Source organism: Musa acuminata, chromosome BXJ1-4 (assembly GCF_036884655.1).
Source record: "Musa acuminata AAA Group cultivar baxijiao chromosome BXJ1-4, Cavendish_Baxijiao_AAA, whole genome shotgun sequence".
Taxonomy (NCBI): Eukaryota; Viridiplantae; Streptophyta; class Magnoliopsida; order Zingiberales; family Musaceae; genus Musa; species Musa acuminata.
In genome coordinates this window covers 38,351,731-38,420,073 of record NC_088330.1, presented here as the reverse complement: position 1 = coordinate 38,420,073, position 68,343 = coordinate 38,351,731, and the positions used below count along the sequence as shown (strand labels likewise).

The following is a 68,343-nucleotide window of genomic DNA, read 5'->3' as shown; positions in this document are numbered from 1 at the left end:
AATTACCTGCAGAGAGATAAGAAGAGAAGCAAGAAGACATTACCAAACTCTCTTCCGGATGAAAACTGTGTAGCAGAAGTAACAAGAGTATTATCCTGCAGTCCGTCACTCTCAAGAGGTTGTCAAGGTGTTCGAAATCGTTGGCTCCAAGTCGAGATGCTCTTTGTCCCACTCATAGAATGTCAGAGTCCGTAGACATGTTTTCCTGTTGTTGCTTGGAGTTTCATGTAATGTGATCAAGGATGAGTACACGAAGAAATTATGATCTGCTCGAGTTAATCTTATCCTCGAGTTGGGCGCACCAACTCCTGTCTTTTTCTTTCCGTGTCATTATAATTACTCAGTCGATGCTTACGATCTACTGTATGCACTAGATCGAATCGGTGAGACAAATGCATCGAGCTGCAAAATCCGTGCTTCCTGGGAGACGTATCATGCATGGTCCAAACATCTCTTGCTCCATGAGCACCAGACCTACCATTCTCCGAGGCAGACCAGACCACAGACCAAAGCCATCCACATCCACATCCACTGGAAAACTGATGCAGAGATGAAGGAAGCACATTTTGTCCGAATCCCACCTCGGCCGCATGAGCTACAAGCCTACAAGAACTGCAGTAATTGGTGGGGGTCTCCGTGCCGAGAAACAGCCAAAGACATCGCTGACATCTGAAACCTTGCAACAGTCGCTGAAGGTTTAAATCATTGGTGCCCCATTTTCTCTTTTTTTTTTTTTGTTTGCCAAGTGAGAGGGAGAAGGAACAGCAGAGAGAGAGACACATCTCCTCCAACCTTAAACAAACACCAGAATCTTCTCGAGCCACTCCACCACCCTTTTGTTAACCCTTTCCCTGGTCAACTCGTCTCCTCTGAATCTCGAATCCTCACATGTTCCATACCTCGCAGGTGCTGAGCAACCCGTAGCGGTCCAATTGCCGCAGCTTTGCTGGCCTCACTTGCCATGGCTACTGCTCCACAGCCATCGGCATCATATTATATTCACGTATCAGAATTTAGAGTCGCACAAGACATGTGGAGCTGGTTGGTGGTTCCGCGTGTCGTTCGTCGGTTCACGGTCTTCGAAGCACGACGCTGGTGCCGGCGGAGGGCGACAGAATCCGGTGGACGCGAATATTATGGAGACCGCTATCTTCTTGTCGTCCTTCACTTGCATGTGATTAGCCATGGCTTCGACACTAGATTAAGCTGGCTGTGTCTCTGAATATTTCAGCAATAATGACCTGCTGCGTCCTGTAATGGTCGCCACCGGTCGGACTGGCACCGGATCACAGCTTCGGTCGATCAGGTTTCTCGGAGAAACCGAGACAGGTAGCGACAGATCCGCCGCTGCGGTCTTCTGGTCGGAGAACATGAGCTAGCACGAGGAACAAGTCCCCCTTGCTTGGCTAACCTCACATGGTGGAAACACCATGCCGTTTACTTGGTTTTTGCAGATGTGATGTTGTTGTGGTCCTCGATCGTCTCTCACTGCTCTCACCATGTCTTCATCTCGTTTTCCGGACCGGAAAGAAGGGTAACTTTCCCGACGATGACATTGTAAACCATGCAAAATGATGCACCGAAAGCAGAAGGTGGTGGCGGATGCAAAATGATGAACTGGATGTCGATGGACGACATACCCCCAAGGCCAATTAGACCGTTGCAAATTCCCATCTTAATGGATATTCTTATTGCCCTAAATCAATGCGTCGGCTGTGTGGTATCATCCATCCATCCAAACATTTGTGACAAGATATGCTGGTGTAAACAACTTTTCTAGCCATGGCCTCGGGGCCGACGCGGCTTGTTCGGGGGTCCGAATGGCGGGGATCTTGCGTGGCGATCCTCGAGGTCTCTCGACGATCGGGCACAGTGGTCGGGTCGGGATGTCGCGTCGGGTGGAGAGCTTTGCTGCAGCGTCGGGAAGAGGCGACGTCGTCTTACACCTGCACACAGGTCGGGTCGGAAGTTCGGCCCGTCCCCTCCGACGATCAAGTCAGTGACGTAGAGGGGGTTTTGGAAGAGGGAGTACCTCTATATGTGTTGTGTCTGTCTTTTTTTCCCACTTTTTCGTTTAGAACTCTTGGGTATTTATAGATGAGTTTGATGTTACCTGATGTGGCTGCCTGCAGGAGCAGGATCATACCTCCGATGACATCTGGCATTGCCACTAGGATTGCGTGGAGAACCGGCTGCCGTAGGGTATGGGCGAGCCTCGGTCGACGTCCCTCTCTGCCTCGATTGAGCGCGCGGGGTCAGACGGTGGAGTCGTTGACTGGGAGCGGGTGACGCTGGCGCATATCAAGTCGGCGTTAATGTCGACGTCAGGGCGCATTACGTCGCCATTTTTACCCTTATCAAGATATATGACTCCGATGGCTCTTTGATCTTTATCCAAAAAAATGATGCCAATGTGAGTCCAACCTGATTTGACTTGGAGCTTTGACTGCTAAGTTGAGTTACGAGGGTAGGGCCAGTATTAGATTGGGATCGAAGCAGATCGACCGATCCGAATTGGACCTGATTTAGATTGAGAATCGAAATTTGGGGATTGATGGCATCTCTGAGCACATCGAGAGGACTCGACCATCGAACGATGCTCGTGGAGCTCAGACAGGTGAGAGATTAGATATGATTAGGTTGAAGGATGTGGCTCATCATGTTCACATATCATTTCCACGGACGGAATTTGGTACGTCGACGGACCCTACGCCAGGACAAGAAAAAGGCGAGAAGGCGAAGGGTAGGGTGGGGAGGGGAGGGGAGGGGGAGGGGGAAGAAAGCCAAAAGACACAGCACAAGAAACAAATAGGTGGGCCCGACCAGGAAGATCCAAATGGTAAACTGGCGATGGAATATGGAACGTGGGAGATCAGACGAGGTGGAGCTGACAAATTCAGTGACGCAGCAGCAACCACCGTACCCAAATCCATACCTGACTAACCCTTAAGCTACTCGGATCGGAATGTTTTTACCTTCTTTGGTCTCTCGGTTAACTAAGGTAGGGTGAATGGGTGGGATGCGTGGGTAGAAACAAATGATGGGGAGGTCATCCCCAATCATTGCCCCACCATCTGACTCGAAACGCCTGCAATCAATTCCAAACCCCACCCTCGACCCCTCCTCAACGAACGGCTGCCGAAGGAACAGCGTCCGCATACGTTACCCCGCTTCAACCAACTGGCAAGCTCATGTGGAATGGGGAAACCACCAAACACGTAAAGAAGCTCTGCGGTTCGCCAAAGTACGAGGAAGCGCCAGCGAGCCTCCGTCAATCTCGTGGCAGATGGCGTTCGGTGCTCTGCCGCAATCACTGGCAAATCATTGACTGGGTTTGTCACGTGCCCCACCCTCCCCCTCCCCCTCCCCCTCCCCCTCCATCATGATATTATATGATGCGCCGTTAAACGCCGCCTCGCCGCCCACGTGGCAACAGAACCGTGGCTGAGCTCGGCGTCTCCACGTAGCCAGTGGCGCCCTTCGTGCCACGCCGCCTCCTATGTCGCTCGTCCGTTGAACTACCCATCCCTCCATGCTATGCATGTACATCATCATACCGTGGATCTATATGTCATGCCAAAAATGCCAGAATGTATGCGTGCATATTAGCATAAAGTCATAGCATGGTATATGAGCAAGCAATAATGGCATGGAGATGGATGATGGATCCACCTGCGACGCAGGAAGACGGCAGAGGGACCGCGCAGTCACAGCCGCCATTTCTATTCTGAAACACTCTCCCCCACCCCACTACCCTGTTTTTATATACATATATTAACAGCTATATATGCACACCGCTCTCCGTTCTATTCTGTTCTGTTCTGTTCTGTTCTGTCTGCTCTCTGTGATTGATGAGCTACAAAAGGAGGGGAGTAAGGAAAGGGATTCTAAAGCGAGAAGTAACCCTTCACTTCACCTGCCTTTCTCTCTCTTCACCTCCCCACCAGTATAAATAGCCCCCCACCGTCGCTCCCCTTCATTTTATCCTCAGTTACATGCTTCGAAGTTCCACGGTAATTTCCCCAATATAGTTAGGAGTGCCCAGAGTCATCTATATATAAATCAGAAGAAAGAGAGACGCAGAGAGTTGAGCATATCCTCGTTAGCCAACAGAGAGAGAGAGAGAGAGAGAGCTGATTTGTCTTCTCTGTTCTGTTGAGTGCTGCGAAGGTGATTGAGTTCAGTGAGAGAGAAGAGGATAGAAAGACCAAGGCATTGATCTCTTTTAGCATCATCATTATCGGCTATCATAGCTAGCTGGTATAACGTGGGTTGTAAGGGAGGAAAAGGGAGAGAGAAATGGAGATGATGGAGACGATGGCGGCGGCGGTGGAAGGAGGAGTGGTAGTGATCAGGGAGTACGAGGCGGAGCGGGACAGGGTGGGAGTGGAGGCTGTAGAGCGAAGGTGCGAGGTAGGGCCCAGCGGCGGCGGCATGTCCCTCTTCACCGACCTGCTCGGCGACCCCCTCTGCCGCGTCCGCCACTCCCCTCCCTTCCTCATGCTGGTCCGTACTCCCTTCTTCATCTTCTTCGTCTTCTTCTCCAACTTAATAATTCGTTTGTCCTTTTTTTTCCTCTTTTTTTTTTCCTGCTAAATTGTTACCACCACCACCACCCCCCCACCCCCCAGTTGATCGACCCACCCCTCGTGTCATTTCCTACTCCCTGTGAGTAAATTCTCATTGTTGTCCAAAGGTAGCGGAGGTGATATGTGGGTCGGAGAGCAGGGAGATCGTTGGGATTGTGCGCGGGTGCATCAAGACCGTGGCCTGCGGCGCCCGGAAGCCCCACCGCGGCTCCAGCACTACCACCGCCCCCTTAACGTCCCTCGCGAAGCACCACACCGCCCCTTCCCCCATCTATGCGAAGGTCGCGTACCTCCTCGGCCTGCGCGTCTCCCCCGCCCACCGGTAACTCTCACCACCCACCTCTTGATGGTTAATCTCAATCGCAAAAGCCTAATGAACTTTGGTGTCGATCGACAGACGACGAGGGATCGGGTTGAAGCTGGTGGAGAGGATGGAGGAATGGTTCAAGGAGAAGGGGGCGGAGTACGCGTACATGGCGACCGAGAAGGACAACGAGGCTTCCATCCGCCTCTTCACGGGGCGGTGCGGCTACTCCAAGTTTCGCACCCCGGCCATCCTCGTGCAACCGGTGTTCGCGCACCGCCTCACCCTCCCCCGCGCCATCGCCATCGTCCGCCTCCCCGCTGCCGACGCCGAGGCCCTGTACCGCCGCCGCTTCGCAGCCACAGAGTTCTTCCCGCGCGACATCGACGCCGTTCTCGCCAACCCGCTCTCCCTCGGCACCTTCCTCGCCGTCCCCGCTGGCTGCGCCGCGGCGGCCAGGTGGGAGGGGGCGGACGCCTTCCTGGCGGACCCGCCGTCGTCGTGGGCGGTGGCGAGCGTGTGGAACTCCAAGGAGGTGTTCCGGCTCGAGGTGCGGGGCGCGGGGCGGTGGCGGCGGGCGCTGGCGCTGGCGAGCCGGGCGGTGGACTGGGCGCTGCCGTGGCTGCGGATCCCGTCGGTGCCCGACCTGTTCCGGCCGTTCGGGATGTACCTTATGTACGGGCTCGGCGGGGAGGGCCCCGCAGCGGCGGCGTACGCGCGGGCGGTGTGCCGGCACGCGCACAACATGGCGCGGACGGACCCGGGGTGCCGGGTGGTGGCGGCGGAGGTGGCGGCGTGCGAGCCGCTCCGCGAGGGGATCCCCCACTGGAGCCGCCTCTCGTGCGCCGAGGACCTGTGGTGCGTGAAGCGCCTCGCCGAGGAGTATAGCGACGGCGCCCTCGGCGACTGGACCAAGGCCCCGCCGCCGCCGACCATCTTCGTGGACCCCAGGGAATTCTAAAGCCGACGGCGGCGCTTCGTCCTCGCCGTAGCCAGGTTTACCTCGCTCGTTAGCATCTGCCTATCGTAACGGTGGGACCGGGACATCCGTTTTGTAAAGTGGCGTGGCCTTTCTATAACGTTTTCTGTTCTCTTTCGAGATTTTGGCAACTGTTGGGAGAATGAAAGGGACTGAGATATGGATGAAAGGGTGGGGGATAAAAGCGGGGATTGAGTGTGGAAAGATGTGGATGAAACCTATCTTCTTTTCTTTCTACCTTTCTTTTTTTCCTCTCTCTTTCTCTCTCTCTCTCTCTCTCTTCCTCTTTCTACCGCTTCTTTATCTTTGTCCTTTTTAAGAGGGAATTTCTCTAGCTTCAGATCTTATGCTCTCTTTTCTGGATGGTGATATGACATTTGTTCCAATACGTTCTAACTCCTCTGGTACTTTGTTGGTGCCCTGTGGATTTAAAGTTAAGGATTCAGATATGGCATCGAGGGGTTGAGATCGTGCTACAGCACTCACATACCGGTCTTTTTGAGCTATGATCTAGCAATTTGCATCACGTGCTCCCTCACTGGATGCTTCGGATCTCGATGGAAAGGCAGGTGATCGGCTCTCGCCCGTCCCCTTAGGCGGAATAATTGGACGTCACCTCCACAAAGATTCGATTTATAATATGATTTCGGTCAAAAGGAAATCGAGGGAAGATCCTAATATCTCCTCTCTTTTCAGCTTGCCTATGCATTCTTGGAATCACTTATAATGAGTTCAGCTCATTAATAGAACACACAAGGAGTTGGTTTTCAATAACTTCTTGCTCCATATGAATATTTGCTAACTATAAAAACACTTGTTTCTAATCGATCTGATTTTTATCTGAAAAAGAACAATTGCGAAGATACTGGTATTTATTCCCCCTATTTCTTGGTTTGACTTTTAATCATGAGCTTCTTTTATGTTTCTTGTGAATAATAGATTGAAATTGTTTTTTGTCTAATTCAAAAACAAAAAGCTTACTTATATTAGAAGTCATGCAAAGATAACTTATAAAGAAGCCTAATTGCGATTCAGAAAACAGAGTTTTAGGAGTAATTTTAGCTTGTTAATTATAAAAGAAACAGTACCTGGAAAGAATATGAAGCTTCCCCTTTTTTCTTTACTTTTTTTTGCTAGCACCGACGATGATGTGTCCGACCTATCAATGAACAAACACATTTAAGTCAGGTAATGGTCGATGCTGGTTAAAAAATCACAAGCAAGATTTTGGGCAGCACACGTTACGTTCCTCAGATAAGTTTGAAGATAGTTGGGGTCTGTTCTCTATATAACATGAGTAGGGAATGTTTCTAAATATAAGCTGTGATGCCACACTTCTCCCACAAGTTAGAACTTGATAGAAAGAGGTCCAACTGATGTTTATTTTCTATGCCACTAAATCACTTTCTGTGAAGCCAAACCCCTCCACATACCACAACATATCAGATGTTCAAGTCGCAGTGCAACTTGTAATATGTCTAAACAACAAAATCCAATCACGGCACACTACGGTCCCAACATCTCACGCTAATATGAAGAAGAAGGGTATACCGATTTGGCTGTTTGTCGTGAAGTCTATGGCATGTTAGCTTGTGCGAGATATAGAAGAATCACGTCATCAAGAAGCCAAAGTGAAGGATTGATTACTCACCGTTTAGGTTTCTGGTGTTTCCTTATGTATGACAGGATAGTCACAGGGACTTACTTGCAGATATGAGACTTTTTCTTCTGGCATTAGGATCGTCTGCCAAATGAAATTGTGATGGCAGATGGTAGTGAGAGATTTTTGGTTGGTTGTTTGTGGCCTCAGGCGAATTCATTAAGTACAAATATCTAAGAAGATAAGAGAAGAAGCTAGTGCCATCTAGAAACCAGAAGCGAAGGGACTAGTCACTGATTGTTATGTTGGTGTTTCCTCAATAATGTACGACAGAACAGTAACAAAAATTGTAGATATGCAACTCAACCGCTGGTTTTAGGAGTATCTACCATATGATATTGTGATGAATGGAGAAAAGAGTTGAGATGAACAGGAAAATGATCATCCGAAATTAACTGAGAATCTATTACTAGTGTTTATCGATAAGAGAGTCTATCACACTTGAAACACGGCCATTGATGACAAAAACGCATTCATCAACTTTCTCTGGTAACTATATAAAGCAAATGCATCAACACAGAGAGAAGATGACGACAATATTTAGCTATTCAATTTTGGGTTTCGTCAAAATGTAGCAAGTACTACTTGGTCATAGATCCCTTGAATTGCTTGCTGGTCATGTACAACCAGTAAAATCATGCTCCTATTGCCGTTGAGGTCTCATGCTATGCTGCAATTATGATCTTTATTGTATGATCTTTATTGGCGGTACCCAAGACAGTAAAAAAAGATGCAGCTTCACTTCACTGCAATGTTCTTCCTGGCATGATGCAAAAAATGTGCAAGTTTCATCCCAAGTTCTACATCAGATGCGGAGTTTCCGGATACTTTGTTTAAGTCAACAAACCTAAAAGCCCGATTCTTAAAAGCATATATCACTAAGTGAATGGTGACTCGACTCCATAGCCTGGAATCAGGGATAGGGTAGCATCCTTTACGCATAACAAAGAATATATGGAGACCACAACAACTCATTCCGTCATCATCATCGCATACCTTTGGAACGAGTTAGGAGTACCGAAGGAGGGACACTGGAATGGGGGTGGCTTTGAATAAGAATAGGCGACTTTGGAAAAGACCAACTTTTTCTCACTCTTAATTCCATATTTCTAAAAAGGTTTGGAAGAAAGGTTGAACTTGAAAGCCAGAAGGGGGCTTGACATAGGCTTGTTCATGTCATTTCCCCAGGACCCCATAGAGCCATTTAGTCTTGCTCCTGGACTTTTGTCAGCAGACAAGGGTTGGGTGCTCTTGACATGTTCCACGGGTCCTTACTGTACTCCACTCCGGGCTTCAGGAACGGCCCACTTTCCATCCTTTGTCGCCATTTCCCCGACCCGTTGGTACCCCATAGCCGCTTAGCGTATTGCACCACAAAGCTAACAAAGGTTTATGCATGACGACATATCTATATAATTATTTACAATAAACTAAAAAGAAAACCTCATTTTCGACGAAACTAAAGCCCTATCTATGTCTGCAAACACAGACACATCACATTTGACTCTGGTCTCGTTCGAGCAACATCGAAGGTTGGGGTGTGGAAGAAGCGTCTCTTTCTTGGCAGCGAGGAGAAAGCAAGAAGGGACGCGGGATTGATGTCAGAGTCCGCGTGACACGGACGCGGCAAGCGGCGGCGTCGGTGGCGGATCTCACCGACCACCCCCCGGCTCCTAAGGTTGGCTGCGGTGGACACCAAATTCCTCGATCAGGACCAGGACGACCTCAATAACCATACCTACCTACCATCCACGGTTTCCAAGTCACGTGGGTGGGGGTGGAATCCCGTGTCCTCAGAGGAAGACAATTGAATAGTTCGACAGTCCACCACGCCGAGCAGGTGCTTGGGCTTTTGGCTGGCGCTGTAGCTCCCTAATTGTGGATATCCCAGTGTAAACACGGAGCCCTCTTGCTGCGGCCGACAAAAGGAGGTTTAGTCCTCGATGCCGTCAAGCGCCTGCAGCCGGTGTGTGTCTCGCCTGCCTGGGCCGATGGAGAGAACTTGGGGGGACATGACAAGTAAATGGAATGCCGTACCCCGATGTTTCTTCGGCTGGTCCAATTCTCATTGGATTGATAGCGCGCACATTAGAGGAAATGCTGATCCCATCGGATTTATCATGACCGATGAGAATCGGGCAGATCAAACAAAACTTGGTCTGATTTTGGTATTAACGCCAACAATTTTTTCGTCTGCCGTCGATGACATTTCAGTTGTTCGCTTGAAGAAATAACCAAACATAACTTTAATCTCAATCCCAAGCCTTTGTATGGTACTTCCTCGTATGAACTCAATAATTTATGGCAGTACATATCCTTAGATACAGAAATTTTAAGCACCCAATTTGATCTCTTCAAAAATGATACCGCATCTATGCCTACATAAATCGAGTTTGATGCGAAACAATATGAAGAAACCAAGCGGTCCGATTAATCCCAAGGCCAGTGAACCGATCCAAGAAGCAAACATCAACTACCCTCCAAGTGCTTCGACTCAGAGATCAGGAAGTGGGATCAATAAGCATCTTGATATGGTCACTACAAAGGTTGTTGGGAAACGAGAAGAAAGGACAGAGACCATCAATCGCTGAAGAAGAATCAGAGCAGGAAGACCCTTCGATCCGGGGGGGTAAAATGGAAGAAGAAACCCAGGATTAGGACCTTAATCCGATCGCATTGAGAGATCAGGGAAGGAAACCATAAATGAAGAAAAAGGAGGAGAGAGGGAGAGGGAGAGATCGAGAGGCGAACCTGTTCCTGGGGGAGACGATTTGGCGGATCGCAGAAATCACAGAACCGGGGGTTGCAGACTTCCCTGCTCGAATCGGTGCTCATGGCGGATTGGATCGAGAGATCCATCGAGAGCGGCAGGGTTTGTGGGAAGGAGATGAGAGACACGAGGGCGGGAAAGAGCGAGCGGTTCCCATTTATTCAACTTTTGCACGTGCGGATTCGTAACTCTCACGTGCTTAGAGCAGTCAGTATTAATAATCTCCTTTTTGGGTGAAAAAAGTGCAGCCGTTTTTACCTATTTATCCTTGCAAAGTTTTCCAATAACACATTTAACCCTATAAATGTTTCATAAATACGCCCATTTATGTATCAATAATAATAATAATAATATATTCAATAATAATAATAATATATATTCAATAATAATAAAACTTTTTCTTTTATTTTTTAGTCATTTAAGAATTTAAAAATTATTTTTATTAAACATCTAAATTGATTAGTATATTATTACACAATTAACGTGGCGTCATAGTCACATTAAAAAGAAAGAAATTAAGAGTCAATTTATTTCATGCAACTCATAAATAATATTGCTTCCATCACATTTGAAAGAAATTATATATATATATATATATATATATATATATATATATATATATATATATATATATTAATAAGAATAATAATAAGAATAATAATAATAATAATAATAAAAAGGAATAGAAGTCACCATTAAGAACATGAAATCGCATTTAGTTACATCTTTAGGCATCTTAGTGTCTGCAGTATGCTTAATTATGTACCCAATTAAGTTAATGAAACATTGAAAGTAGTAGTAATCACCAAGTGAAGCCCATTTGATTGGATGCATGCACAACTCGAGCACTTGTTTCCAAAATAATTGGAAGATAGCATCAACCATAAGATATGATCATTACATCACATTTTAATTATAAATGCGGGCATTGTCATCACACTGTCTTAATTAAATGAATCTTAATTGTGACACACACATAAAATTTGGCAATATATATATATCCATCCACCCATGATTTTGCACGCTCTCTATGATTAGGTAGTTTGGACTGAGAGAAGCATGCCATTGCGAGTACTTAAATGATTCTTGTGACTTGATGACTTAATCTCCAAACATTGACCTTCAAAATTACAAGTATTTAATCTGATAATTTCAACATTATCACAAGAGTTTTCTAATCCTCTTTTTTTTTATTTATTATAGAAGTTAGGTCACAACTAACGTTATTCTCTTTTTAATCATATGATTCCAACATTCCTCTGAATTCTCAACTCTACTCTGCGATGAGGTTTGTGGTGATTACAACATGAATGAAATTTAATTCTCCAATTGAGACTTTTTGGCCATTCAATTCTCCAAGTTAATTGATTTTTTTATTTACCTAACAATTCAGTGTCTTGCTATTATCAATGCACATTCATGCATGTCATAGAGAAGCCCAATTTGCTCTGCTCCCCTTTGGTCCAACCATTATATTATCATCTTTAATATAATAGCCCACCTAATTTCTCTTATATTGTATTCTTAAAGCTTAATGGTTGACTTTGCGAGGGTCACATACAATACTACTTCTGTTGGGAATCCACTGACAACAACTTAGCTCATGTGATTAATTTGGCTATAAATTTATCTTAGAAGAATTGATTTTTTAGATTTACACATTCATATGTATCAAAATGATGCTTCCATTTAATATGTCAGCCCCATCATACCATCAACACTGATGACCACATGATATTATTATATTTTTCTTAAATAATAGAAAACAAATACAACAATAATAAACTACATTATCTTGTAGTTTCACTTTTTTAATTATATATATTTCTTAATACATGTTTTTGTTAACAAATAATAACAATAAATTCAATCTACATTATAACTTGGCAAATCCACCTCAATATTCTTTATCTCGGTAATATTAATATATTTATATATATATTATTTCCTAATTTCTCATCATCATTGGCTTAACAAATAATCTCATAAAATCTATAATTTATGAACAAGCAAGCAAGCAGTCATCAGAAAGAAAGAAAGGAAGGAAGAGTAGACAAACTGGAAAGCTACACGTTTTGATTGCAAGCTATAATTGGTCGGTCATTTAAAACACCGGAAAAAGTACTCAGCAGTTGTACTAATCAAACAGTGACGGGAATAACAAATGGAGTTTGGACTCCGTGGATGTCTGCAAGCAGGCGACAACTCTCCAATTCTAATCCTCTTCTCCACAGCTGTGCAAGGCAGGCAGGCAGGCCGGCCGGCCGTCAACGCCGGCTTCGTCGCCGACGAAATAGGACTCACAGTGTTGTCGTTGTGGCACTGCTGCTAAAACCAGCATATGTATCAAAGTGTTTTACTTAGGGGTGATGAGTAATCGATTGCGCTCAACGTCCGTTAATGATCCAAATGCAAGCTTGCTTCGATTCGAGGAATGTGCTGGTGAGATCATGCCAACCTCTTTGTTGCCTCCTCTCATTGTTTATTCTCTTGACGAAGAAGAATTCTGCAGCTGGTTCATTGAATGCTCCTCGAGGACGACCAAGTTGCGGCTTCCATGGTGGCACTAATCATGAGTCAGCGTCCCTCCCAATCATCCACGGCGGTCATTTTAATTGGTGACTGCTTGTTGGAGGATCGAAGTCAACCCACCCCTTCTCTGGCCACAGGTTTTTGTAGCTCTCCTCTGCCTGTATAAATGTAGCTTCTCGGCTGCTGTTCCACCCTGAGCAACAGTACTCCTCCTCCTCCTCCTCCTCCTCCTCCATACCTCCGCCGCACGAAATGGAGCCTTCGATGGTGCTTCAGGAGGCGGGATGGAGCTCATCGGATGCCACCGTACCATACGATGATGATGGTTCTGAAATGGTGGCACATTTGCTTGGCATCTACGGCTCATCCAGTGAACAAGACTGCCACGATCAGCTCTTCTGTTCATGGGATAATGCTGATGCCAGCTTCGACGTTCACCAGTACGGTGGCTTCTTCTTTGGATCCCACTGTGGGTACGATAGCTACGACGCGAGTGATGTGATCAACGTCGGCTCCACCTCCATGAACAACAACTGCGACTCCATCTCTCCGCTCGGCGGTCCGACTCGCCTCGACGACGGCGAAACGAGCAGCGATGAGATTGCGGAGCTCGGGGGCGCTCAGGATCAGGTGCTGCAGCCTGAAAGAAAGAGTGGATCACGTTCCAAGGATGATGTCTCCTCCCAAAGCTCAAAGAAGGCTCGAGCTTCCACCACTGTGAGTACAAAGGATGAGATTAGGAACGTGAACGGATTTGTTCTTCTTGCGTGCTACGAGTGTGGGATCGGAATTGATGCAGGTGGTGAAGACACCGAAGAGAGGCAAGAAGAGAAGGAACAGGAGCTGCGACGGGGAGGAAGAGAGCAACACCACCACCATGAATTGTCGTCTGAACTCCTGCAGCTACAGCTGGGAAGATGACTCGAGAGCCTTGCAAGATCTTAGCACGGGAAAGGGAGCAGATCAAGAGCCATCGACCAATCCACAAAGTCAATATGCAAGGGTGAGATTGTGTTCCCCGCAATTTTCCTTCCGTGTGGCTTCAAGACAAACTTCTAATTTCTAATGCCTTATGAATGCCTGAACACAGAAAAGGAGGGAGAGGATCAACGAGAGACTGAGGATTTTACAGAACCTCGTTCCCAATGGAACAAAGGTAAGTTTGAGATGACACCGCTTTCCGTCCAAAGATCCTCTCCTCAAATCTAGGGGAGCTAATTGATGTCATATGACAGGTTGACATTAGCACGATGCTGGAGGAAGCTGTCCATTATGTGAAGTTCTTGCAGCTCCAAATTAAGGTCTGCACCAAAATTACTTCTTCTCCTTTCCTTCTTCTCTCAAGAAAAAAATGCATCAAGTCAAAAACAATAAAAGTAATTTAATGGTCATCTCTCTCTCTCTCTCTCTCTCGATGTGATGCAGCTGTTGAGCTCGGACGAACTGTGGATGTATGCTCCCATTGCTTACAACGGAATCAACATCGGACTTGAGATAGACATTTCTCCACAGCAACCACAGTAGAGTGATTGATTCCTTGAGAATGCTACAAGACTGTGTACTAACGCTTTGAAAGAGACTTGACAATGTATTGATTGGTATCATGTGATTAGGTTTGATATGCTAATCATAACCTTTTCACATCACAAGTATTTTTTGTGTTTTTGATCTTTTTCAGCATGCAAACGAACACATAAAGGAATCGGTTCACATATGTTTGGACATGTAGTTCATATTAATATTTGGTTACCTTGAAGCACCCAAATCATTGTGTCCTGCTCGACGACAACTTAGCGACTTCGAAGTCCTCTCAGGACGATGATGATACGATTACTGAAATGGCGATATGATTTAGTGAGAATAGTAATCCAAATGGCATCGGAAGAGCTCACAAATTGCCTCCGTTTTATCACCAGGAAACAGATAAAGAGACCAAAGCAAGTATTAGTTTTCGGCATTTCGATGATTTCACAATGAATCATACTGGCAACTCCTAAAAAAGATTGGCTGTGACTTCTATTGCCCTGAAAAGGTTGATGAAAAGTATACATATGATATACAGCAGACATATGAAGGAATTCATCTACACTTGAATTATGATCCTGACATGGACAGTATTATACAACATAAGTGTCATCGACGGACCCCTGGATGTAGATCTTTAACACATCCAGGGAGTAAACAATAAAAGGCTTCCTGTTCACTTCAGATACCCAAAAGCAATGACAGACCTTGTATCACCAAAGTAATGGAAGAATAAATCGAGTCGGAGAACATTCAGAAAACAAAAAAGGAGGAATAATGTGATCGCATTCGATCAACTATACATCTCAGCTCCACCAATGTTTAAATGACCTCAGTTACTTCTGTTAGTCTTCTAAACCTGGGGATCAAACTAAATTAGCATTCCTTACACCCGCTGGGCAAGTATCCACCACTCTATATCAAAAGGGATTTATCTCTTCCTTGCCATTAACGTTTGGGTAGTGCATAGGGTTGAAAGTTTGCAGCACCCGGTTGAACACCATTCTGTGTGTTCGCTGAGGAGCCAACCGGACTTAATGAAGCATGACTTGCGTGAGGAGGAGACAAGCTAGGGAAAACTTCGACGGCAGTACGAGAAGAAAGACGGGAGACTGCTAACTCAGGGATTTCAGGATGAGATTGATTGTTCTCACTGTTGATAAAACCAAATAAAATTAAAACTCCTTTTCAGTACAGAACCATAAAGAATCAATGGAACACTCCTAACTCGACAAAAGGCTTACTTACCCATTAGGCATATGTTTCCTTCTCACATTTGGCTCGCTTTTTGATTTACCTCTATCTCCAGGGCTAAATGTATTATCCTGTCATTACAAACATGTTCAGCTTTTGTATGGATATGAAGCTGGCAATATCTGTAAAACCAAAATGAGAAAACATGTCACTTACAAGTTTAATCCCTGCAAAAGCCTGGAGAGAACCATGAATACTGTAATGGTGGGAGTTTCGAACGAAAGGATGCTCAAGCAACATGTTTGCAGTTGGTCTCTCTGCAGGGTTCCTACGAAAGCAACGTTGAAGAAAGTCCTTGCCGTCGTTGGACAATGTTTCAGGTATTGGTGGATCTTTATGCAAGACCTTAAACATAGCTTGAGGCTGTGAACATCAGAAGCAAAATTAATTCAGATCCACAAGGAAAATTGATATTAGATCTTCATGTAAAACAGTAAAGCAATAAGGGCCGGCTTGGCAGCAAGATTAAGAAATTATCTAGTTATATACATTCTTAGTGGAGCTGTCAGGACACAGACTGTGGATTGAGCCAGCTAGCAGCCACCAAAACCAAAATTAATGCCTAATTGATCGATTTGAACAATGTATAAAACCAACCCCCAAGGATAAACTATAATAATTAAATTATGATGAGCAAATACCGAAAGCAACTGAAGAGGACAAAGGAAAATAAGAATTCTATAATATGTACATTATAGAATAAATAATATGTATATAGCACATGCTCATGCATAAATCTTTAAGCACAATAGCAGCAGTTTATTGTAACAGTAAATCCGGCATCCGTGGCCTCAAAATTGTTAGGGAAAACATGACCAAATTTGATGAGCAGCTTCCATAGAGAAACATTTAGTATCAAATCCACCTTGAACCTGACTCGATCAGTTTTTTCCCATGTCTATATCAGTAGAAACATTTAATATCCAGAAATCCGCTTATGATTGTATCCTCAAAGCCCCCAAGTCCCCGCCCTTCTCTTGTTTCATAATAAGCCTCATCACCATTGACCCCCCCTTCTTTTCAAGCCCACCGATCATCACAAGCTTCAGTCAGCAGCAATTTTTGTATCCTGCATCTGCTTAACCTGATAAACCAAGCTGACCTTTTGGATGATCAACTCAGTTAGGAGTTAGGTTGAGTCCAGTTATCAGCATATGAACACCAACCTGATCCAGCCTGCACATATTGTGAACCTTCTTCCACACCGCTGGTTGGTTTGCAATGAGGCATTCATCTAGTATAAACTACACTAGAAATAATTGCATAAGCATTACTTTTCAAACAGTTGTGTCCCTCGATCCTTCATGAGGCTGGACATTTGCCACCAAACACCATTTCCAAGCTAAAAAAACATCCTACTCCTTAGAATAAGCACCACAATTTCAACACCTCATACTAATCACTTTAGAAGGTCTGTCATTACCAAAGAACTTTTTTTCATGTGTACCAAACAGAAATGAATCAGGGATGCACTCATGTACAACAACAACAAGCTATATGTTCCGAAAAAAATGCATATAATGCTATAGTAAAACTAGGCACTAACGACAGTAAAATTTGTCACAAAGCCAATGTCATCTCAATCTTCAAGTTAGAGAAAATGGAAGTTGAGGACTGACAAAGTTTCAAAATTTGACCACCAAAGTTTGATAAGTTCTGCCAGAATGTTGAAATTGTCAAGTATCATATTATTGCAATAGGGACATTACAAGAAAATTGAGGTCACTGAGAGGACAAACAGGAAATGTTCTGGGGAAAAAGCTTTCTATTATGTGTCAATTGTTTTTCATTTGGGAATTTCGAGAAAGAGAGTTGTTTTTGTGTGACAATTGTACAGGAGAGTTTCTCAAACCATTTTTGTATATTTTTTCCATCTTAATGGTGATCCTTGCCATGATCACCTGTCGTTGTAAGTCTATGTGCCAAATCACTTAAACCTTGTGATGTGTGATATCTCTCTTTTCTCTCCACCCTTCACTGTATTCTCTTAGTGTCATTTTCCTATTTAGTCCTTTGCTAAAACAAATGAAAAGAATTTTTCAAAGAGTAATAACCTCAAGAACAGTGTGTTTTTTCATAAAATCAAATAAATAGCTAAACATTAACAACTTAAATTGAAAGGCTGCAAGATGTCAACAACATGAATAACAAAAACATACAGACCCCTTCTAGACCACTCCATGGGTGCTTCCCTGTGAACATCTCAATGATGGTACAGCCTAAACTCCAAATATCAACAGCAAGATCATAACCAATTTCTTTATTCATTGTAGCCTGCAACATCTGAAATGGAGAAGTAGGTTCAAAATCTACAAAAATGATGAATATGACCAAGAAAAGACTTGACAACTAATTTAAACCTTCATATAAAACCCATTTTTACAGTTGAAAGGTGCATTCACTTTGTTTAGTTTCTAGGAGCTACCAACAGAATCTCTAAGTATAAGATCAATTGTTTTAAAAACTTTATTTACTTCTTATGAAGGGGTACCTTTATTTGATTAATGAATTACTACTCTTGCCACATCTTTTAGTCAGTTGAGAAGAAGTACCATCTACAGGAAGTATAAAAAATAAAAAAACAAAGAGCTTCATAATGCAATGATCAGTAAATCAATGTTTTCAGGAAATCACATATAAATATCTCCGTTTGGAGATGTCATGGAAAACACCTCAATGTAGGAAATCACATTTCAATAAAAAATTGGCTGCTAAGAACAAAAACACCTTATTTTTACTCCTACTATCTTAATTGAATATTCTAGGAATATTTAACTTCTGAGTGTCAGAGAAACTAAAAAATCAAATGACAAAAGTTTCTCAAATTACAAATACCAAGGAGAGGCTTTGTCATCCAATCATGTCTTCTCTTTGTGCTCATGCTGCTGAAGAAGCCAGAAGAACAACTTTTAGGCAGCTCTCCTCTTACTGTCCTTTTGCTACCATCATAGGCCATGACACACAGGTCCTGTATTAACTTTTCCTTCTGTTGCAGCCTCCACTATAAGCTAATTGAGTTATAAGAGGGGTGTCCCATATTAAAGAGTTACTTTTTATTATTTGTCAAGTACAACAGCAGGCTTAATGGGAGCATCATTTAAGAAATAGAAATGGAGCAAGCATAGATTAGGAGGAAAGATTAAGGGATATGCAGAATCATCAATTAGGGCAAAAGAGGGGCCTAATATCCTAATGGAGAAATCAGGAGAGAGGAGTTTAGACTGAATATAGCATAACACAGTCTTAACTCTTAAGTACTTTTTCCCACTTGGTTACACAAATCTGTCAAAGTGCCACCTGATTAATATCATGATATCTGCTTCTCAATGATAGCAGCCTCTGGACTAGGTATAAAAGTATGTCTTTTATGGTCAATTCACAAATTTTCAATGAGGCAAATGGATGTAACCTCCTTGCTTATATCAGCATGCTCATATAACATAACAAACAAAAGAAAAGGCAAAAAATTCAACCTATTAACAATCAAGTATATCAACCCAGAATATAGTTTAATATTAAATAGAAGAAAAATGATACCTCTGGAGCCATCCAAAATGGTGAACCCTTTAATGAATGAGTGGGTGCTGCTCCACTTAACTAATCAATGAAAAGATAAAATCAAAACACTAGTCAACTTAACGTACTTTAAGAATCATGCAATTGTGTCTAACATGACATGTATGTATATTAAAAAGTACAAGGATCTTCCCAGACAACATGAAGATCATGTTAACATATGTATAGAGTTGGACAGATATCATTCTATGGAAAATGAGTCCCAATATAAACAAGTAGAAAGAGACATGATCTGGTTGATTCTAGATCATCTTTTTATATCTTCCGTAGGTTTTCAGTAAATTTTTGTTCATGTTTACATTCCAAGTTTCGGATTTTGTCTTGTATTGGATAAAAATTATCTCACAATTACTTTAATTCATCTCATACTTACTAGAAAAGACAATAAGATTGCTGTCTTATCTTTATGGAGTTCTACTTGACTTTAAATTGGAAAAAGGTAGTAGGCATCTATCCAACATGCAGTTTAGTTGTTCTTAATAGAGGCAACAAAGTACCATTCTTGCAGGAAGTAGCAAGTACAAGTTTTAAAAATATCAGCCATTATCTCTGCATAGACACACAAATTCAAAATACTGCACACAAAAGCCTGCAGCTCTTTTAAAAGGAGTTTTAATTTGCCTAGAAAATGAGACTATGGTAGCAGTCTCAAACCCCCCATTTTCTTAAATTTTCTACTCTATTTATAAATTCTAAAAAATTATTCTTGTTTCCTGCTTCAGAATCATTGCAGCAGCTGATTATCTCCTTTCCAACCCTGCTTTAGTACTCTGTTGACTTATTTGCAATCCTGTGCAATAGATATTACCTCCGAGTCTCTGACAACTTTAACTGAAGTAATTCAGTGGAACACACAGAAAGACACTAGCTGGAATCATGAGACCATTTATGTCATACTCAATGAGAACAAAATGTCCAGACAAAACATAACAACTAAAAGATATAAGTTACTTCATTTAAATACAGCTCATCTAGTACAATATAGACAAACTTACATGCTTTGCCATCCCAAAATCAGCTAGCTTAACAACGCCATTTACATTAACAAGCAAATTAGCTCCTTTAATATCTCTGCATGAATCAATTGCCACTTTAAAGTGCCACACAAAAAAAAAGAAAGGATTTTTCACACATATACAGCTGAAAGTTTTAGCATTTGTGTCCTATAAAATTATTAAACGTTCGCCAACCTCATATATTTAGATTTTGGTGCCTACAACTTGGAATTGATCAACCATCAAGCTTGACTTTTTTATACAAAAAAATTGAGCAACTGAGTTGCCCCTATTTTAGTCCAAAAAATACCCCTTATTAAAAGTAAAGTGAAAAATTCACCCTTTCTTTTCATTGCATATGTGCCCTTGAATTTTTTCTACCATTGGAAAGTTTTAAAAGGTTATAATTGACTTGACACTGAGGAGACAAGCGTATACGAGCAAATTGTGACTGAGAGAAAAAAAGATGAGTGATTTCTCTAGAAATATCCATATTTTGGATTTTTTCAATCGGTACCCCTATTTTATTTTTTCCCAAGCAATATCTCTAGTTTGAAAAATATTCAAATCATTTTTTCTGCCTATTACAATATTTCAGCTTGCTACAGTGTTTTGGCCACCACAACAAAAATACTGTAAAGCCTACTTGAAAACACCATAATGAGTCAAATAAAATCAAAATACTAGAAACTATTTGATATATCAGGAATTCAATAGGTATTTATAATAGTTTAAGAACAACACCAACCGAATAGAAATCAAAATTTGGTTTATTATAGTGTTCTAAACATCACAATAAAAACAAAAAAAAACTGTAAATGATCTAAACGGTGACAGTGTTTCTCAATAACATTTATAGTGTTTTCAATACCTCAAATAAACACTGAAAATACTATTGAAAAACACTGTAAATGAGCCAAATAAAAACAGTATAACAGTTTAAAACTGGTAAAAAAAACGAGAGAAGAAATTTGACATAAAAATTATTTAGGGGTATTTTGGGTATTTTCAAATTAGGGGTAGTGTCTGGAAAAAAAGAGGGGTACCTTTTGGAAAATACCCAAAATATGAATATTTTCTAGGAAAATCGTCCAAAAAAGATGTACACAAGCAAATTATAACTGAAAAACTTATGAGGCAACTTTATTAAGTATATATACACACAAAAACATTGTGCCCCTTCATCTCTTAATGGTAGAAAGTACTGTTAATTGTATGAAAGTCAATGATAATCTGTCTCTGAACAATTAGTCTCCCTGCTAGCAACCTCTGCTACCAATTATTATTAAAGCCATAATTAGGAAAAAAATAGAAAAAATCTACCTTATCTGTGATGGATAAAAGGTGAATCTGAGTGCACATTCATACCAACTACTTAAGACAATTGCACATTCATGATTTGTCCCTTTTCTTTGAGTAATTCATAACTTCTGTTTGTGAACAAATATTGAGTCAATAGCAAAGAGGTTGCTTTATTTTTTACTGATTTTTTGCTTTACAACAATGACAATGAGCTGTAACGTCCCAGTTATTTGGGGTTGGATACATGGATCATCTTTTACCATCGAGCAGATTTCTAACTATTATATATCTTGTGCACCTGAAAATTTATTTGTTGTTGTCTTGACATAATAATGTAAGATGAAAATTTATCTGATTAAAAAAACTAAGATTGCAATTGGTAGACATTGTGTGATTAATTCTGCCTAGTTACAAGAAAATCACAGATAAAAAAGTTTGTTAATTATCATTGTAATAATTAAAGAAAGCATATAGATTTATATATTCAAAACCCCTGCATGGAGTCTGCCAGGTACATGGATTAAGATAATTAGGGATGCTTTATTTAGGTTCTTGATCATTCTGTTTGTTGATAAACAGATGCAAATCCAATTTTCTCAGTTGCAGCATTTTCCTGGATCCCTGTTCTAGCTGGTTTCAGAAGACTAAAAGGCATATACATTTTAAAGTAAAAAGTCACTGGCATCCAAAATACTGACCTGTGCATGATCTTTTTACTATGCAAGTAAATCAGCCCATTGAGAATATGACGAGTAAAATTGCGCACCACTGATTCTGTCATAGCTCCACAATATTGACGAACATATTTATTAATTGAACCAGGATGAACGTATTCTAGATATATGTAAAGACGATCCTCAATCTGCATATACAAAACCGAATGCATCTATAAAACTGCAAAGAGAAGAAATATAACAGCTTCAATATAACCACAAATGTTCTCACTGTTTCACTCCCATAGTACTGGACAATATTTGGATGCTTAAATTGACTAAGAAACTTTATCTCCTGCAGTACAGAGAACAAAGGCCAATCAATCAACAGAAACCAGTGTCACACCAGAAAGATCACGAGATGTAATTGGGCAACATTAAGTGATGGTTAGAACCAATATGAGATAAAATTATAACCATTAATGCATCTGAAAGTAGTCAACTTTGCCCTACAACTTGCTGGTAGGGCAAAAATTATGTAAGATATCCGGATATCATATTGCCCATAAACATTAAACAGATGTATGAATCTCAAAAGATGCGCACTTGACCAAATTATATAAAATAGTATAAGGAGAGAGAATATTTAACAGAAACAAATATAGGGTACTTCAAAATTTATTAGTTTATGATGCCTGGCATTTTATCTCCGTCAGGATTAGAAACAATGAAGAGCAAAATCTATTTATGCAAATGAGAAATTGAAAGTTACTCACTTGACAGCAGTATAGTTAGATATCAAGAACGAACCTGTTCCAACTGTTTCAAACATTCAGCAGATTTGGCATCATCAGGAATTATATTAACTTCTTTCATTGCACATAAAGAACCATTATGTCTGTCAAAATATATCAATTATTATTAAACAAAAGGAAGGAAACTCAATCCTACCTATGAACAATGTAACTATATACCTGTTGGTGGCTTCATAAACGGTTCCAAATGTTCCGCTTCCAATAAGTTTTCCTTTCTGCCAATGATTTGCCTTCAGTGATACCTCTGTTTTTGCTGCACTCTGATGACCAAAGTTTGACTGTGAAGAAGGTGAGGCCCCAGGAGGAAGAGGCAGTGGATGGACATTGACACTACCACCATTTTCATGCCATGCAGTTGGGCTCTCTGCAAACAACTTTGTCTGCACGGGAGATGGCGGTGCACTAGGATTTGTAGATCTTAATAGAGGACTTTTAGTTCTTGGACTACAAAGTGGAGAACGTTCAGGACTGTACATTGTCTTCTCAGGTGAAGTGCGTGAAGGATAAACTGCCATCATACCCTTGGAAGAGATCTCTGGCGCTGACCACATCTGAAGCCCTGGAAACCCAATGGGAGAAGCTGAGAAGTCTACATCACTAAATCTCCGAGGACTGGCAACAGGACTAGTAACAGGACTTGAGAACTGGCTGACTGGAACACTTTTAGCAGGAATATTCAACCTAAATTTCATAGTTTCAGAAGAATTTGGATCTTGGAACACCTTCCTCCTGTGACTAATAGTTGATTTATTTGATGATATGCCAACTTGATCTGGACTACTGTAATTAGTATGGTAAGCTAACCTACTGCAACAGAAAAATTGCAACTCATCAACATATATTTGGTAAAAAGCAAAAAGAAATTAGGGAATGATAGAAAGATATTTCTTGCCCAGTGCAAAGATTGTTGTGTAAGCACATCAAATCAAGGTTTTAAATAACAGTCCATTACCAGTTTCAGTAATCTATCATACTGGTACACTAATATTGCACAGAGAGGTATACTGAGTTGTACCCTCCAGTAAAAAAATGTACATTCATTAGCACTGATCCATATGTTTCAGTACTGGTACTTGGTCACATTGGTGATATTGATCTAAAGTTCTAAACATACCAGTTCACCTGATACTTGAAACCAAGGTTTGCCGAACCGGACTGTACCGCCCAGTACGGGTGGTACGTACCGGTCCGACAGACCAGTGGTACGCGGACCGCACTGTACCGTACCGACACTGTAGCACACTGTAGCTGGGTGTACCGCTCGGTACACCGTACCATACCGATACCGAGCCCGGATCGAAACACCGGTACGATACGATACGGCGAACCTTGCTTGAAACCTTGAATCAAATGACTTTGAATTAATTATTAAAACACAAGTGGCTCACGTGATAGCAAAAGTAGCCCAAGAGTCTACAAGAATTCTAAGCTGCATAAAGAAAGAACAGCATAAAAGCCTTCTAGGTTCACCGCACCGCTTGCAACATGCCTTTACTGGCTGCCAACAGTGAAGCCAAAGAATTGAGAAACATGTATGCAGTATATGCTATTTCACTTTGCTGCCACATTTCTTCTCTTTTCTTTTGCCTTTTTTGTTTCTCTATTCCAGCAGTACATCAGCAGCGCCAATGTGACATAGCACATAGCATCACAATGGACTACCAGCACACCAGTACCTGGTGCCTGAATGGCAGGTAGTAAACAGCCAGCCATCTATAGCCTACAATTTCTACACTAAAGCTAACAAGGATAAAATTTGTGATTGCTAAAGCACGGTAAACGAAGGTCATTGAATGGCAGAGACAAGGTGAAAATAAAATCAGTTATAAAAAAGAATTGCTAAAATGGAAGCTTTAAGAAATTAGAACTAATAGAATATTTACCTGGTTCCTAAAATTTAGGGGAAAACAGCAAGTTGGAACTTTAGATGAATGACATTACCATCTTGTTTATGTCATCATTCATGCTAAAATGGAGGACAAATGCACTAAAACGTCCATTCAAGATAGATGCTTTCTCTTCGAAGCGACAGGGAGAAGATTATTGCATCATCCGTTGGTAAACTTTGGTTATAAACAACTATGAAGAATTAGTCATGCTTATAACCCTTCAAGATTGTCTCCTTTTTTTCCCATTAATTTTTCTTTCGCCCCCTTATTCTAAAAGAATTTGATTCTTAAGTGCTACGATCTCTTGTCTTTAATACCAATGCTTTTCTTATTATCATCTAGTTTAGGCCATACCGAGACATTCCCCACAGAATGTATAACCAATGTTTTTCTCATCATCATCTAGCTTAGGCCATACCAAGACATTCCTCACAGAGTGTATAATTAATGTACTCCGTGAAAGCACAACAATGAAGCCTCTATAGTCCTAACATTCTGAGAGCTCTAAAGATACCAGAATAACAATTATTGGGCATATAAATATCAAAAATAAGTTAATCATTAGACCATATCAAGTTTGCTTTTGTAATAGTAAAGTTACCACCGAAACCAAGAGAAATGCATAAAACGTTACTTGAAACCAACACAAACAAAAGACGATTAGGAAAGTTCATAAGATTCAAAAAAGGGCAAATGGTTATTCCAAGGGAACTTCTTACACTAAAATCGTAAACAGAATGACATCAACAGATGAGAAATAGTATGAAGCATGATTCCATCTAATATCCATGTCGAGAGTCTCAAGAATTCTAAATAAGTCGAATTGCTACTCTTTCAATGGTGCACATAAATTTTAACCTTTTTTTAACGATTAGGTGATAGAAGAAACTAATAACGATTTCTTGACATAAGATATATTATTTCCAGCGTATAATGATGAAAATGAGATACAATGTCTTGTAGTTAGATTCCCAAATTACTTTCATCAACCATGGACGTGTAGCTCGAGAAAGCATCATACCTCCCTACCGCAGATGCGAAAGACGTGGGATCGGCAGCTACGCCATTCCCGTCGTCACCCTCCGCCCTCTTAGAAGCCCTCAATGGAGAGGGCAAAGGGAAGCCGATGGCGTTCGAATGCGAGAACCCTAGCCCCCGGTCGGAGGTCGAATCTCGATACGGCGTGGCGGCGGCGGCGTCCGGCAGGGGGAGCGGGCGCGGCAGCAAAATCGGCGACGACACGGACCGGGAGGGGATGGCTTCGAGGTTGTTGGCGAACATGGAGACGGGAGCGGAGAACGAGACGGCAGCGGGATCGTCGAGGGACAACTCGTCGATCTCGACGTCGGTGAGGTGGCGCAGCTTCCGCTGGCGGGTGAGGCGGGGCAGGGGGTGCCGGCGGCTCCAAGGGAAAAATCGGACGTCCCTGCGGCTGCCACGGTGGCCGCCGGTGCTCTGGGAGGCGGACGAGGAGGAGGAGGATGAGGAGAGGATATGGTTGTGGCTGCTGCTCTTCCACCAAGGCATGTCGAGGGCGGAGGAGGGGGACATGGGTGGTGAAAGAGGGGAGGCTTAGGGTAGTATAAATGGAAGGCGGGGGGGAAGCCTAACCCTAAGCCTCGAGGGATCGGGTGGCGTCGCCCATGGGAGGTATATGGGCGAAGAAGAAGAAGAAGAAGAAGAAAAAGAAGACGAAGAAGAAGAAGAAGAAGAAGACAAAGGTCGCGAAGAAATGCAACGGTGCGCGACGCCAGCCATCTCTCCCTTTCTTCCTCTCTCGACACGACACGCGGCTTTGAGGCGAACGAGGAAGGATTGGCGGAGGGGTCAAAACTGAAAAAGCAATTTTCTTCTTTTTTTCTTTTTTGGCTTTGACAGCGACTGTTGCGGATATTCCGATTTAAAATAAACGATATAAAGGTTGTCTGACGTCATATCACAATAGCGCTTTTGACATCATGTCGGCCGACATATATTCCCATTTAGTGAGTGGTAGTTCAATTTTTCTATGTTTGCGAAAGATAATAAATAAACAAATAGAAAACATGTCTCATATTTGAAGTTGTTAGATATACAAATGTTTCGTAAAGTACATTCATCTTAAAATTTTAATTTCTATAATATAATATTAATATATTAACCTACAACATTGGTCTACTAGTCTGATAAAATAACATATCAAATCTATTTGCTCGATATTGACAGTTGAAAGCCTCACTACATACATTATCCACTTAAAACATTATATATCTATCTCATTCATTTATAAAAGATCGAAGGTATGAAGCCTCGTCTGATAAAATATTAAAAATTAAAAGTTGAAAATCTCATCAAAATAGCTTAGTCATTTAATTGACAAAGATTTTGATAGTTTATCACAATATAATTATGAGTTCGAATTAAATGGTATCCGTTATCATTGCTAAAATTATTCTTATTAATATAATAAATTCTAATAATAAATCAATCATCTTTTTATTTATTTTAGTTATCTTTCTTTCTTCGTGTAAGTGAAAATCGAGAGAGTAAATAAGAGAGCAATTTAGTAATATAATAATAAACATATGGTCAATAAAGTTGCATTGATGTTTACCCATTAGTCCTTAAGTATCTTAATCATCTAATTTCTTCATTAATTAATGTTTTAATTCTTAATTGGACTCGATACAAATAAAAAATATATATGAAATTGTGATCCAAGTCCAAGTGGAAGTGGTCAAACCTATATCACCTATCCTATACTAAATACCAATTCAAATTAAAGTTGAAATTATCAAGTGTACAATGCATATTGGTCCATTTCAAAGGAAACTCTCTTAATTATCATATTTAAACTCTAAAAAATAGTTGAGCTTCTTCTTGTTATTATCGTACATGTTGGATTGAGTCAACCAATCCAAACCCAATTAGTCGTCCATTTAAGTAATCATTCTACTTTTAAAGAGAAAAAAAAGATCAATCTACGTTTCATTTGAACGATCACGTTCACTTGTGCACATCAGAGATATATCAACAATCTCATATTTATTATTATTATTATTATTATTATAAATATAACTCCTTGATTATTTGAGATCGACTATATAATTTGTTATTATAAAATTAAATAAAAAAAATATTTAATTTTAATATATAATTTTATTATTATTTTAATCAAAATCAGATGCTCAACTCTATTATTTACTACAGATGATATTTGAATTTCTCTCACAATTTCAACAAAATTACTCTTATTATGTTATACAAGTTTTGCATTTTAATCATGATGTATAATTTATATATCACCGAGAGAATGCATTAAATCGGGAATTAACCTAATAACTTAGTGATCCAATGGAATCTACATTCCCTGTGATTCTGATCACTACGTTTCCGACAGCTAAGAATTCCGAGCCAGACGTTTCGCAGTTATGTTGACTTTGCGTTGACCCGTGAACAGAGGTCAGCTCCAGGTCACTTAGGGACCAGCGTGTGACAGCTGGCTCACCTCAGTATTATTAGTCTTTTGGGGGTGAAAGCTTTGCAGCTGTGTTGACTTTGCGTTGACCGTGAACCGAGGTCAGCTCCAGCTCACTTGGGGACCAGTTTGTGTGACAGCTGGCGCACCTCAATATTATTATTCTTCTGGGTGAAGAAGGCTTTGGGGACGCAGACCGGACCATGGAACTGAAGACGAGGCAATTGAACGCGTCAGACGTCAGAGGCCATGGCACGCGAGTTCACCGACCAGGATGACTGGGTCAACGCGCCACTCACCGGTAGACGATCTGGTCAACGCGGACTGCTTCAACGAGAGAGATTACATACTGATAGACCGAGTCTTTGTCTCTGATGGAACAGTTCAATCTATGAACAACACAAATACCCTGATTGGATGCATGTTTATGTGATTAGTTTCATGAACAAGTAAGAAACATTACAGATAAAAAGAGAGGGGACCAATTGTACCATTACAGTCGAAATATCCATTTAACAATATGATTCATCCATCTAAGGATCCAGCATTATGTAGAAAATTGTTAAAATTACAGACAAATCCCGATCTACAAGGTTCGGAACTACAATCAAAGTATACCTGAGCTCTGCAAACAATACCAGCTCTTGAATATTCAAGGAGTTTTGCTGGGTCTTATGGCTTTAAGAGTAGAGTATTCATTTGGTTTCTTCAACTTCTGTCATTTCTGTGCCTTCTGACTTTACCTTAGGCTCAGACTCGTTGGGCTTAATTGCTAAATTCTTACAGATTGGCATGGTGTCATTTTTATTCAAAAGCTTCAGTGAAGGTTGCACTGCAACATCATGCATAAACACTCTTCTTATCACCAATGTCCAGATTTGCTAAGTCCACCTCAATTTTTGGAGGTATGTTTTCTGATGGGCAGAGGTATTTTAAACTGGTCCTGATCTTGTGAAGAAAACCTCCTGTTTATGTAAATTCCAAAAGTAGAGAGTGCCAAGTTAGGTACTGACAATGAAGACACCTTAAGAGAAAGTACAACCACAGAAAACAGTTTGACAAACATATAACTTAACAAAGAAAGCGGCTGGATATCACTTGATAAACAGTTTGATGCCTTAAAAATTTGGGCTCAGTGGTTTAGTGGTAATGTACCAACCCATTTACCAAAAGGTTGAGGGTTCGCAACCTAATCTGATATATTATACGCAAACATTGATCTGGTGTGCCAAACTCTCGAAACCTCATCCGATAGTTCTTAAAGGTGCTAGATAGTTTAGCAAAAAAACAAGTGTCCCTTTTCTTGGGATCAAACCTAAAGGCCTCATCAGAGCATCACAAGGTCTTGGAATCAAGTCCTGCTTTCATCACTGTCTTTGAAAATAAAGTGGTTGGATTTACTCACGGTCTATTTGCTAGCATAGTTGGACGAAAACTTATGTCCCTTTTTCTTCACCTTTATTTCCCTTTTTAAATAATAATTTTTGGACTAAATTCTACATGCTTCCCTAGCTATCCATGTCTCATAGAACAAATAGTGGACAAACTTCAAAGTTTGATGCCTTGTTGAGAGTTTTAGTCTAGAATATTCTTTTCCTAGTTGATTACACTAATCCCCTAATACTTTTAACATATTATCTCCAATCTCATGTTCATTCCCTTAAGAATGTTTTGGGAATCCTCTCCTACTTATCTTCTGGATGTACTGGCATACCTATCTTAGAAAATCTAAGCACAGCCCTACATGCAAGAAGAATTAGGCTTGCATGAATCTAATTTGTCAACATCAGTTTAAATACGTGGTATGTGAAGACAAGACATATGGATCAATGTTTGACACCAATCAGTTATAGTGTCAGAGGTGTCTTTTCAAAGCAAATTTTTGGTCAAAACATATTGTCTATTGCACATGTACATCAAAGTAATATCTTAAAAAGAAGGTTAAGCATCACAAAATGCACTTATTCGATAGTAACTTCATAAACATGATTACTCTTTTGGTACTTCTATAATTTTTTTGTGGCTGAGGCCTAAAACTGTATAACAAATCCACCAAAACTCTTGGATAACTTGTACTGTTAAATATTATCTCATTGTTTTCCTATGGGAAAAAGAAATATATAAACTTCTTTCATTTTTCTCTATTCAACACTACATCTAGACATCAGTTGCATAAACTATTCCTTTCATCTTATTCCCAGGATAGTTCACTTTTATTTTTTTATAGTTAAACTTATGTACAGAGTAACGACAAGTAATATCGCATTCTACCATCTTCATACTGAGATCAATTTTCCTTCATCAAAAGTATTCTATTGGTCTCAAAAACCATGATTCTTTGATGCACCTTTCTCTTTTTAGTTTCTTCTTTGGACCCATCCTAAGCTCTCCCCCTATCTCTTACCATCCATAGTTCAGGAAGTTCCAAATGAGTGATACCTTCCAAGGAAAGCAACTATTGACCCAATTGCAGATTAAGAAGGTCCCCAAAGCAAGGTGAGACCAAGGATTGTTGTTCATAGGATCTCTTCCTAGCATGGCATAATTATCACACTGGTAGGCAAAGGCCAGAACTTAGTCTATCAATATGAGGATGCCTCCAGCATGAATTAGCATAGTACCCAGTGACAGATTTCTGGAAAAATTCATATCCATGGCAATGTTCCAAACCTATGATCCAAACCTATGACACAAATGTTCCAATAATGCAACTGAAAATGAAGAATTGAAAGGATTTACACCTTTCATATCCATAGCAATGTGGTGCATCTACTTGCACTTACTGTCATGGAGTGTGATTGACACCATTTGGCTTAAACATAAATTTAAAACATAAAACTCCATCTACTGGAGCCTTAATCATATAACAGGCTGTTAAGTAATTAATCCATCACAAAAATCTTACTGTTTCTTGGCAAGCTTGCATCAAGTATCCCAATCTCTCTAACCATATTTCAATTGATAGTTACACATGCATTTTAAATCCTCAAAATATTAAAGTAATTATCTCCCACTTCACATTCAAGAAAGGTATATCAAACACATGCACCATCTCAAAATATCCATCTAATTGTTTGTACAGCTAAGTACATATGTTCTATGTTAGTTATACAGATAACACCCCTGTAGAGTATGTGCTTTCTTTTTTATTGTAATGGAATCCTCAAGTCTTAAGGCGTTGAATCTAAACAAGACGGAAGTAAATCTTTTATTTTCTGGGGGGTAAGGAAAAAGGAAGATGAGAAGAAGAAGTAATTCAAATAATTGATTCAATGAAATTCTCAAATACCTACAATAAAAACATCATAAAAGATATGTCTAGCCTATATCCTCAACAATCAAAACATTTCAGTGATCATACTTTGTAACAAATGTAACTCGAGATGATTTTTAACCCAATCAATACGCCATTATAAAGGGCCAAGGCAAATTACATAATGAATATAATTGTAGACCCAAGGCTGCCCAGAAAATATGTTAAAGATGATTTTTTCTTTGCAAAACGTAAGTAGTGATAATAAGATTTGATTTCCTAACCTTACTATCAATAATCAAAATCATTCCCAGCTAAGATGCTTGATATAGTTGACATCATCATAATATATCGGATGACATTCCGAATCCTCAACATTTGATAAGTGGGTCTACCATCAAACCGATATATTAGTTGTAAGAAAGTACCAAATAAGGTTTTGACTTCAACCCTGGTAAGCATTGTACCCCCATTTAGCCAACGTTTTAGGTGCAAAACTATATCAGATAATGTTTTAAACCATCAATCTTTTGTAAGTGGATGATGTTACATGTGATCAGAAGATCATGTATCAAAAGTACTAAAAGAGAAAGAATCTTATAAGACTAAATATTTTCAAAACATGTTCTGGTATAAAGAAACCAAATATCATAATAAGTAATGAAGACCCAAATCATGAGAGCTATGACAAACTCAAATAATTTATAATTCTCTTTTAATCTGATTCCACCACTAACTGAAATCACTGATGATCTCGAATTACTGTACGTGTAAAGGCTTGACTGAAGTTCTAGGTTCAGTATTAGACCCTGGAAAAAGAGAAAACAATTCAGAATCATTTTCCATTCGCCCCCATCGAATGGAAAAGGTGCCCCACTTTAGGATAGACATGTTTCGTGTCTACTGAGAGAGAATGATTAGATACAAACTACTTGAAAAGGCAGAGTGATATGCACAGAGATGACAAAAAATAACAAGGTGAAGAGACAAGCCAGGAGTGGTGTGCTAAAGCAGAAGTAGCAACAGACAACAAAAGCTTAATAAGGATTTGACATGACAATTCAAATTAACGGCATGAGATTGTATTAATATGGGTGAGGATGGTTTCAGAGTAACTGTTCGACCATATGTCTCACAGAGAAATTCTTTAGTTCCTATGCTGCACTTGCCTCCTTGAACATGTTGGGCCACACATAGTCCAACCTCTCCTATCGTTGCAGTTGCTTCTACAATATCTACCATAACCCATCAAGAAATCGCAGCAGAAGAACTATTACAGTGCAACAAAATAAATTGGGAGAACACGAAAGCAGTAGACAAAGCTCACCTTTCTTCAACCCAGGGCAGACAACCTCCCCCTTGAAGACCACAGGCACATCAACCTTCAACTCCGTTCCCTTCTCTTCTCTGTCTCCACGATCCTATGAACCTACCATCAAAAAGCTCATCGGCATTTCAGACCAAAGCAATAAAATCCAAGAAGTAAGATCGAAGTACGTTAAGAAAAAAAAGATTCGTATCTCGATCCATGCCTTGATGGGGAAAACCATGCCGGACTGGAGGACGACCGATGAGCCGGACCCGGCGCGGACCTGGAGCCTGATGGGAGTGGAGCAGAGAAAGGCGACTGCTTGAGGAGCTCGCGAATCTGCTTCGCGTCGGTGGTGAGCAGCTGCCTGTTGGAGGCGACGGCGCCGGCCCGTCCGGAGGCGAGGACCACCGACGGGATCCGGCCGGCCATTATAAGTCTTGATTATTTGGATTCTACTCAATAATAACATAATAATGCATCTTTCCAAAACAGTTAGTTTTTATATTATATTTGTATCATTCATGTTAAAGATTATTTTAATTCACTAAATCATAATATGAGTGATGATTCTACGATAGAATGATAAGGTCTGCTGAATTGACCTAAACCACTGCTCTCGTTTTGCCCGATCTTGCATCTGATGCTTTGGTGTATAGAAATCTTGCTGTTGCACTGAGAACAGCCCCTTAAAATGGCCGTGGTGGGAGCAATGTCTGCCCTGATAACGACCCTGTGGTGGCCACCATTGTAGCGCCACCAGCCATTTGATGATGCCCATCGTCGCCCTCAGAGACAAGCTGTCGTTGCTCATAGCTCCTCAGCATCGTTTGCTCTCTGTCACCTGCAATCCGCTGCGCCGCTGCCGTGTTACGTTGATGTTCGCCAGTCAAGATCTGCTGTTGCGCCAGACCCGAACTCATCGTAGTCGCCAGCGGCAGTGCAGTCGACGGAGACTCCCCAGCTTGGAGCTGTTGGTGGTGGTCGGTGACGGGAGGATCGAGGAGTGTGGTGCCGGCTGCAGGTTCGCAGTGGCGGTGGCATCATTCCCTTTTCTCAGACGGTAATTGCCTGGAAACTTAAGAAGGCAGCCCTACAGGTAGGATTCGGGTCGGGGTTAGTGTTTCTTCCATTTGCTACAGAAATACTGGATTTGATCATCCAATACCTTATCCTTCAGGATGAAGAAAGCCTCTCCTTCTCCTCCTCCTCCTCCTCCTCAAATAGATTGTCTAAGAAGATCAAAAGCATGGATTGCTCAGGAAGCAAGAAACTTCTCCTCCTCCTCAAATAGGATGCAAGAAGCCTCTCCTCCTACTCATACTCCTCTATAGCTTTGCAATGAAATCTATCTGACAAGTGAAAAGCTACTCTTCTCCTTCCTCTCTTGGATCATAGTCATACAATAACATATAAACACTACAAATAATTCTTGAAGGCATCAGTTTTTTTAAGATCACCTCACTTCACCGTCTTTGGATCCTCGACTGCTGCTCAACCCGCTTTGCCTGGATGCTGAGTTCCTCCTCCTCCTCTTCCTCCTCCTCTCTCTCTCTCGCTCTCTCTCTCTCTCTTTGAGGAGAGGGTGGTTTGGGATCCCAAGACAAAGCAGGAGACCAACCACATGATGAAAAGGAAACTAAAAGACTTGCAATGGTAATCAGGAAAAACGAGCTCTACTTTTGACTCCTCCATGTCAATCTTGTTTCGTATTTGTCCAAAGTTAATGTATGTTGACATCAATATCGAATTGCAACAATAAATGCATGCAATCGATTCTTGGAATTATAGATACTTAATACATAGAAACCATACACTAAAATGATTATTGAATATAAATAATGCTGATAGACTCGTTTTTTATAACAAGATTTCTTGTACGATGGACAGCATGTGACTCATGGGAGTGTGGGCTCCGCCGTCAGGTTCTTGCTACGGCTACCACCTCATCGGTCATGTATTCGGGTACGGGTCGCTGAATTCTTCTTAGTTTAACATCGTAAGAGGGATCCAAAACCCTTCTTTTTTGTGTTTGTGATTTCGTGAGATCTCTTCGAGCCTTCTCCGCTGGCCGTCAGCGGATGCTCCGCCGATAGCACAGGGTGGGGCCGCGCAGCTTCACTGGGACGTGATCGACCCCGTGACGAGATGTCGCGGTGAAGGGGCATTCCACCCAGTCGAATCGTTCGTCTTTCCGGCGAGACCCATGACCTCTGCTTCGTTCACCTTGTGTTTTCCCTCCTAATTTTTGGTCGATTGAATTGCTTTCGTTCACTAATCATTGTCCTACATGGTCAGATCTTGAGGCAAAAACCTGATTTTTACTGTTTAAATGATCAATTATTTGATATTGCCTGTGATTCATTGCCTTTTTCGGAGATCTGAAGATGCCTGATGAAGACCGTGTAGCCATAGAAATCGTGTTTGTGCAGGAAACAAACAATCTAGAAGAAAGGCAAAATTATGCTTCAATGCATGTGAACTCGATGAAGTGTTATGGACAGACCAAATCGATTTTTACATCGATAATACTGATCTTAGGCAATTTCAGCTAATATCAATTGCTTTGTAGTATACCTCATATGGATCTGATCACATTTTACCTGCTTAAATTGGGACTTAATTACAAATCATTTCTGTGACTCTAGCAATCCATCTGTTTCCATCCACTTGAACTTTGTATACAAGCTACTTCTTCTTTGGTTTTGTTTCGTAGTATTGTCGTCTATATCAATGCTCATGTGTTAGTACTGTCATATACATCAATGCTCAAGCTTTCCTCAGGAATGTCAAATTTGGAACTAATCCTACAGTTTGCATGACAATAGGCATGCCCTTCCTATTTTTCATATTCACTTTGATGCGTTTTTATGGTTCTTGCAAGGTGGCCTGCTGACTTTGGTTTAGTGACAATGGTCTGTTTTTTTTTTTTTTGGTAAGTAGTGACAATGGTCTGTTGGTTATCGAAAGTTGGTAACTTTGGAGTGGGATATTATTATTAATGTTGCACAAGCTACTAAAAGGGGTGAGCCTTGGTACAATGATGATGTTACTCTTTTATGACCTAGGTGATTAATATATGAGTCATAGAGATAGCCTTTCTATTTGTAGGGTTAAGGTTGGGTCCATTGGCGCTCTTAGGATATCACATTGGCAGGCATCTCAAACAAGGAATTCATCTTTTTGGACAAGCTACTGTAAGTGTTATACAGATAATTGAGAACACATGGTTCCCTATATGAATGTTGTCCTTTAGGTTATTACGAGAAGCTCAATGCAAGAGGAAGTCATGAAACCAATTAAAAGGTCTGGAGACATGAACTTCATTTTAACATCTCTTTGTACACCTATTGTTTCTTATAACAAGGAACTTCTTAAGCTTTCCATTATCTTGAGGTTTTCAGCAAAGTCTCTATCCTCTAATTGAAAGTTGACTGATTCTTTGTCATCCAAAGCATTTGAACTTTCAGTTCCTAGAGTTTCTTATCATCACAACCTCATTCTGCACATCCATATTGTTGTGGTGTGTCTTCTTGATTAACTTGTGCTCAAGTCATTGATGTCAATGTTTTTACCACTGGCTTGCTCAGTTTCTGCAAGAATGTTACACAGTTGCGGAACTAATTTACAAGAGTAAATGGTGCCAGTGAGCTGTTCGTTAGGAAGCTTTAGCCAAGATTCCTATCAAACTAATCAACTATTTGTTTCCTACCTTTGATTTTTCAACCTCTCATCTTGACCTTGGATACATTTCAGAACATTATTCTTTTCAGGTTATTGTTGAAGATTTGAATTTTGTCAAACCATATAGAGATTCATCATAAGTCCATGGAGCCTAGGAGTTCAATAATTGGAAAAAAAAAAAAAATCAAAAACTCCCATTTTCAGTAAGGTTTTTAACTTGATATTTAAACTTAGCTAGTGTTTTGCAGCATTAGTTTGAATCATAATTCCCCCTGTTTCTGGTGCATTTGAACGGGGAAGAATTCTCATAGTATCTTGATTAATAACCATTACGTTGATGCATTTTTTATTAGTCTCTCCTGCTTGAGTAGATGCAGTGGACAATGAAGAGGACTACAGAGACCACCTCACTTGTGGCAGGTATTCTTTGCAAATCCTTACCTTACGAATGGCAAGGTTAATAAGCAAGGGAAGCTACATTCAGATTTACAGATTTTCAGACGCAAGAATCCCCACGAGTTCCTGTGACTGAGGCCGGATGACCCTCCTTTGATAAGAAGGCAGCTGCTACTGTATGATTGGAGTATGATGATATTTGGATCAGTCTAGGTTGTCACTCAAAGGTGCATGAATGAAAAATGAAGGCTCTCTTGTGAAGTTGCTACTATCAAGTGAATGATTGATTAAGGAACTCATTAGGGTCGAACTGAAGATTGTGATTGCTGATGTTCCTAATACAATAGAAGGGTTTTGATCACCTTGCTGAAGTCCAAGATAGTATTGGAAGCATTAACAAGGACCAAGTGTTGAAGGCTCATGAAAGTGAAATTATTAAAGAAAATGAGAGGTTCTTTGCGTTAATTACTGATAATATAGAAGGAGGTATCTTCTGAAATGTAATCATCTCATTTCTCAGTACCATGTGGCTACAAGCAGAAGGTGGAGTGAACAAAGTGGACATATCAGCCAATGTAGTGCTTTCCTTTGGTTGAATAGCATACTTCTGGGGATAATTATAGAGAATCTGGAGTTCAGCAATTACTAAAGATGACACATAGGTTTAAACTTCACCGTCTGATCAGAGATGATGTGCAACATCAGCTTTATGCGAACCCCATGCAACCATGTCTTGTGTGGTGAAATTAGAAAGTACCAGAAGTAGCATTGATTCTGCAGAACTTCTGCACTGGCTAGCGGATGAAATAATCCACTATTGGTACTGCTCATAGAGACAGGCCTTCAGAATTTTTACCAGATGGTGAGTGAAATAATCCTGTAAATATTATGTAAAGCATACTGTTGTTGGGGATCTTGATGACATCTGCTAGACATTGGATGCCACCTAAGTTCTTGCAGTTATAATTATCATGAATTAATGGGTTCCCAAGATATTTTAGTTGCTGAAGTTCCATGGTTAGTTGGAATTGAACATTTTATATCATCAACTGCTGTATCATTTGACCTGAAACTACCATAAGCTGGCTAAGCTAGTAAATTGACTGCATAAAGTTACATGCTGAGGGTGGCAATGCAAGTGTCAGTAGCATTGTGGTAATATTGAACTTTTGCTGTCTTTTCTCATTCCTCTAAAGAAATGTACATGGGCAAAAAATTCTCATTTTTCCCTTTCAATTGTTCACCTTGAGTGATGTGAACTAGAATCTTTGTTGCAAAACTGTGACAGAACAAATGAGGTGGCCTTCAACCTTGCAAAGGAGAATGCAATGGTGGGAATGGTATGTCTTTAATTCATCAGTATCAATAGACTACCCCACAGTGAGCTGCATGTAGGCTCATTCCTGGCAACCTTCCAAAACACTATTCAGATGCATCTAAAGTGGATACTGGATGCTTTTGTAAGGTAGCCACTGAGTTTGTTCCCAATATGTATTGTGTTAGCTTCAATTTGTTCAACATACTGAGAGAAAAACTCAGAAGTGTGAGGCCAACATATAATCATAGCAATTATTCTCATCTTATTATGGTTTTCACTGTTTTATTCTTCAAGTTCCCATGGAATTTTGACTAGAACAGCAATGTACTTGGAGCAATTCACATGGGCCATGTAGTTTATATGTGATACTTGATTCCATAATCTTCTTGTACCTTCTCCATTGCCAGAGTGCCAGAGAGGTGAAAATAGCTTTAAAATTTCAAAGATATGTAGATATGGAATGATATAGTCAAACATGTCATAAACTCAATAAATCTAATAAGAACTGCAGCAAATTCCATACTCGGGTACTAATTCAGATGATAAAATTCAGGTAAAGTCCATAAGCTTCACTGGTTCATGATCTCTTCAGATTGTCTTCTCATCTACTGCATAACCTACCAGAGAACCTCATCAGATAGCAAGAACAAGAAGATGTCATACTTGAACTCACCATGCTGTTCAATCTGTAAGAGAAAAACCTTATCACTGGGGAAGTGATACTCTACTTGATGATCAAACAGTGCCAAAACAGATCACAAAATTTAGCAAGGAAAATTAAGGAAGAGGAGGAAGATATGAGGGGAGAGCATCAAGACTCCTCTGTCAGCACAACTTGCACCTTCTTTATCCCTATAGAACACAGTTACCATTACTCCAACCTCATCAGTTACCATTCAGCAAAATTTTTGTTCCCTCTATACATCGATCTCCACTTGTCGGTCTCTTCATCGAGTACATAAAAGCCTCACTTTAATCTACATCATTTCCAGCTATAGCTCTCTGATTTGCCATCATCCTCCAAGCTCTCTCCCGCAGTCACTGACAATGCAAGTGCAGAGCCAGCTAACTGAAGCGGGCTTTGCGGAGAATTGGATTGTGAAACACTCTGCTGTGACGAGCAAGTGTGTTGATCTTGTGGAATAGCTGAAGCATTAGACATTCTTCGAGTGTGCAACCGGTATTTCTGAAACAGCAGGGCCAGAACATTGAGCAAACCGTGAAAACTGAGATCAACAAGCAAGCGATATACCTGCAGATGGCTTTTCACTTCATCGTTTGTGAGCCCATCCACCTTCATCCGGTCTCGTATCTGCTTGGGGGTGGCCACTGCATCAACGAGTACAAGAGTCAAATCCAAGTGAGAAGAAGAAGAAGAAGAAGAAGAAGAAGAAGTGATTCTTGCTCTTTAGAGCCTTATTTCTCATCAAGTGTTTCGGAACTTTGACAGATTCAAGAATTAAAGGTCGGCTTTTTGTCTTGTAGGAAATGACAAACATCGTCTTCTCACCTTGAACACCGCCGAGCTGTTGGATGGCGCGCATGAACCGACGATGTAGCTCCTGCGACCAGCATCTCCTCGCCTTTCTTGGTGGCTGCTGCTGCAGCGACTGCAAGCTAACGTGGGCACCAACTGTCGCCGGAGTCATCTCCGGCGCATTGCCAACAGCTCTAGAGGCGCAGCCACTGACATGGTGGTTTCTGATCGCAGGCGACTGCAGTGATAGGTCAGGCAACGCGGCGGCAGGCTTCTCTTCCTCCCTCTTGCAGCTGTCAGCAAACGGTGGCAGACCTCTAAATGGCACGAATGCGCCCCCGCCGTTCCGGCTCTTGCGTTCCGAGAAGAAGTTCTCCTTCCCCTGCCTCCGATGAGAGTCTCCATCTTTCTGCGACCAGAACCAGAGACGACGATCCATTTTAGCCGATCTCACAATGGTATACACAAAGATCCAATATTTACCGTAAAGATTCTCCTTTCTACCTCTTTAAATTTTATCTTGTCGTGCTTTTTGGAATCATTGTTGTTCTGGCTACAATTATCGTTCCAGAGTTTGGCGGAGCTCATCCAGTTCCTTTTATCTTTGTATTCCGTTTCCTCTTTTATTCCTCCATCCTCCTCAACTTTACTCTTTACTGGTACGAATTCTTCGAAAGCTCGCCCAAACCTCTCGCAACGGAATCGCTCGATCTCCTTATTCAATCCCTCGATCACTGCAGCCGAGAAGAAACGACATCGAGATCGTAAAAATTCGGATTTTTACAGCAGAAGAATCCCAAAAAAAGTAACGGAAATAACAAGCATCCAACGAACCCTCGCCGAGGAGATGCATGCAAAGAGGGAGCTCGCGCTTGAAAGCTTCGATCTTCCTCTTCTCCTCCTCCAAGCTCCTGATGGACTCCTCCAGCCTAGCGGCCCGCCCGCCGTCCCCGCACTCGATCGCCGACGCCTCCTTCAGAAAGCCACCGACGGTCCGCATGGCGCACAGCTTCATCTCCAAACCCATCTCCTCCGCCACCGCCATCGGGCCCATCGCCGATCCGATTCTTTCCCTATGGTATCGCCTCTGAGATCTCTCGAGCGAGAACAAAGGACAGGGAATAGGAGGGAGGAGACAGGAGGGGAGGTGAGCGTTATATAGCCGACGCAAGAAGAGACGGGGAACAGGGATCCGTGCGGTCCGGTCCGGTTCGATCGGACTGGAGATTCCCGAGCTCGACTCGTCGCGTAACGCGACCCGACCAATCCGGGCGGCATCGGGATGCCGTTTCCCACGTGGCGCGCCAATTCACAATAAAGAAATAATATAATATAATTTATTTATCTAAAAGGTTCAATATATATTTTCTTTCCTTTTTATGACTGGCTGGTGTTTTTGTTAGGGGTCAAAAGATCTCCGAGATTCTTTCCCGAAGTGGTTGGGAGTAGGTACTTGTAATAAGATAGAATTTAAATTATTTTATTTAATGTATAAAAAACTAGGGTCATATAGTATATATAATATAATGGAATTATGGAAACTAATAATATAGGATTGGATATCAAAAGTGACGACACTCGAAGCTCCAATAAGAATTTTAGGAAGACAAAAAAAAATGATTTATACTGTATTATCAGCCATGCTTAGTATCACGGAGAATGACTTCTTACGTGGCGTGAATTAGACGCTTCATGGTGCGGATCTTTTCCAAGTCCGTAGCGTTTCGGAAACTACTCGTTGAGATGGAGACTTCCTCACAGGAGTTGGGATCTCTTGTTTGGTCCCTTGTAAAGTGTAATTGAAGAATCCTAGTTGTTTTGCTGCAGAGCATCCGCTCGACACGTGTAGGAAACATTTTCCAGATTTAAATGGACGCTTCTAGCCGCACGTCTACCTGTCGTGTAATTGGCGCCAATCGTGGCTCCCCTTGTGGGATCCGCATGGGCCCACTGCCACAGCCAGTAAGACTAAAGACCCTGGATAACGTATTGTACGACATGAATAATCTCAATTTGATCCCCACTAAAAGGATATATATATATATATCTAACCATATGTGCATATATATATAAAGAATATGATATATACATGATATTTTGGATAATTTACATTAATATATGCAGAATTCCATGAATGAAATTGCTGCTCTGTGTAAGAAGGAAATAATATGAATGTGCAGAACAAAATAAGCTCTGAGTTCATGGAAAATTTTCTCTATGTATGCCAATTCGTTGGGAAAATTGACCTAATTATTTCTATGTGGATAAAGGGATAAGGATTGTGCAGGTGAGGGTGGAGCATTGGAATGCCTTTGGAAGGAAGGAAGAAAGAGAAGACAAAATGCTTTGAGCCAAAGATTTATACTTTTGACTCATCAAATATTCCTTTGCAAAGATGCTACTTTTTCTTTAACTTCCTCAATATCTATAGTTCCCCCATTAAACTCTCCTATATTATTGAACAATTTTATTATATGTTCTTGGAATAGTTTTATGCAAATGATTATCCAATAATTTAGCTTAAATTTTGGTAGAGAATTAGATATATTAAAATTTAAGATATATAACTTATTTTTTTATTTTTTAATATATATATATATATATTAAAATTTTGGATAATTGTTGGATAGCCTTTAGCTTGAGAATCTTGAAATATTACAAGCCTTTTCTCCAAAGTACCCACTTCATCGGGCTTGATGGGGGCATTGAAGGATCATAGAGTGGGAATCATTTGTGGCTTCCTAGTAGCTCATTGTGGTGACGACCCTGGGGAACATGAAAGGCCATCCATCACATCACTCGAAGAACCTTTCTTCTCGGTGGAAAGTAGACACAAAGATTTGACTCCATGGCATCAACAATCTGAAGGGTGCGCGTTGAGGAAAATGATGCCAGAAGACGAACACCCCTTCCTTCCTCAAAAGCCAATTTCATGTGATTCACGACTACAAGTCTCACAAAGAGAAACAAAAAACAGGAGGAGGGGTTTTTGATTCTGTGGATGAGGTGGTTGAAGGCAGATTGATCGAAGAGCTGAAAAGGAAAGAAAACTACATCTTCCAATCTGAATGAATTGAGAGTCTGCTTCTCTTAATCATATACTTGTTCTAAATTCAGATGATCATAAATGATCTAAAGCCAAGTCCAAAACTTGCATTGCCTAATGGTGAAATGTGGCTTTGCAAACACCTCTTTGCAAGGCATTCATTCAGCCAACTGATAGCATACTGATGAAGCCCTCCGTTTCCTTGCAAGGAAGGCACTGCTGACCAGATACTGTGAAGGGAGGAGGGCTAAAAGATTTCTGTGATCTATCCTGTGCACAGACATGCCTCATTTATGGTTGGGCATTGGATGCTGAACTAGATTCCAACTCCACAAAACCTAAAGCAGTGGTTAGCAAAGAGCAAGTATGCATGGAGTGGAGTAGAGAGATAAGAAAACAAGATACCCAAGCAACCACCCCCACAATGATGTGTCTAGATTCTTGTTTGTTTGTCATGTTCCACGTGGTTCCAGAAGTGATGTAGGACCCAGCAGCAACCTGTGGGGACAAGAGGGACCATAGAAATGTTAGCAGCTGTGGGATCAACACCATGCACAAGGATGAAGATGGCCTTACTTCATCAATATGCATAACATTTTGATGTTCATAGGAACATTATATTGTCGGTGGTATGGACCATGGAAGGATGGATATGCTGCTGCTTTCATGGGAAAGAGTGCACGGAAGAAATCACTTCACTTTCCACAGCAACTTTCTGATGAAGTTTGGACTCCTTGGCATTGGAATTCTTCCCAGGAAAGAAAGATTATACATTTTAAACAACTGTTCTTGATGACCTGATAGAGTCTGTATGAGTATTGTATTTAAGCTAGGGGTTAGGGTTAGGGCTACTACATTCCAATTCCAAACCTACATAGTTTGTCATATAAATTTATGATATAGATACTTGTATGTCTATTGAGCAACCCTCCTACATGCTTAACTACTCATTTGAACTTGTAACATACACCCTATATGTGTAGCTTCAGTAATTTATGCTCTGGAAGGATATACATGAATAATTAATTATATGTTCTTTCAAGTGTATTGTTTCTACAATTTTGTAAGGTATACATGAAATGATAAGGATTTGCAAGCATATCTAGTGATTTTTGGCATTATACTAAGCAGTTTGAATCTGATAAATTGTATTTTTACCTCAGTTGTGTCCACTACATTACTAAAATTATGCATCATTTGTCTTTGATCTTGAATGCAATCTCACAAAGCACTTTATAAGATATTTCTCTTGTCATTTTTTCCTTGTCAAATGACAAACATGGAGTGCTACAAAATGTGTGCTTTTCTTTTTGACCCTATGCCTAATTGCATGAGGTTGATGCCATGTCAAACAATAGCTAATCAATTGTCATATAAGCTAATCAGAGTAGGAACTTTTCTAATGAGTCTACAGTCAACTTGGAATAAGAAAGCTATTATATCATTGCAGCACCAATTAATGGACTCATTGAATCTCTGAAGTTGCACATCAATTATATTATAAGAAGTAATTTTCTCAGCAATGAGGATGAAAAGGAAACCTTATTTTGACTACAGAAAGAGGTATAAAGCCATTTGACAACAAGATCAAGCAAATCTAGATCAGATACGAATGTGTAAGAGATCAATTCAACCCTCTCCTCCACCCCTTTTTCATTGTTCCAGGGTGAGAAACAGAAGGCCAAGCTTGAAGTCCTCGAAATCATCTCCAATGTCAGCGATGGAGGCAGAACAAGTGTTGCAGAATTCATGGTCAGGTGAGATGTCAAACAGATGTGGCTTCCATTTTTTGCAAGGATAAAGTTGGTGTGACCTTGGAGAGGACAGGATTCCCAACCACTGATCTCCTCACAAAAATGTTGGATTCTGTGTGCTGTTCACCTCATCTGAGGGAAGGGGGAATATTGAACCTGTCCAAGATGATAAGAACATGTTTAAGGTGTTAGTCTAATTGAACATGCAACATGGGAGTGACCCTCAACCATAAGAAATCCCATGGCATCACTGGATATCATATCACTTTCTTGGGTGTCAGCTTCTAAAGCAAGCAAGACACTTGGTTGTGGATTAAGGAATACACACCTTGAAGGGATGTGGGTAGATTTCATGGATAATTAAATACATGTTGTATCTGTCAATGAAATGGTAGGTTAGGTTTCAGATGGTTTACATGACAAAAAATGGGATCAAACTGAGACCTTATTCTTGCACTACAAGGAGTCTTGTGCTTCAAGAGAGAAATCATTGGCATGCAAACACAGTATCAGCCTTGTTGTCAAGCATGTCAAGTGGGTTTCTGCAGTAGCTTATACTCTTGTGGAAGTCTCAGAAAGCTTGATTTCAAGGAAACATGGTGCTTGGCATGCAGAGGAGGGCCCATGGAATCAAGAGTAGTGCACAAAACCCAAGGGCTCCTTCCCTTCCCTTACCTTTCATTTTATGTTTAGTTTATATTTGAAGACTCACAACATTATGATAGCAGGGTGAGTGAGTCTATTCCTCAATCTGAATTATTAATTTAAAATACCTAAGATTAAGTTAATAATAATAATTTCTCTAATCATATAAACTAATCAAATTCTCTGGGATTATTTATTATATTTAATACTAAAATCTACCCTAATATAATTTGTTGTGATATGATTTAATAGGATAATGATAAAGTAGACCTGTCAAATTTCATAAACTATTTTAATTCTTGCCTCATATTTCATGTGAGAGTAAATTTGGATATCATAATTAACTTACTAAATTGTTGCCAAAGATTATTCTCCTGTGACTGACCTTAAAGATAGAAAAGCTCTAAGATGAAAGAGAGAGATAGCTACAGACTAAAAGCATCATTTATTTTCATTTTGGAAAATGATAGGAATTGGGTTTCAAGTAGAGATTATGTTTCAGCATTTTCCAACCATTATTTCTCAGATATCCAAGCATTAAAACAAAGGAATGTCTTTTTCTTTTTTGTTGTATTTCTCCACAAAGAGAATTAAGAAATGACTATAAAATAATTAATTTATTATATTATCACCAAATAAAGATACAAATATTCTTATGAAAAATCTTCATGAATATCATTAGAATTTTTGATATTATAAACAAAGATCTTCCCAATAATAAAAAGGATAAAATTCTCTTTCTCAATTTCGGTTTTATTTTTTATTTTCTCAATCTCTTTCTCTATCTAGAAATGAATTCCAACTTGAACATCAAAGAAATTTTTTTAAAAAATATATTTTGAAAATTATCATCCTGATAGAATCCATCTCATAGTGATCAAAATCTAATCTCACATGAAACTAAGTGAGAGAAAATATATTTGAACTCTTCTGGTGGTGACATTCTCCCTAAACCTTCCTCCATCATTATGCATCTCTTTCTTTCAAGTCAGAATTTAATCCCCAAAAACAAAACGAAATTGGAGCCATAAAATCAACAAGTCTTGAGAGAGAAAGAGCCATAAACCATCTTCTCCTTATCGGACACCACCTAAATATCGATGATGATGAATTGGTCCACTTACACAAAAGCCATGACAGTGACATCATGGATGATATCCTCTGTTGACTATGACATTTGATTCCACATTGCACGCCAATAAATTTTTTGGAGGAGTCACACCGCTCTCTAATTATTTTTATAGATCAGAGATGAGAAAGAAAGGATTCTTCTTCAAGTGTTGCAATTTGATGTTGTTTTCCATCATCTACTTTTGTTGAGGTGGACAATCATCACTTATCTCTTTTCACACAACCACTTGAGGTGTGTGTGACCCCACCCTACCATATTGGATGATAAAGCTATCATAGATTGTCTTCTTAGGATAATGGATATTTTTATCTCTTGGATTCTTGCCTATGTAGCTAATTGGTTTACCAACCATGCTTTCTTTTTCCTTTTTTTTTTTCTTTTTTTTTCTTTTTGGAGCAAATCAATTAATCTATCATGCTTATACATCATTGCATACTCAATAATAATTTTCATATTCATTCCTTAAAATTAAATGCATATATATATATATATATATATCTTTTATTGTAAGTTCATTAATAATTCAAATTTTAATTTGGACTAAATAATATATATATATATATATATTTATGTATTTAAAACATTAATAAACTAATTTAAATATGTTTAATAATGATTAACGCCCGCATGCACATAATTACATCTCTCAACCGAAGCAAATCATAGAGTCAACTCTTCCTATGCACACGATTCGGATCCAACGGCGGTGATCACCGGACAAAATTATTTATGATCAAAGCTGATCATGGGGTAATGTACGTGGCAGGCGATCGCATGTGTGATACGTCCGTTGCGACCGCCTCTCGCTCTCTGCCCGTTTCTTAAAGCGTTTGAAGTGGAGATGGTGAGAGGAGGTCACGAGTTCATCACGCCTACCACCGAAAACCCCCAGCCCTGGTGATAGAGATAGCGGTCCAAGGGGCGAGGGGAAGCGGATCGATCCGAGCTCCAATCCGTTGGAGAGAGCAGCGCACGCCTAATTCCGTCGGCCGTCTATTTCCGCTACCGATCGATCGGGTCGAGCGGCCCTCGTCGCGCCACGATCGTAAGCGGCGGCAGGAGGGAAGCGCTTGATCGGGCTCGGGAGAGGAGGTTGATGCGAGAGCGGCCATGGATCGGGCAGCGCTGACGGTCGGGCCGGCGATGGATCTGCCGATAATGCACGACAGCGACCGGTACGAGCTGGTGAGAGATATAGGGTCGGGAAACTTCGGGATCGCCAGGCTGATGAGGGACAAGCAGACCAAAGAACTGGTCGCCGTCAAGTACATCGAGAGAGGCGAGAAGGTTGGTTCGCTGCTGATTGTGTGGTGTTTCTGTTTAGGTTTAACGTATAAAGTTCCCATCTTTATTAGGTTTTCGGTTACAAAAAATTATATGTGAATACCCCCAAAGTTTTTGCATCCTTTATCGTAAAAAGAAAAATCTATTTTTAGTCACTTGAAGGTGTAAGTCCCAACCTTTGATATTTTTTTAGTGAATTTATTGGTTAATTAGATTATGTCTTCATGTGTATTCCGTAATTAGAACTTAGTAATTGGCACTAGCAAGGTTCGGGGATTTCCTATTTTAGTGAATTTTGTGTGTGAAGCTCTAGTGGGGATGGTTCTTCTTCTAAATTAGTCAATGATAGCGCCACGGCAACATGGTGATTGATCTTCCTTTTTGTATCTTGTTGGTTCTGGGATGAATATAGTATTTGCCCTCTTTTGTAGTATCTGCCTCACAGCATATTCAGGATGAGGATTTTAAGCATGCTCTTTTCCCTCATGCGATCATGTAATCTATTGGCAATTTCTCTTGTGCACAATAACATTTTAAAAGATAATATAATTTCATCATGGAGGTTTTTTCTACATGAAATATTAAGGAGAAATCATGTTTTCTTATCATTAAGCAATTGATTGCTTTTTGGAATGTTCTTTGAGTTTCTTCGAATGATCTACTGTTTGAATAAAACTTATGCCTGTGGTTAGCACAAATTTGTTCTTCAATTAGTTTTTCTGTTTCACGAGAAAGCAATAATGGAAGAGTCTTCCTTGATCCTGGCTAAATGTTTGGTTGTCTTGGAGCCTGCTAGGCCTTAGTCACATTTATAGTGCCACGCTCTTCCTTTGACCCCTATCTTTTTTCATGTTCTTCATCCTAGAACTTAAAATGCTTTCTTTTGGGGTATTCCATCCTCCAGAAATTTTCAAATTCAAGATATGATATGTTCTTAAAAATAAACATGCTATAACACTCTTTTATAGCTTGTTGGTTTCTATTTTTCTCAGTTTCATAAAGAGCCCAGTGGTCCCTTGTTCTGAAGGACTTATGAACCTAGTGAGGGTTTGTGATATTTAATTGTTGACAACTGACTTATAGATAATGGAGATTAACAGTACTTTGTTATCGTCAGTATATGGCTATCTGTTTTGCTTTGGTATTATGGTGAAAGCGTCATTCAAGACTGAACAACTGTTGTTAGGGGACCGTAGAAGTTCAGTTGCTGTGCTACCAACAAAATTATATTATGTTGTCACATGAGTTCCATGTATACAATTTGCAGTTTTAATTAATATCCAGAACCTATGATCTATGTTGGAAGAGGATTTAATCATGTTTCTTCACTGATTGGCTCACCTTAACTGACCAAGTGAGTAAAACACGGTGGATCAGCTGGTTCATTAACTGTTTACCAACTTAACTGAGGACTTACTTTTTTAGTTCATTGTTTGCTAACTGTTTAAGGAGCTATATCTACGACCTCGGTAGAGTTGTCAGATTTAGAATGTCTGCAACATCTCGATTTTTGATGCTGTCTGAGACGGTTTCTATTCTTTTATACAGATAGATGAAAATGTTCAAAGAGAGATAATTAACCATAGATCATTGAGGCACCCAAATATCATCAGGTTCAGAGAGGTAAGTTCATGTCTGAAGATATCGATTTACTTGCTTTTATGAATAAAAAATAGTTATTATTAACTTTCTTTACTACAAATCTTTCTAGGTTATTTTAACTCCAACCCATCTGGCTATTGTTATGGAATATGCTTCTGGTGGTGAGCTTTTTGAGCGTATTTGCAGTGCAGGACGCTTCAATGAAGATGAGGTTCTAGTGTACCTTATTTTTTGCTATTTCATTGTATTTTATCTGATCTTAAATCAGTCTTAACTCTATGCTTTTTTCCACTGTAGGCACGATTCTTCTTCCAGCAACTTATATCAGGTGTTAGCTACTGTCATTCAATGGTATGCTAAATAGAACTGTTCAAGAGTTTTCTATTATCTTTATCTCTTAGCTTATTTTTTTGTGGATTTCTTTATTATCAAGCAAGTATGTCATCGTGATCTGAAGCTGGAAAACACTTTATTAGATGGAAGTGCTGCTCCTCGTCTGAAGATATGTGATTTTGGATATTCCAAGGTATAAATTAGTATCGAGTTTCGATTTCTCAAACAAAAGACAATTTATACACCTGTCTATTCTGGAGCTCTAGTTTCTCAAACAAGAGACAATTCATACACCCGGCGGCACACCTTTGCTCTCTTTTATCTTGTAACTTATGACAATTAAATTGCTTACATGTTGCATTTTCAGTCGTCAGTTTTGCATTCACAACCAAAGTCGACCGTTGGAACGCCTGCGTATATTGCTCCTGAAGTTCTACTCAAGAAGGAATATGATGGCAAGGTAAATTTTCTTGCAGTATTCCTTGTCGTGACAGTTCGTTTGTTTCATACTGAGAGTAGCAGTATAAATATGGCCAAGCATTTAAGTTGATCATGCATAAAACCTAGTGATGCATTATACCAATATCCAGTACAAGAATTTAATTAGCCGTAGAAACAATAGAAGTTCACCGTGAAACAATTGTGTATCGTGTCATCTGGTCTTGTGTGTGTGTGCGTGTGCGTGCGTGCGTGCATGCGTGCGTGCGTTGCGTGGTTGCGTGCGTGCGTGCGTGCGCACGCGCTAACTCCCAAAGAGAACCTTAATAGGTACCCTTGCAAGAAAAATAGTTGTACAGGCTGCCATGTGTTTTATATTCTTCATCCTTGAAAAAATGTACTGGACAAATGGTTGGATGGCTGCATAGGTGGGTCAGGGAAGTAAGCAAATGAGGTTGAAGTGCCAGTTAAGCATGGATGGTACTGCTTGAGCAGTCATGAAAGCATGGATCTGGTGGAATAGATAGTGTGATTACATACATGCAAGGAGAGAGATTTTCATGTATACATATCCCATAACTTCGTGTTCAACTTGATGCTTTCAAGAGTCATTTACTGTCAAGATGATATTTTATGAGTTGAAAAGCCCTTTATATAGTGGCAAAAAAATGCAAGTCTTGCACTTATATTTAAGCAAAATATTTATCTGAAAGGAAAAAAATATTCATCTCAAATCTATGTATAGAGGTGACCATAGTTCCAGTGACGAAACTATAACATTTTTTATTAACTGTGTCTTGTGCTTCCTAATCTATGATGGTCATAAAGATATTTATGCAGTGTTTTTCTCTATGGTTTTGCTTTGTTCTACCTGCATCCTATATTGTAGAGTCGGTAATAATGAATGCAGTATTGCTTTGTTACATAATTTCTTGACTACTAGTCTTTGGTGTCGCGGGGTAATTGCATGTCTTTTACATAAATTTGTAACAAATACTTATAATCATATAACCTATTCACTTTATCTATTATCATCATTTATATAATTATTTTTGTATTGTTCTTCCTAACTTTTGTAAGACTTTTGTAGATTGCTGATGTATGGTCTTGTGGAGTTACTTTATATGTAATGCTAGTAGGCGCATATCCTTTTGAGGATCCAGAGGAGCCTAAAAATTTCCGAAAAACAATACAGGTAGTGGTTATTAGCACGTTGTTGTATGAACATTGCATTATGTTATCTGATTTAATTACTTCCAGTTGCAGCATATATTGAGTGTTCAGTATTCAGTTGCAGACTGTGTTCGCATATCTCTGACTTAATTACTTCCTGTTGCAGCGTATATTGAGTGTTCAGTACTCGGTTCCAGACGGTGTTCACATATCTCTGGAATGTCAACACCTTATCTCAAGAATTTTTGTTGCCAATCCTGCCATGGTAAGCACTTAATGACTGTGAATTATTTTATAAGGACAAATCACAATTTAATGAGAAAGCAGTTTTTTGTTGCATTTTGAGGATAAATACAGGCGGTGACATCTTAGTGCTTTTTTTCTCATTAGTTGAACAACTTGTGATTTAGAATAAACAAACCTTATTATGATGTTAGAGGTTATATGCCTCTATGTAAGAGGGATTATTGATGTTGTCTCAAATGATCAGTACATGTAGTTGGGACCAATGATACAAGGAATTGAAGAATTAACAACCTTTGTAGGTAAGGTAAGAGGAAATCTAGTCGTGCAATTTTCAGGAAGTGTGGGAGTTGGTTTTTCCCTTCTTTTTCATTTTTGCATGTCCCTGAAACATGAATAGATCTTTCCAATGTTGATCATTATTTTCTTCAAAGCAAATATTATCATGACTGTGGTGCTGCATTTATCAACTTATGACTATTAAACAAAATTATTGTGAACAAGAACTAATTTTCTGAGAAACATTTTTTTCTTGTTGAGGAGCATCGTATTTTGATGGTCGGTTCACTGTTCATAGTTATATTCACCGAATGTGTTAATCTGCAGAGGATAACAATTCCTGAGATACGCAACCATGAGTGGTTCTTGAAGAATCTTCCTGCTGACCTAGTGGATGACAAGACGATAACTAATGAGTACGAGGAGCCTGACCAACCAATGCAAAAGATCGAGGACATAATGCACATCTTAGAGGAGGCCACCATACCTGCAGCCGGTGCTCGTGGACTCAATCAACACCTGATGGGTAGTCTCGATATTGATGACTACGATGATGACGACGATATGGAGGACCTGGACTCAGATCTTGATCTTGATATCGACAGTAGTGGGGAGATGGTTTATGCTATGTAAATTTGTGATGGAATAAAGATACCAAGCCAGAGTCTCGAGCCAAGTTAGGTAGCAAGATGTTTGATATGATTGTAAAACGGGTATCAAATCCCAGTTGTTGTCTTCCCTTGATGCTAGAAGGGTCGTGTATTAAAGTTCAAACATTGGTGATGTTTGCATAAAAACATGGTTGTTTATTGTCTATTAATGCGGATGTTTGCTGCTGCTTCAGTGGATTCAACCACTTAGTAATCTGCAGGACATGGTAAGGTGATGAGAAGCTATTTCTCTTTCTTTGGCTCAAAAAGTGGATTTTCACATTACACAAGACACATCTATCTGAGTAAAAGAAAAAGGTTTGTAGTATCTCTCCGCCCTTCTGCTTGTGATTTCTTCTAATCTAATTAGATTCAACAATGCAAGATTGACCTGTGGCTCATATCTGTGAAGTTTTCAGTTCATCATCTTTCAGCATCAACCATTGCAAACTTCAGAGTGCTGTTGGGGCACAAAGTTCCAACATGAGAGCTAGTCTGTGTTTTCCATCTTTGTTGGTGTCACATAATGATGGTGGAGTCTCCTCCATGCAAATAATTCAAGAGATCAATCTTAACCTTTTCTTATTAGTCAGCACAAACCACCTCCCTACAGTCAGGAAGTTTGTACCCCTATACAATCTCCACAAGAAAAATACTCACAAACGTGCTTGCCACTGTTGGTTCAAACAAAATTGTTGGGAGTTCATGATACCAGACAAGATTTGAACGCCACTCAATGGCAAAAGGATCCATATCAGCTGGCCTTTAGAAAGTAAACTTTTGCAGGTTGCTACTGACAGTGAAAATGAGCACAATGTTATGTTACATGAATTGCAGTGGAATTGTTTGGAGGATAGCAGCTGGCAAGTAAACAATAAGGGCAGCAACCAGCATCAAGTTCGGTTGTGCACACTGCATATAACTGTAACACCAGTTGAAGAAAGCATGCGCCACTTAAACCAGCGAAGCATAATTTCCCCAGCAGCTGTTCATCAGAAGCAAAAGTGGCACTTATTCTTGCATCGACAAAAGCAAAGAGACCATTAAAAGTTTCTCCAAATCTTTCGGTTAATGCATGAGCAGGTTCTCATACAACCCCTATCAAGAATCCTTCGTTTACCAACCATGCGGCTATCCTAATTCCTTCAGGTACCTGCAGACATTATAACATGTTTTAAGTGACCAATTCTATCAGGATGGATGTAAATATAGTTTTGTGCAAGAGTTAAAACTTAATCCTTAGACTGAAGGCATGGATGCAACCTACAAAGTCAGAATTTAAATCTTCTTCACTCAAGGGGCGAACTCCTCTAAGAGATAATGTTTGCTAATTTCTGTCAACTATCGTATAAAACAAATACAAGATGTCAGTAGGTCCCATCTCACTGGCCAAAGATGAACTACTGTTGGTACATTTAGATAGATTGGTCTAGAATTTTCTCCATAGGAACATTCATGACAACATAGATAAAGAGTCATAAAAATTTGAGTCCTCTGATTTCTGAAAAAACTTTTGTTGTTTGACTATAACGGGGTTTGCCTAACTGTCAAAACACAGTGTTAATGAATCTGATTGATACAGATCAAGATTTTCTAAGCAATTAGTCATCATTTCTTCCTTCCTACCACTCATCTAGTTCTAGACTCTTCCCATATCATTGCCATATTCTCCTACTATATTCTCTAAATTGGAGAAACTTGTGTACATATTTGCTTCTTTGTTTCTCAAAATTGTAGCATTATACATGAATTTTTTTGGTCTATGGATCTTCTGTCCAACGTTCACAGAAGTGTACAAACTTTTCAGCCTTACATTAGGCAATAGTATAAAAGGACTGGTTGGTAGATTTGCATCCAATATTTCTCTGAAACAGCCAAGACCGAAGTTTCAATGAACAAAAGATCAGCATATATCCCTAACAAAGTATTTAGAAAACGATGGTTATGAGCAACTACTCCAGAAAACGATGCAACACTTTCATTCGGGAGATGTCATCTCAAAAGCCGTCCGAGGGATATAAAAAGAAACTAGTCAAATTAATTCCAGTATAAGTGGATAAACCATAAAAGATGTCTATTATGTAATCAAGCCATAACTAACTAATACAATGCATGAGAGAAGAATTAAGAAACCATCAAGTCAACATTTCACATTCAAAATGGAGTAAGAATACATGTATCCATATAAAAAGAAAAGGCAACACTTAATGATCAGAGGGTAGTATTTGTTTTCTTCAAGTGATTCAATGATCAAATGGCAGTACTATTACTTCAAAGTTATTAGATGATCATCCAAGTTTTCTAAAATAGCTCTCCTGATCATCTACCGTGGGAAGATCAATTGGGAAAAGAGGAGACCTACATCGGCTTACACCGCGATTCCCACTGAACGACGCCATCTCTTCTGCATCAACCATCTTTTCCATTTTTCCCTATCAAATCTCAATTCCAATTTCCTCGTATCAACCAAAACTCAAAAGAGAGAAATCAAAAGAACGCAGAATAGAGAATCAAGAAAAATATTTAAAACCCTAGTAATTAAACCAGAGATCTCATCATGCCATGATCATTATTGAGCCAAGAAAAAAGTTCCATCTTTTCACAAGAACTTGGCATACTTGACAGCGAGAGGACTAACTAGCGATCTTGACAAGTGCGACGGAAGGTACCCTGAGAGAGCTCACAGCACGACCTCGCGCTGACCGACAGGTGGGAGGTGAGACGAGGGGCGGCCACCACGCTGTAAAGTGGAAGGAAGGACTGCGCGCACCCTAATTCTCCCAGAGATCTATGGAGAAATGAACGAACCACCGGGATCAAAAAAGAACCGGAAAAAGCGAAGACCTTTTGGCTAAAAGTTTTTACCGGGGAGGGGAGAGGGGGAGGCGGCGGCGCTGGAGGCGGGGGCCCGCGATGGGCGGACAGGGGAGTCGGCGAACCGCATGCGGCGATCGGGGGGAGTAGGACCGCGCGGCAGCGAGCAGCGATCCAGAGATCGATCCGCGCCACGCCATTTGGAGATAGAAGAACAGTAGCCGCGTCGACCGTTTAGGGTTTTCGAAAGGAGCGAGACGACGGGTGATCCAATCCAGGGTGCTTTAAGATTGCGGATGATATGATCCGATACGGGAAACATGAGCTTTGGACGATCCGGATCTGACTAGAGAGGCCTTATATTAATGTAATAGGCCTCAACCCGGAGTATGTGACCGATCCATGGGCCTCATGGGTTAAACCTCGACGACTAAGGCCCATTCATCGACAACACTCGAGGGTAAAATGATGGAACGATCAACGGCCAACAACATCATTCACGGCGCTCGAGATTCCAACGCGCACGAATCATAAAGCGACAACATCGTTCTCATCCTACGTGAACGTCCTCCGTCAATCGGACTGTGTGTCGCAGTTCGTCCTCTACACCTTGGAAAACGCATCTCGTTCCAATATCACTGTCTTTTCTGTCATCTCTCTTTGGAGGCCTTCAACACCACCGCATATATATTTCCATTTCCTGCAGGAGAAGCTTCGGATCGTCGCCATCTCCTTATATTACGATGCAGACAAAGATTCCCACACAGTATCTTCTGCCACAATCCCCTATAAGTAATGCGTTTCACCAGTAGAGGTTGATGGACACAAGATGTGACAACAAACAATTGATTGATTGTTACTTATAATTCTTTCAAACACAGATGCTCCCCAAGTAAAAAAGGAACACAGAGATCACAATCTACAAGAGAAAAATCTTGAAAGGCAAGCTATCTTGCGGTTTCACAACGAAGTGCAGGACTCGGTTCATATCCATCCATGCCATATGGGTTGCCATACCTGTGGAAGGTGCAGCGACACCAACTCCATCCAAAGGCGACATCACAGCCACAAGAACAATATGCTCCTACAAATCGATTAATAATACTGATTCAACCTTCGAGGCGACAGATTGGCATGAACATGAACGCACGTTCCTTTGTTTCTAACCTTCAGCAAAGATGAGTATCTTTACAGTGTATTCCTTTCATCTCTAGGGTGTATGACTTCTACGTAACATGTGGCTTTTGGGGGCTAAGTTTGAGGCAGGAAAATGGTGTGTGGCTCTCGTTCCTCGAAGAGAAAGGAAAAGGGTAGGGGGGGGGTGGAGTAAGAAAGGAGGCAAGCTTTTGAGCTCAATTATTGAGTGCTTCTGAGCTCGACGGACACGAGACTCGGTGGTCCTGTTGGAGTACTGAACTGAGAGAAAAAGGAGTGAGATCATTCCATTAGCTTGCTCTTGAGGAGTCGCAGGGATTGCCTCTTTAAAGTATTAGAGGAGAGAGATTACCACAGCCTGTGAATGTTGTAGAGAACAAGCTTCCATTTGTTTCTCACCCAAACAAACTATGTTTTACTTTGAGATTCTTGGGGACCAGACTTACCAAGAGATAAAAAGTTCAACGAGTGCAATATATGCTGGCATTGAACTCCAGTTCTGGTCACAGCTCTGCTGTTCGATGGCAGGTGTTGTGCTTCGATGGAGCTGCCAAAAGCTTCCATTGCATGGCAGGTGTAGTGCTTCTCCAAAGTATTCTTCAATGCGATTCAGGTCAAAAGCTCGATCTACGCCCCGTTCTAATCGGATCCAATCCAATAATTGCACTGTCTACATCAAGGAGAGAGATGGGAAAGTCTGTCATGAGCAAAGTTATGCAGGGATTAGGGTTTCCCTGTGTCACGTGACATGGGCACGTGGGAGCACCGTGGATCGCTGAGTGGGCGCCACGTGGTTCTCGAGGGGCTCGAGAATACATCCATGGACAGGAGGAGGGAATACCGGAGAAGGGGAAGACGGGGAAGGGACGACGACAAATGCTAGCCGTCGAGTGGTCAAACTTAGGGCCCAGATCGGCCCAGCTCCATGCACGTGGAGGCGCGGCTCCGGTGTCGCCGGGCATCCCAACCCGGCGTCGGCCGTGGCGAGCGACCTCCTCTTCTTCCCCTAATCCCACACGTACATGTGTCCAGCACAGGAATGGCATGCATTCAACGCGTGCGTGGGGGAGAGCTCCACTGCAGTATATATATATTAGTAATGAGTACATCTAGCTCAGGATGATGATATATGCCACAGGAATTTGCTGAACATGAAGAACTTGGAAGTCCTAATATACAGAGTTGTTTATGCACTGCCAACATCTGACGTGCCCGGTGGTGGTGTCTTCTTTGATTTACTTGTCTATTTACTGTTCACCTTGCTGGCAATCTTCCAATCGCTCCACCAGATTCCAACTCAGGAACCGCACCATCGGAGAGATAGTGGGCAAATTAGGTCACTATCTGTTGATGTCAAATGAACAGTTCTCCTGTTCTTCTCATATTCCAGGACATCTCTCTCTCTCTCTCTCTCTCTCTCTCTCTCTCTCTCTTTATCCATCTCCATTTATACCTAAAGCCATTCTTCCCTTCGTTTTCATGGAAGAGGAAAGAGATATTGCATTCTCTCTCTAGGCAATACTCCTCTCTCTCTCTTTCTTCCTCTGGGTCAGTATCTTTCTTTTCGTGCCTAGCAATCTGGGAATCCTGCAATTATGGCTGCACCTCTTCCCGCGATGCTGCAGCATTTATTATTTGCCATTCTCCTATCTCCAGGCCTGCCTTCTCACTGTCTTGTTCTCTCTCTCTCTAGTTTCTTTGTTATATAGTCTTCGAACATTGTACCCCTGGAAATCATAACCCACTCATGACCTAATAATCACGGAAAAAAGCTTCTATTTATCCCAGTACTCCCACTCGATTTCCTTCTCATCCCTCACTCTACTCCACCACCTCTGGCTCTCTTTCCAGCCCTTCTTTCTTCCAAGAAGCTGCTCTTCATTTAGGAGTTAATTCTCAGCAGGGAAACTCTTTACATATTGCTGATCCCGATCTTCCACCTTCTGCCTCATCGAGCTCAAATGTCAACCATCTATCCTGATCTCTCACTCCACATCAGTCCACCATCGGTCTCCGTCGACGGAGCTTCGATGATGGGGGCTTTTGGGGGGGAGGCAGGTACGATCTCTGGTAGCAGCGAGGGCGACATGGGACACGATGAAGCCTTCTTGCAGAATGACCACGGCGGGGAGTTAAACCATGCTGAACCGAGGTTGAGCCTGGGGCTCCAGTCACCAGGGTCAAGTCTCAGCAATCACCATGAGAAGCTTCATCGTCCTCAGATCTGTGGATTTAAGCGGAGTTCGAGGTCGGCCCATGGAGGGAAGAGGAGCGTTAGGGCTCCGAGAATGAGGTGGACGTCCACCTTACACGCACATTTCGTTCATGCGGTGAAGCTCCTCGGCGGCCACGAGAGTGAGCATCCCAACTCCAGCTTTCACTATAGTAGACATTGTTCTTGTCATGCTCAAGAGTCATAACATCATCCTGCTCGAGTCATTTTGGCACGCAGGAGCTACGCCAAAATCAGTGTTGGAGCTGATGAACGTCAAGGATCTCACACTTGCTCATGTAAAGAGCCATCTGCAGGTACAGAACTAACCACAGAAAATAGCTGCTTGTCGATCTCATATTCCCTAAATTTCCTGCACAACTCCTGGTAATTCTAGTAGGATTAGGGTTTTGTGTTGGGTTCACGACATGCATCCAAGTGCAAAGGACAAACTGGCATCTATTGAAGTAATTAATCTTAGCATGGTGACCTTTTGGATCCTTCCTTTGGTTGCATTACATTAATAGTCTTCATGTGCATGTCGATGCAGATGTACAGAACAGTGAAGAGCACTGACAGAGGAGAGGCAGGTACATGGATATTCCTTCTCCAACACAGAAAGCCTCCTCCACCAAAATGTCTTTGGTGTTTGTTCTATAAGGGACGCCGATACCATCACCCGGCCATGGCTTGGCCTTTTCTTGCTTGATTTATTAGTCTGCTGTACCGAGAAGCACATCCATTTGGATCTCAGTGGTGGGTGAAATGGTTTGCAGGTCAAGGTCAGGCAGATATGGGCATTAGCCAGAGGACAGGGATGGAGGAAGTGGAGGGAGGACTGCCATGTGATAAAGCTGGGAGTGAGATCACTTCATCTTATCATTCCCTCAGCACACCAACCCCACCAACCACACAGGTCAAATCTCCTAGGTCAGTCTAATTCTTCCAGATGCTCCTTTCTGCATCAGTCTATTCACCTTCCCATTGAATGCCCATGCATGTGGTGGATACCATTTTGCCAGATTGAAATGGTGAATTGATGCTGCTTGAAACAAGTTAGAGATGAACTGGGGGTGTCATCTTGTTCTGGAGATCACTTAATAATTATTTGTCTCTGTAGTTATTAGTTGATAGATAGCTGTGGTCAAACCAAGTAGTCTTGATCCAGCTGTCCCTGTATTCTTTTACTGAGGTTGTGGTGATTTAAGGACAAAGGAACACAAGGGTTTCATGTGTTTGACCACTGGATTTGTGCCTACTGTTCTTGTCTTGCACACATGGAGGTTGCTTCCAGGTATTTACTAGGTGTAATGGCATTGTTTAATTGTATAAGAGAATGTTCTTATAACCAGATCCAGAAAATGTTTGAATTTGAATGAATTAAGGGAAACCACTGGTTGATGAAAGCATCACTAGATCATGTGCTGTTGCCTAATCTCACCTTCTTGCCAACATAGTTATATGACTCAGTCCATGAAGAAGGAAAAGTTGCTCAAGGACTTTTGTCAGAAAATCCCTAAACAAGTAGCTTTTGTCAGACAAAAAATGAAAAGGAAAAATGACTGCAGTAAGCAAAAAAGTGTATGATGCAACATAAAATCCTTAACATTAGGTGATCTTGTCCCATGTAGGAACTCCAAGATGAGGAAGAGAAGGGTCCCAAGAATTGCTACAGAAGGGATAGAAAAGGTTTTGCACATTGTGTCACACATCTGGTAATCCTTTCTAATTAGTCACCACTTACACTTGGGCCTAACATTGCCAAGGAAGTCACAAGTATTCAGCCTAGTTTTCTATCACTTGCTTATTATACTTGAGGTTTTATTCTTTTAGGCAGGACAACTTCATTTGGATAATTCTTGGAAGTGTTTGGACACACACATCTCCTCATTTTTCATGACATTATTGTTCTATCTTGCCTCTGATCCTTCAGAAGTATATATTTTGATTGCTATGTCTCACTTATTTCTTATTTATGAGGTACTTAGGATGTCAGATTGCCCCTGTCCCATTTGGATTGAAGGTTCATGACTGTAGGCTACAAACAATGACAAAAGACAACCAAATCAGTTTGTAACTTTGTGAAAGGGTGATGTAGATGGAACAGTGAGAACTGTGCAACACTGTTGCTGCTGAAACTGGATCTATATCTGTCCATAGCAACAAACATATATATCACATCTAATGTTGACACACCATATCATTTTGTTGCCCAATAAATTTCTGATTTCATTGTCCATCTTGTGTGCAGAGAGATATATCCATCTGCAGAGAGGCATGCTTGGAACCCATCAATCAAACAAAATGGATTGGCATATCCCTTCTTCAGAAGTGATGATTTGCTAAGCAATGACTACCAGGTATGCAGACAACACTTCTGGTTCCCTTGTGCTGACATTGATGACACAAGAGGATAATTTAAGTTTCAAGGAAGACAATAAAACTTCTAAGTAGGAGCTGGATCTGACACTTATTTTACCTAGAGTTGCAGCACCTGATACTTATTTTACCTAGAGTTGCAGCACCTTGAATTTGTAGTTTCAATGGATAGTATGAGAAGAAAGTATAAGGGTGAATTTAGATTGATGAAGCCATTGAATAGGACATGGATAATTATTGTGCCTGTCACTGCTTGCATCCTACATTTTAGTGGAATATCCTTGATCATCTTGATATATTTCTGTTTTCTGCTTTCTTCTTCCATCTCTTACAAGCATTTAACTGTATATATGCACACACATACACTGAAAATGTTCAGTATATCTTACTGTTGTTAGAGGGGAAACTTAAGAAATAATGTACTTGAACTTGGTGGCATAGCTGGTTTCCTGGAGAAAGGTAGAGATTTATATACATCATATTCTTCAGCACTAATTATGTGTCTATATTCATTCAAAACAAGCAATTTCATAATATATGGACAAATACACTATTTTTAAACACTTAAAGGATATCTAAAAGTGCTTTTTTTCCTATTTTTGAAGAGTAAACAGAAAACAAGAATGTCTGCAAAAGAACAGACACCCAAAGTGTTATAGGATGAAATCTGATCATGTTTCACCACATATCTATCACTGATGCACCATTCATATTCTTTCTTTGATCCAACAAAAAAGATCTGACCTTTCTTCACCTGTGAGCAGGCACTGGTGGAAGATCAACCACAAGTACTTACCCAGTCACAGGAACAACGGCTAAACCTGGTGCCAAACTCCATTGGTGCTGCACATACCAAGATGCCTGACCTTGAAATCTCCTTAGGCAGCCATGACGCTTCTAAAATGCTTGTGAATTATATAGCTTGATCATTTAAAGAAATCTGGAAGAAAAAGGAGAAAGAGATCCTGATGGTACTGAGATAACTTGTTTTGGTGGTGTTCAAGTTTTGCTTGGAAGATGATGAACTCTCGCTGTCGAGAATCTGCAGGAGAGCCAAACACAACCGGTGAGTTATGTGCCTGTAAAGTCTGGTCTCTGGATAATTTAGGGTGTGACTGTGTAGATCATTCTGACAAGACTCTGAAACATTTCACATCTAAGTAGAAGAAATGTTCCTAAGATATTAAGAAAAAGATCTTTCCCGTTCAACTTCCAATCCAGCATTTATTTGATTAGTCCGCGGGCTTTAAGAACCATGGGATTAGTAGATCAAAAGGGTAAGGCAAGTTCTTGATTCAGTGGACAATTACTATGGGTATGTCATGGCTGCTGCTGCTGCCTCCTCGCATCATGCTTGCAGTCAAACCTCAGCAGCAGCAGCAGCAGAAGTCAATTCCTTCGAGCTTCATGTCAATAATAAAGTATAAGGAAAAGAAAAATGTAGGGGAATGAAAAGAAGGGAACATCCCGTTCAAGAGGCTTCTGCAGTCTCATTCAAGAAGTCCTCATCTTGTAATTTCTAGCAGAACAGGTAGTGAATTCGCCATGTAGAGCTTGATGGAGATATGCAGTGGGGAGCTCGACAAGCTGCGGGGCGAACGCCACGACATCTTCTCTTCTCCTGGGAGTTCAGGCCTGAGTGTGGAGAAGGGCATAGTGACGAGAAAGGGAGAGAGGCTTCTCTTCTTAGCTTCCCAGTTCTAAGCCATGCCACGAAGAGCAAATTGTTGCAGCAATCATAAGATTGCTCTGTCTTTGAAACCACTCTGCCACTTCTTGTAGACTGCTTCAGCATTTAGAACAAGCATTTGAGACATGTATCAGCTTCAAAATATTCGGTATATATAATCTTCAATGATCTAACAACATCACTTGTAATCTTACACCTAAAAAGATAATGCTCGTGATGGAATACTTGCCTCCTATTGAACGTATTCTTTCTGCATGTAAAATTCTAGAATTTACATCCAAAATGAGGAAGAGGAGATCAATTAGCAATGCGTTGGTCTAATAGGGGAAATATTTCTACCAACAAAGGCTCAGTCAGCATGAGCAAGATAAGAGATAAATCCTATGAGAATATCGCCCAGGCTAAACCTACTATAAAATGACCACTAGGCCAAAACAATCTAGGTAAGTAACTATTAACTACAATTACTTTACCTTTATTGGCTACTGAATTAAGCGTAAGAGAAATCTTTATGTATATCAACTACAAAGCATATACCCAAGAAATCATATCGAGAATCTAATCCAATATCGATCTTTATATATATCAACTACAAAGTATATATCCGAGTGTACCTCAGCCCCCAAGTGAGTATTGGAGCTATCCTATTGACCACATCAGACTTCTTACGTATATGAACCCAAACTGAGTTGACCTAATTCATACATTGCCTACATCATTTCTATCATTTTAGCACTAGAAAGAGGTCCTATGTCACAAGAACATTATCTTGCTCACTTGCTTAAAGAGCACACTAGCAAGGGCGTGTCACCCCCAACTTATGGCATAATTGGCATAGCTCGAAGAATAATCGATATGACCCAAAGTGTGGTTGACACACCCCGAAGCATGGTCGAAATGGCCCGAAGTACTCCCTACGATCAGCACAACCTCAAAATGGCCCGAAGTAGTTTATATGAGGACAACATGATCAGCACAACCTAAAGCACTATCTACAACGTTAGCATGGTTAGTACAATTCAAAATGTTATATATGATGTTAGTACAATCAACATAACCCGAAGACTATCAATAGTACGATCGACATAGCCTAAAGTACTTTCTTTTACAGTAGTGTAGCTGACATGTCTCGAAGCACTCATTTTAATAACAATATGATCGAAATGGCCTAAAGTGCTCCCTTCGATGATAGCATGACTAAAATAGTCCAAAGCATCCTAATATTTGGTATATCCTTCACAGGCATAAGAGTCTCTTATGTGTGATGTATCCTCTATGGACAAAACAAAAATCCCAAGAACTAATGTATCTTTCGCACACATAAGCATCTTTAGCACATGACGCATCCTTCGTCAATGAGAGCATCTAAAGCATTCAACATGCATGCAAATGAAAAACAAATTGATGGCTAGCACATTCTTTATAAGCACTGGCATCTCTAATGTAGAGCTCACTTTCTCAATATGGATAAGTCGACCAAGCGCCTATCGTGGGTAGCTTGATTGATGCCAAATGCAAGAGACTGATCGATGTTCGATGTAAGCAAATCGATCAAATGCGCAAGGTGGTCGGGTCAACCAACACTTAGTGACTTGGTTGACCAATGCCCAATGCTACTAGGTCAGTCAATACCCAAGATAGCCATATTGACTAGCACTTGAGGTGACTAGTTTGGCTAACACCCAGTGCAGCTAGGTCAGCCAAAGCTCAAGGTGGCTAAGTCGGCCAATGCATGAGGTGGCTAGATCGATCAACGCTCGAGGTGGCCAAGTCGACCAAGCGGCCAACATGACCAAATCAGTAAAGCACCCAATGCGATCAAGTTGACCAACACCCTGAGGTACAAATTGGCTAAACAGTCATGGATAGATTGATTAGATTTTTGATAATGGATAGGTCGACTGAAGCAATTAGGATGACGACTCCCCAAACACATCCATCTCTCTCTCTCTCTCTCTCAGCAGAAAAGCAGGAACATCGGATCCACTGCTAAATCTCTCCTAAAGCAACATAGCTGCAGATGATAAAGATCCATTTCTGAACGAGCCACAAGTTAATATTGCTGAAATCTCAATCAAAGAGGGGGAAGGATGGAAACAGAACGCCATCAAGGAACCGTGGGCAACAATTGCCGTCTCTTAACGGAGGCGACGGGCAAGCATGACGCTTCGGCGGCGCCCTCGGATTCGGGCGACAACCCCCAACTGGTTCCCATTGGTTTGGCAGCGCAGGAGAGTAGGTAGCTGCTGGTTTTGCTTCCTCCTCCTGTCCTCTGTTTGTGGCCGGACGGACACGCGGCAAGTCCGTCACTTGGTCTTGGAACGAAGCACACACAGAGACGAACACGTGGACGGATTTAGTTGGCTCCGCTGCTAAGTTATCAGGCTGAGCGGTTTGACCAACCCAAATTGGTCAAAGAGATGGACTCATCCAAAATCTGATGTCAACCCACAGCTAATTGAAGTTAACATCAGATAATTCCAATTTAAAAATATATAAATATATAATATTTAAAATGTCTCTAAATGTTTCAGTTAAGGTTTCAATTAATAGAGAATAACTACAGTGAACATATATGAATATTTTTATATATTTTACAATAATTTATATATGTCCAAATAAATTTAGTCGTAAAAATACGGAAATTACTTATTCTGCAGGCGCATATATATGCATGCAACATTCCGCAGGTCTTATGAAATTTTGCGTGTAGCTATCAATAGTTTAGTCCTGCCGGCTGTAAAAGTCGTGTTCGACGGATCTTGATGAAGACATGTGGAATCTGAATGTGGATGTGATCGAATGCAATGGGTACGTGATGAGGATTAGAAAGTGGGTAATCGCATCTTACAGTGAACGAATCTCAAAGCATTACTTGGCAGGAAGTAATAGATCCATCTGATTTGACTAACCTCTTAATCACGCTCATTCAGAGGTTAATTATAAATTATCTTTTATAATCAGTTACTTTTAATATTCCAATTTTTATCCCTTCAAATTTTATTTTTATACTTATAAAAGTGAAACATTAAGATCCCTATATAACGTTAAAAAAAATAATTTTATGAGATTAAAAAAAATAAATTTTATTGAAGCAACGAATATTATGGATAATATGTAATTAACCCTCAGGATAATCTAATTTTCTATTCACACTTGTTTTAAAAATATTTTAACTTTATTTTATCACATTACATATTTTTAAATTAAAAAACGATGCAATATCATCCCAAATTGAAAAAGAAAAAGTAATGTGTTTACTATTTTTGAATCTACTGAAATTAACTAATTATTATTTTTCACTTGAATTTATTTTAAATTTAATTAAAGAGTTTCTAAATCTGATTTAAAAGTATATTCAATCCACGTTTAACATTTCAAGTTCTGTAGCCATCTTTTCGTTTAAATTTATATTTAAATCCATAATTCATTAAAATCGATAAGCATTACACCAACCAACACATAGTTAGTTAGTTCATCTAATAGCAATTTAATTCATTCATGTGAGATCGTTCACTAATATCAATTTCATTCATGGGTGAATGCTTGTGAGGTCGTTTTCCAAAATTTAGTTCATCTAAGAGCAATTTTGGGTGGATGCATGTGGGATCGTTTTCCAAAATCCATAAAACAATTGAAGGCAAACCGATGAAGAGAAGAAATAGAGACGAGAAGAAGAAACCATGTCCTCCCGAACCTGGTTTTGCCCCACCCCAGCTCTATATGAACCCCACCTCCTCTCAGCCTCATCGGTATCTCCATTTCGCTGTCGTTGAAGCTTCAAGCAGCGTTTAGCCATGGCTTTCGTCGCCAAGAAGCCTCCCTCCTCCTCCGGCGACGAGAACCAGACCATGGAGGTGGCCCGAAGCCCCGTCAGCAACTCCCTCTACCTCAAGGGTCCGGACGCAGGAGGCGGCGCGGAGCGGCGGTCCCTCGACAAGGACGTCGTGCTCAGCAGGATCCGCCACCGGAAGCGCGTCAACCGGCTGGTGACCGTTCTCCAGTCCCACCTCCGTTCGCAACCGGCCATGGAGAAGGACGGTGAGCCCAGCAGATGGCTCGATGATGCCTTCTCTTGCCCTTGATGATGATGATGATGATGCCAGGACTCTCGATGGTGAGGAAGATGTGAGGGTGGCTCAAGAACAGCAGCAGGCTTACAACTAGTTTGATTATCCTCTTGTCCACTCTACACTGCGATCAAACTGCCATGCAAACGCAGATCTGCATGTGTCTCTCGCAGTCTGACCTGATCACAATGTACTGAAACATACTGCAGCCTTTTATACTTTGATGCCTGTGGATAAGATTTGATGCTAAGTTATGCTTCTTGGAGATGCCTTATTTTGGTTTGCTCAAGTCAATATATACAATTCACTCGTCAGAGATAAAATACAGCATTATGGTTGAATCAGACAAATCCGTGGAGCATAGGATCGATGATAGTTCTTGTACTTTTTCTTTTTTCTTGTGTGAGGGTTACCAGCAATAGTTTCGACAATGATTGTGAGGGTAATAATGAATCTTATGCACCCGTCTTTTCTTGCATGAGGATTGTGAGCAATAGCTCTAGCAAGGCTGAGAGAAAGGGAGCCGATGCAAAATGCAAGGTGATGGTGAAAGGAGGAGGAGGTGATGGTGAATCCGATGATAATAACGGAAGAAGGGTGAATGAGGTGTAATTTGGATAGTTTTCTAGGATATCTAAAATAAAAGAGTAATTATTTAGAAAATATCTAAAATAAATATATTTTTAGAAAAAATCACTATATATATATATATATATATATATATATATAAAGTTGGATAAACTCTCAAAAATAAATTTCTAACTTTGAAAATTTTTTACAAAGCACTATGGGATAGATGAAAATATTGTTTTCTCAAAATAGTTAAAATATTGTTAAAATATTTATTTTAAAAAAGTTATACGAGAATTTCTCAAAATAAGTTGTAGATTCTTTTCGATACTTTTAGAAATACAGTATTAATATTAACATAATATAATATTGTAAAATCATGTTTCCTTTTATCCGATGAGGGTTTCGTGTAGCAGTAGTAGTAGTAGGCCACGGTGGGTTTTTGGATTACCCAGCGACCACCGCATCCGGAGGAGAGATGACGACGCGGCTACAGTCCGTTTGCTGCGTGCACCGCCGCCTTCTCCAACTCTCGCCTCCCTCCTCTACTCCTCCCTCCTGCCCCCGTCGCAGAAGCCTCTCCGGCCCTTCCGCCTTCGTAAGATCTCGTCCCCCCATCGCGACTCCGAGAATGCAAAACCCCCCCCCCCCTAAAACCCTAACCCCTGACCCTTTTGGACTTTTTGGATGCAGCTTCCTCCTGTTAACCTTCGATGGTACGGCCGCAGTTTCCGCTTCCGGAACGCATCCACAGGTAAATTCTCTCTCCTCCGTCGACCGAATCTCAAAGAAAAATGACATCTTGATGTTGCTTCGGTTGATTTCTGAAAGGTCGATCGATTCTGCCGGGCAAGGTGTTAGCCTATTTGCCCGATTCAGAGAACTCCAACGGCGCGGTAAAAGAGGCGAATGCGTCCAGTGTTGATTCGAACGTTGGATCCTTGGTTAGCGCTAGGGATTTCGACGCGGTCCTCCGGTCTGGGTCTCACACGAGGGGCAGCTTTGACCCCTTTCGTGGGAAGTCGGGTTCTGTGTCTTTCTGCGGATTGACTCACCAGATGGTGGAAGAGAGGAAGCTGGTTTCTTCCCCCTTCAAGGACGGCACAGGATCGCTCGTGTGGATTTTAGGTCCTCTAGC

The 68,343-nt window shown here is 40.8% G+C and overlaps 8 protein-coding genes and 3 long non-coding RNA genes across 33 annotated transcripts in view; 6 read left to right on the top strand and 5 right to left on the bottom strand.

Moving 5' to 3' along the window:
• The window catches only part of LOC135665147 (uncharacterized), a 9,890-nt gene extending 2,226 nt beyond the window's left edge, over positions 1-7,664 (bottom strand). For both annotated transcript variants that reach the window (XR_010509135.1, XR_010509138.1), the window contains exons 1-2: positions 7,524-7,664; positions 6,961-7,031 (exon numbers count right to left, since the gene is read on the bottom strand). This is a non-coding gene — a long non-coding RNA (uncharacterized LOC135665147). The remainder of the gene's footprint in view (positions 1-6,960; positions 7,032-7,523) is intronic.
• Positions 3,795-6,212, top strand: LOC103982922 (probable N-acetyltransferase HLS1). 2 transcript variants are annotated; one of them, XM_065177131.1, is made up of 4 exons: positions 3,795-4,506; positions 4,697-4,818; positions 4,852-4,911; positions 4,987-6,212. In XM_065177131.1, the coding sequence occupies exons 1-4, from the start codon at positions 4,300-4,302 to the stop codon at positions 5,852-5,854; spliced, it is 1,257 nt and encodes a 418-aa protein (XP_065033203.1). In that variant the 5' UTR covers positions 3,795-4,299; the 3' UTR covers positions 5,855-6,212. The 2 variants fall into 2 exon arrangements, with proteins under 2 accessions (XP_065033203.1, XP_009398287.2); XM_009400012.3 differs by having other exon boundaries at positions 3,804-4,506; positions 4,697-4,911.
• A 5,307-nt stretch (positions 7,665-12,971) lies between the features above and the next one.
• LOC135665086 (transcription factor RSL3-like) lies at positions 12,972-14,613 on the top strand. The gene is made up of 5 exons (XM_065177125.1): positions 12,972-13,551; positions 13,634-13,837; positions 13,925-13,990; positions 14,070-14,135; positions 14,260-14,613. Exons 1-5 carry the CDS (start codon positions 13,087-13,089, stop codon positions 14,356-14,358), a joined length of 900 nt encoding a protein of 299 aa, XP_065033197.1. The 5' UTR covers positions 12,972-13,086; the 3' UTR covers positions 14,359-14,613.
• A 291-nt stretch (positions 14,614-14,904) lies between these two features.
• Positions 14,905-26,619, bottom strand: LOC103982924 (mitogen-activated protein kinase kinase kinase 5). Its single transcript, XM_009400014.3, has 11 exons — positions 25,864-26,619; positions 23,113-23,760; positions 22,949-23,036; positions 22,431-22,493; positions 22,184-22,347; positions 20,184-20,259; positions 19,150-19,209; positions 17,776-17,895; positions 15,769-15,975; positions 15,607-15,683; positions 14,905-15,511 (listed from the first exon to the last, which is right to left on the bottom strand). Exons 1-11 carry the CDS (start codon positions 26,391-26,393, stop codon positions 15,307-15,309), a joined length of 2,238 nt encoding a protein of 745 aa, XP_009398289.2. The 5' UTR covers positions 26,394-26,619; the 3' UTR covers positions 14,905-15,306.
• Positions 26,620-28,827: 2,208 nt separating this feature from the next.
• Positions 28,828-34,451, bottom strand: LOC135665046 (uncharacterized). 2 transcript variants are annotated; one of them, XR_010509094.1, is made up of 6 exons: positions 34,322-34,438; positions 34,030-34,093; positions 33,467-33,954; positions 33,085-33,228; positions 32,880-32,981; positions 28,828-29,264 (listed from the first exon to the last, which is right to left on the bottom strand). It is a non-coding gene; the product is annotated as an uncharacterized LOC135665046 (long non-coding RNA). The 2 variants fall into 2 exon arrangements; XR_010509093.1 differs by having other exon boundaries at positions 34,030-34,451.
• Positions 33,825-38,170, top strand: LOC135665060 (uncharacterized). Its single transcript, XR_010509097.1, has 2 exons — positions 33,825-33,960; positions 34,752-38,170. It is a non-coding gene; the product is annotated as an uncharacterized LOC135665060 (long non-coding RNA).
• A 778-nt stretch (positions 38,171-38,948) lies between these two features.
• Positions 38,949-40,854, bottom strand: LOC103982925 (transcription factor NIGTH1). Of its 2 annotated transcripts, XM_009400016.3 has the most exons (5): positions 40,571-40,854; positions 40,241-40,470; positions 39,770-40,145; positions 39,512-39,588; positions 38,949-39,445 (listed from the first exon to the last, which is right to left on the bottom strand). In XM_009400016.3, exons 1-5 carry the CDS (start codon positions 40,788-40,790, stop codon positions 39,242-39,244), a joined length of 1,107 nt encoding a protein of 368 aa, XP_009398291.2. In that variant the 5' UTR covers positions 40,791-40,854; the 3' UTR covers positions 38,949-39,241. The 2 variants fall into 2 exon arrangements, with proteins under 2 accessions (XP_009398291.2, XP_009398290.2); XM_009400015.3 differs by having other exon boundaries at positions 38,949-39,588.
• Positions 40,855-47,133: 6,279 nt separating this feature from the next.
• LOC103982927 (serine/threonine-protein kinase SAPK10) lies at positions 47,134-52,485 on the top strand. The gene is made up of 9 exons (XM_009400017.3): positions 47,134-47,600; positions 49,146-49,220; positions 49,309-49,410; positions 49,497-49,550; positions 49,633-49,725; positions 49,900-49,992; positions 51,061-51,165; positions 51,310-51,408; positions 51,993-52,485. The coding sequence occupies exons 1-9, from the start codon at positions 47,424-47,426 to the stop codon at positions 52,296-52,298; spliced, it is 1,104 nt and encodes a 367-aa protein (XP_009398292.1). The 5' UTR covers positions 47,134-47,423; the 3' UTR covers positions 52,299-52,485.
• Positions 52,486-53,052: 567 nt separating this feature from the next.
• LOC135585167 (uncharacterized) lies at positions 53,053-55,407 on the bottom strand. Of its 6 annotated transcripts, none has more exons than XR_010509064.1 (4): positions 55,181-55,407; positions 54,934-55,103; positions 54,678-54,747; positions 53,053-53,468 (listed from the first exon to the last, which is right to left on the bottom strand). XR_010509064.1 is itself a non-coding variant. In XM_065177115.1 (4 exons), the coding sequence occupies exons 1-3, from the start codon at positions 55,327-55,329 to the stop codon at positions 54,725-54,727; spliced, it is 291 nt and encodes a 96-aa protein (XP_065033187.1). In that variant the 5' UTR covers positions 55,330-55,403; the 3' UTR covers positions 53,080-53,468; positions 54,678-54,724. The 6 variants fall into 6 exon arrangements, 4 of the variants coding, with proteins under 4 accessions (XP_065033177.1, XP_065033178.1, XP_065033187.1 ...); XR_010509070.1 differs by having other exon boundaries at positions 54,954-55,103; XM_065177115.1 differs by having other exon boundaries at positions 53,080-53,468; positions 54,985-55,103; positions 55,181-55,403.
• Positions 55,408-57,710: 2,303 nt separating this feature from the next.
• On the top strand, positions 57,711-62,084 carry LOC135585163 (probable transcription factor KAN4). Of its 3 annotated transcripts, none has more exons than XM_065177094.1 (6): positions 57,711-58,639; positions 58,737-58,813; positions 59,047-59,086; positions 59,273-59,426; positions 60,128-60,211; positions 60,330-60,411. In XM_065177094.1, the coding sequence occupies exons 1-6, from the start codon at positions 58,246-58,248 to the stop codon at positions 60,394-60,396; spliced, it is 816 nt and encodes a 271-aa protein (XP_065033166.1). In that variant the 5' UTR covers positions 57,711-58,245; the 3' UTR covers positions 60,397-60,411. The 3 variants fall into 3 exon arrangements, with proteins under 3 accessions (XP_065033166.1, XP_065033167.1, XP_065033162.1); XM_065177095.1 differs by lacking the exon at positions 60,330-60,411 and adding an exon at positions 60,748-60,856 and having other exon boundaries at positions 57,713-58,639; XM_065177090.1 differs by lacking the exons at positions 60,128-60,211; positions 60,330-60,411 and adding exons at positions 60,748-60,856; positions 61,640-62,084 and having other exon boundaries at positions 57,724-58,639.
• Positions 62,085-67,613: 5,529 nt separating this feature from the next.
• The window catches only part of LOC135585544 (uncharacterized), a 3,675-nt gene continuing 2,945 nt past the window's right edge, over positions 67,614-68,343 (top strand). For all 12 annotated transcript variants that reach the window (XR_010509035.1, XR_010509037.1, XR_010509026.1 and 9 more), the window contains exons 1-3: positions 67,614-67,803; positions 67,899-67,959; positions 68,037-68,343. The exon at positions 68,037-68,343 is cut by the window's right edge and continues 80 nt beyond it. Coding sequence is in view for 4 of the 12 variants with exons in the window: in XM_065177076.1 (XP_065033148.1) it covers positions 67,684-67,803; positions 67,899-67,959; positions 68,037-68,343 (488 nt within the window). In the remaining 8 variants the exon portion in view is untranslated. The remainder of the gene's footprint in view (positions 67,804-67,898; positions 67,960-68,036) is intronic.

Bases quoted from the DNA above. Each gene is read 5' to 3' on its own strand.
- LOC103982922 (XM_009400012.3), top strand. From the start codon at position 4,300: ATGGAGATGATGGAGACGATGGCGGCGGCGGTGGAAGGAGGAGTGGTA. The intron at 4,507-4,696 runs GTCCGTACTCCC...TGTTGTCCAAAG, and splicing joins CCCCTCCCTTCCTCATGCTG to GTAGCGGAGGTGATATGTGG. The intron at 4,912-4,986 runs GTAACTCTCACC...GTCGATCGACAG, and splicing joins CGCGTCTCCCCCGCCCACCG to ACGACGAGGGATCGGGTTGA.
- LOC135665086 (XM_065177125.1), top strand. From the start codon at position 13,087: ATGGAGCCTTCGATGGTGCTTCAGGAGGCGGGATGGAGCTCATCGGAT. The intron at 13,552-13,633 runs GTGAGTACAAAG...GAATTGATGCAG, and splicing joins AGGCTCGAGCTTCCACCACT to GTGGTGAAGACACCGAAGAG. The intron at 14,136-14,259 runs GTCTGCACCAAA...GATGTGATGCAG, and splicing joins TCTTGCAGCTCCAAATTAAG to CTGTTGAGCTCGGACGAACT.
- LOC103982924 (XM_009400014.3), bottom strand. From the start codon at position 26,393: ATGTCCCCCTCCTCCGCCCTCGACATGCCTTGGTGGAAGAGCAGCAGC. The intron at 23,037-23,112 runs GTATATAGTTAC...ATATTTTGACAG, and splicing joins GTTTATGAAGCCACCAACAG to ACATAATGGTTCTTTATGTG. The intron at 22,348-22,430 runs GTGAGAACATTT...TTGTATATGCAG, and splicing joins AGTACTATGGGAGTGAAACA to ATTGAGGATCGTCTTTACAT.
- LOC103982925 (XM_009400015.3), bottom strand. From the start codon at position 40,790: ATGGGCCCGATGGCGGTGGCGGAGGAGATGGGTTTGGAGATGAAGCTG. The intron at 40,471-40,570 runs GTTCGTTGGATG...TCTCGGCTGCAG, and splicing joins CATGCATCTCCTCGGCGAGG to TGATCGAGGGATTGAATAAG. The intron at 40,146-40,240 runs GTAGAAAGGAGA...TTCTGGTCGCAG, and splicing joins ACAAGATAAAATTTAAAGAG to AAAGATGGAGACTCTCATCG.
- LOC103982927 (XM_009400017.3), top strand. From the start codon at position 47,424: ATGGATCGGGCAGCGCTGACGGTCGGGCCGGCGATGGATCTGCCGATA. The intron at 49,411-49,496 runs GTTCTAGTGTAC...TTTCCACTGTAG, and splicing joins GACGCTTCAATGAAGATGAG to GCACGATTCTTCTTCCAGCA. The intron at 49,551-49,632 runs GTATGCTAAATA...TTTATTATCAAG, and splicing joins TTAGCTACTGTCATTCAATG to CAAGTATGTCATCGTGATCT.
- LOC135585167 (XM_065177105.1), bottom strand. From the start codon at position 55,329: ATGGCGTGGCGCGGATCGATCTCTGGATCGCTGCTCGCTGCCGCGCGG. The intron at 55,104-55,180 runs GTAAAAACTTTT...ATTTCTCCATAG, and splicing joins CTCCCCCTCTCCCCTCCCCG to ATCTCTGGGAGAATTAGGGT.
- LOC135585163 (XM_065177090.1), top strand. From the start codon at position 58,246: ATGTCAACCATCTATCCTGATCTCTCACTCCACATCAGTCCACCATCG. The intron at 59,087-59,272 runs GTACATGGATAT...AATGGTTTGCAG, and splicing joins CACTGACAGAGGAGAGGCAG to GTCAAGGTCAGGCAGATATG. The intron at 59,427-60,747 runs GTCAGTCTAATT...TCTTGTGTGCAG, and splicing joins ACACAGGTCAAATCTCCTAG to AGAGATATATCCATCTGCAG.